Source organism: Muscardinus avellanarius (assembly GCF_963383645.1).
Source record: "Muscardinus avellanarius genome assembly, chromosome: 1".
In the NCBI taxonomy this organism is placed as follows: Eukaryota; Metazoa; Chordata; class Mammalia; order Rodentia; family Gliridae; genus Muscardinus; species Muscardinus avellanarius.
The window spans coordinates 181,631,699-181,693,502 of NC_137786.1; the positions used below are offsets into that span (position 1 = coordinate 181,631,699).

At 46.0% G+C, this 61,804-nt stretch overlaps 2 protein-coding genes across 4 annotated transcripts; both read left to right on the forward strand.

The window, feature by feature from the left end:
- Window positions 1-7,062: 7,062 nt before the first annotated feature.
- CNGA4 (cyclic nucleotide gated channel subunit alpha 4) lies at window positions 7,063-12,425 on the forward strand (the record flags this gene model as incomplete). Its single annotated transcript, XM_080701882.1, has 6 exons — window positions 7,063-7,124; window positions 7,307-7,408; window positions 7,628-7,734; window positions 7,974-8,619; window positions 9,192-9,541; window positions 11,965-12,425. 6 exons carry the CDS (start codon window positions 7,063-7,065, stop codon window positions 12,423-12,425), a joined length of 1,728 nt encoding a protein of 575 aa, XP_080558008.1.
- A 17,239-nt stretch (window positions 12,426-29,664) lies between these two features.
- CCKBR (cholecystokinin B receptor) lies at window positions 29,665-39,448 on the forward strand (the record flags this gene model as incomplete). 3 transcript variants are annotated; one of them, XM_080701928.1, is made up of 5 exons in its annotated part: window positions 29,665-29,815; window positions 37,620-37,871; window positions 38,225-38,474; window positions 38,607-38,779; window positions 38,910-39,448. In XM_080701928.1, 5 exons carry the CDS (start codon window positions 29,665-29,667, stop codon window positions 39,446-39,448), a joined length of 1,365 nt encoding a protein of 454 aa, XP_080558054.1. The 3 variants fall into 3 exon arrangements, with proteins under 3 accessions (XP_080558054.1, XP_080558055.1, XP_080558056.1); XM_080701929.1 differs by having other exon boundaries at window positions 38,607-38,764; XM_080701930.1 differs by lacking the exon at window positions 37,620-37,871 and having other exon boundaries at window positions 38,607-38,764.
- Between the last annotated feature and the right edge of the window lie 22,356 nt (window positions 39,449-61,804).

The following is a 61,804-nucleotide window of genomic DNA, read 5'->3' on the forward strand; positions in this document are numbered from 1 at the left end:
TTTTAAATACAGGAATTTTATTGTACATAAACTTAACTCAAGAAAGTAATTTTTTAAAATTTAACTCTAAGAAAAGGAGAGCAAGGCCATTCTGTTTGGGAGCCTAAATGTAGTGCTGCATGTGACAAATCATGTGACTTCCATGACAGTAGAATTAGCAATAGAAAGTGCTCAGTCCAACATAGATGATAACCACAGGTAAGGACCAACAGTGGAATCTGGTGGCCCAGAAGCAGGCAGAGAGAAAATAAAAACAGCAGTTACAACTAAAAGAAAAAAAAAAAAAAACTATCTTAATGAGAGGGCACACCTTCAAGTTTGCAGTCCAAAGGAACTTGAGGGAGGTGGAGTTCCAGTGATAACTCTGTTGATGAGTGACTCGAAAACTATTTTCATTATCATAGTTCCTATTGCCCATGACACCCCCCTTCTTTTGTCTTCCAAATCCATGGGAGCAGGAGACCCAAGTGCACAACACTTCCACCCAAACTGTCCTACTTAGTCTTAAAACTAAGGGCAGGACATTCTACCCAAGGAGAACCCAGAACCAACCTCACCCCCTCACCCAAGTCTCACACCCCTCATTCCCTCCTCCTCTGCCCTGCCTTCAAACCCCTCACCAATCCACCGATACCCAGCAGGCTCCTGCCTTCGCCCTTCCCCTCCCCCTCCGCGCAGGCCTTACCCCTACACTCTGGCCCCAGGACTGTCCCTCACCCTTGCCCTGAGCAGCCCCAGCCCCTCAGTAAACAGTGCCTATGAGTTCCTTCAACTTGGCCCCTCAGAAAACACCCCGACGTCTCCTATAACCAGCCTCTCACTTGTCCATACACCCCTGGGCTCTCACCTTGCTCCCCTGCCTCAGACACAGCCCCTCACCACCTGCCAACCCTTCACCCTGTCCCTACACAACCAGCCTTCCCAAAACCGCGGCCATCATTCCCCCGGCCCTCGCGCCTTCACGCGACTCTCCGGGCCCTGGGGCCCGCGCCTACGTTTCACTCACAGAGCGCCGACGCTGGCCAGGCCCTGGCGTCGCGGCGGTCCTAGGTGAGTTCAGGCCGCCGCCATCGTTCCTCAGGCGCACCAGCAGCGCCCCGCCCCGCGCCACACGCAGCCCGCGCCCCCGCGCACACACGTAACCGCCCAGCGACGCACGACAGGGCCAAGGCGTGCGCGCTCATTGGCTGGGCCCAGCCAAAACTGGAGCGTCGACGCTTGTTTCCTGGCAACGGCCGAGCGCAGGGGCGGGGACGCCGGCGGCGTTCCGAGGAAGGAGCCCCGCCTCTCCCCCGGGCCCCGCCCCCTCACGCCGTAGACCCCGCCCTCAGGCAGGACTCCGGCGTGCCATAGGAGCAGACCTCTGGGGAGGCGGAGCCCGCGGGGCAGAGGCGGGGCCCGGGGCGGGAAGGTCGAACCAGAGGGCAGAAGGTGGGACCTACTTTTACGGTTCGGGAAAGAAGAGAAGGGCGGAGACTTAGCTGAGGGACGGGGCTGGGAGACTAGAAAGGCATGGCCACGGGCCCTGGGCAGTGCTTAGGGTGCACGAGTGGGCGGGAGTGGGCGTGGCTATTCCTAAAGGGCGGGGTCTAGGGAGCCGGTGGGCAGGGCCTGTGGAAATGCGGAGCTTGGGAAAGCGTTGGCTGCAAAGAAACTAGTTCAGTTTTTCCCCCATCCTGTGCACAGCTTTATTTTACCTTAGTGCCCCAGCAAAGACCGTCTCTCTCTAGCTGCCTCAACATTTATGTTCTGTGTTGTTTCATGACCCCTTCGGTTTTAGTCTAGGAACTCGGAATAAGAACCTACATAACAGGCTGGTTCCAGGTCAATTAGGACAGATATCTGCCCTCCAGAACCTGGGACCTTTAACTAGGCGCGAGCAACTTCAGGAACTATCTAGGACCAGCACTTATGACTTCTGTGTATAGAGGAAGAGCAGAAGAAAGGGCGAAGGGGCTTGGTGAAGACGTCCAATAGGTCAGCTGTCTGAGCTGAGGCTTGGGAAACAAGTAAGATGTAAGATGAACTAAAAGAAATGGAAGTTTCAGATAAGCGCTGTATTTAAGTACTGTACCAATGTTAATTATCTGGTTTTGATCATTGTTCTACAGTTATATAAAGTGATAGCAGTAGAAGAATATAGATAAGGAGCTTACAACTTTATTATTTTTGCAACTTTTCTATAAACCTAAATTTAGTTCAAAATAAAAAAAAAAGTATTTAAAAAGAGCTGGGCGTAGTGGTGCATGCCTGAAATCCCAGTACATGGGAGAATGAGATTGCATGTTTGAAGCCAGCCTAAACAACTCAAGATCCTGTTTCAAAATTTAAAAAATAAAATAAAAAGGGTTGGGGTGTATCTTGGAGGTAGAATGCCCCTGGGTTCAATACTCGGTACTGAAAAATAAAAATTAAGTATTCTGAAAGTTTCAGCCCAAAGAACAGCATACCAAGGCAAGGCAGAAGAATTGACACGTGGAGGCTGCTCTGGGAATGACAATCAGTACTGTATGTCTGCAGCCAAGAGAACATACAGAGGAAAGGTTAGATGGGCTGAAGACAGAGACAGATGTCAGAGGCACTGGAGAGTTTGTAGGTCCTGTTAGGAACTTAGATTTTACTCTTGGGACAAGAGAGAGTTATGAGGAGTTTTATACATGTCAGATTGATAATGAGGTGCCTTTGTAAAAGGCCAGTCAAAAGCTGAAGAAACCAAAGAAGGGTAATAAGAATGCAGAGAAGCAGATGTTAGAAGGGTGTGGTGTTTGGGTGAATTTGAAAGGAAAGTAAGAGGGAAGATTAAATACAAATAACTTACATAAGTTCAAAAATGGGCAAAACTAAACTATGGTATTAGAGCTGCGGTAGTGAGTACCTTTGGAAAAGCATTGATTGGAAGGAGGCAGAGTGTGGCTCCTGAGGCTGGCAACGTCCTGTTTCTTCATCTGAGTGCTGGTTACAGGGGGTGACTGCTTTGTGAAAATTTATCGAACTATATACACTTAGGAAATAGGCATCTTTCTGTATGTTTATGTGTTGTGATTACCATGCTGGGCAGCAAACCACCCAAAATGTAGTGTCACAAAACAGCAATTTTATTTTGCTCACAGATTCTGAGAATACTAATAAGCACAGCAAGAATGGCTTGTATCTGGTCCATACTGCCTGAAGCTTCATCTAAAAGCCCAAATAGGTAGATAAGTAATCCCATAATTACACAGGAGCAGTTATACCCAGGGTACTGATGAGTACTCTTAGGTACACAAAGAGCTGTTTTATAGGAAGGTTCCCATTTGAGCTGGGTTCTGTAAGATGAGTAGGAATGATAGAAATGGGATTTGAAGCTGGTGGTTAAAATCATCTGGAGGTTTCTCTGGTCACATGTGAAATGTCTGGGCTGGGACAACAGGAAGGCTGAACTCAGTTGGCATTATCAAAGCTTCTCACAGTGTAGTGGCTAGGTTCCAAAAAAAAAAAGAATCCTGAGAGAGACAGAGATGAGAGACACAGACAGACCAACAGACAGACAGACAGACAGGCACAGACACCAGACAGCAAGCATTCCAGAGAATCAGAGGGAAGCAGCATGACTTTTAACAATTTAACCTTAGAAATTAAGCAGCATCTCTGTGCTGTATTCTCCTGGTTGAAATAGTCACCAAGAAGCATCATGAAAGAATTTGTGGCCATTTTTAAAACTGTCACAATGTGTTACAATATCAGTAATAAATACTGCTCCTAGATCTGGGACTGAAAGGACAAAGAGATAGGGATGGCAGGAGAAACAATAGGTGGGAGAAGATAAGGAGCTCAATTGTAGCCTGATGGGTTGGAGGCAGCTAAGGGATGTGCAGGTGGGGCCATCCAGAGAGCAGTTAACTGTCATGCAGAAAACTGAAGCTGAGGAGAGTTCTTGAGATCCATTCGATGACAAAGGAAATCCTATGGGTAACCACGATCAGCCAAAAGTCAGGATAGTAGAAAAAGAAGAAAGCCTACAACCGAGTCCTAAAAACCACTAACTTAAAAGAGATCGGCAGAGGAGCTTATGGAAGAGACTACGAAGAAATAAATGAAAAAAGCTGGGCATGGTGGAGCACGCTTGTAATTCCAGTACTTGGGAGGCTGAGACAGGAGGATCGCAGGTTCGCAGCCAACCTCAGCTTATTAGTGAGGCCTGCTGCAACTTAGTAAGACCCTGTTTCAAAATAAAGAACAAAAATAGGACTAGGGGTATAGCTTGGAGATAGAGTGCCCTTGGGTTCAATCTCCAGTACTACATAAAGAAATAAAAAAACCAATAAATTGTGACATCACAGGAGCTATGAGGAAAGGACAGTCAAAAATAAGTAAGTAAATAAAAAATAAATAAATAAATAAATAAAAGAGGAGCTAGGAGTGGTAGTACATACCTGTAACCCTAGTACTCAGGAGGCTGAAACAGGAGGATCACAGTTTTGAATCTAGCTTCAACAACTTAGTGAGAACCTCAGCAACTTAGCAAGACCCAGTTTCAAAATAAAAAATAAAAAGACAGCCAGGCGTGGTGGTGCACACTTAAAATCCCTGTACTTGGGAGGCTGAGACAGGAGGACCACAGGTTCACAGCCAGCCTCAGCTACTTAGTGAGTCCCTCTGAAACTCAGTAAGACCCTGTTTCAAAATAAAGAATAAAAAATAGGGCTGGGGGTGTAGCTCGGAGGTAGAATGCCCCTGGGTTCCATTCCCAGTACTGCAAAAATAAATAAACAAATAAATAAGTAAATAAATGATAAAGGCCAGGAATATATCTCTGAGATAGTATGCCCTTGGGCTCAATTCCTAGTACCAAGTAATAATAATAAAAGCAATAATAATAATAATAATAATAGTAATAATAATAATAATAATAATGGAGTATAGATGTTTCTTCCAAGAAATTCTTCAAAAACACAAATCTGATCCAATCACTTAACTATGCAAAACAGTCACAGGTTCCCCCATCATCTCTGAGTAAAATCCAAGCTTTATAGCATGGCTGACAAAACTTTTCCTGAGTTGACCGCTGTCCAACATTCAGCTTCATCTCTTGCCACTACCCTAGTAAGTCCTCTTTTAAAAAACCAATTAAGATTTTCTTAGTTACTCATGCTTTTTTTTGGGGGGGGGTGGTACTGGGGTTCCTGGAAACCCTTCTACCTCCAGGCTACACTCCCAGACCTATTTTTATATTTTTAATTGGAAACAGGGTCTCTTAAGCCAGTGTGGTTGGCTTCAAACCTGCGCCATCTTCCTGTCTCCGCTTCCCAAGCGCGGGGATTACAAACGTGCGCCACCATGCCCAGCATTACCCATGCATTTTATGTCTCTGTTCTTTTGCCCTCTTTGTGGACTCTACATGAGGTGCTCTTTACCCTCCTGTCTCTATTCCTCTACAGAACTATTCATCTACAAGACCTACCTAACTCCTATTCATCTACAGAACCCAGCTCAATTAGGAACCTTCCTTTGTACAATAACAGCTCTCTGTGTATCTACCTAATCAAGTATTCAGTATCCTGGCTATGATGACCCCTGTGTATTTATCTGACCTGTAATTACCTGAATACTTGGCTATTTCCTCTCCCAGACTGTGAGTTTCTAGAAAGACAAGAGTGTGTCCCAGTCATCGTTTAATCTTGAATACTTAGCACATTTTTGGCCTGGTGCAAAGTAGGAGTTCTTTTTGTGTGTGTGTGTGGGGGGGGGGTCTGGGGATGGAACCCAGGGGCATTCGACCTCCGAGCTACAGCCCCTGCCCTATTTTTTATTATTTGTTTTGAAACCAGGTCTCACTGAGTTGCAGAGGGCCTCACTAAGTAGCTGAGGCTGTCCGCGAACTGCAATCCTCAGGTCTCAGCCTCCGGAATGCTGGGATTACAAGCGTGTGCCACCACGCCTGGCCAAAGTAGGAGTTCTGATCAGGATTTGTCAATTAAAAAAGATAATAGTAGTGAATGAGACGTCTTGAGAGACCTAATAGGGTTGTTGTTTGTTTTGGTATGGGAAAGACTGAAGCATGTTCACAGAAAGGGAAAAGTCAAAAGAGACTGAGGGAGCCAGAGAGAGGTGGCACACGCTTGTAATCCCAGCATTTGGGAGACTGGAGGATCGCGGTTTGTGGACAGCCTCAGCTACTTAGTGAGGCCCTTCACAACTCAGTGAGACTGTTTCAAAATTAAAAAGACTAAAAAATAGGGCTGGGGGTGTAGCTTGGAGGTAGAACGTCCCTGGGTTCCATCCCCAGTACGAGAGAGAGAGAGAGAGAGAGAGAGAGAGAGAGAGAAGAGAAGAGAAGAGAAGAGAGAAGAGAGAAAGAAAGAGAAAAAGAGAGAGAGAGAGAGAGAGAGGGAGGAGAGGCTGAGGATCCAGACAGCACATGGTATAGCTGGCAGCATTAGACACTGAAGGTAATGGGAAAGGAAGAGGGGCAAATGCCGCTAAGATGGCCCCATCACACCATCCTGTGGGACAGAGGTCAGGTGGATGTGGATATAGACAGAGGATCGATAATGAAAACAGAGCTTATGTCTGCCGTGAGAGGCATCCCTTTGTCCCCGGAGACTAGTTTAGCACCTGACACAGATGAGCCACTGAGCAAATAGTTGTTTAATAAATAAATAATGAGGTCCAAGCAGAGAATTTACACAAGATAAATCAGTGTTTCACCTACATTAAAACCCAGGTCTCCTGACCTGGAAGGCCCCTCTGTACCTCAACCCAGTGTTAAGGGAAAGTAGAAAAGACCCAAACGAGGTCCAGGCTTGCTTTTGAGCATACACCCACCGCCCCCCCCCCTTCTCCAGGGACCTCATTAAAGGTGTTTAGCTAGGCAGGTGTAAGCCCAGGCCCTGGGAGACAGGGCGGGGTGCTGGAGCTACACCACCTCCACCCCTTCACTAACCTGGTTGTGTTGCTAAGAGCTTCAAGACTGAGAGGAGTCACAGCTGGAGCCCAAGGGCAGCCTCCCCCAGGCAGGCGGCCCCACCTCCCCAAGCCACCTACAGGCAGAAGGGAGCTGGATTGTTCACAGCCCACAGAACCATGAGCCAGGACAGCAAAGTGAATACGACAGAGTCCAGCCCTCCTGCCCCTGCCAAGGCCAGGTGAGGAGCCCTGGTCCTTTGTGTCTGATCTGTCCACCTCACTCCACAAAGCCTGATTCCTCATGGTGACACAGACACAGACACAGACACAGACACAGACACAGACACAGACACAGACACAGACAGACACAGACACCACGTTGGGTGGTGAGTAAATGCAGCAAATCTCTTTTTGCCCACAGGAAGAAGCTGCCTGTCTTGGATCCATCCGGGGATTACTACTACTGGTGGCTGAACACAATGGTCTTCCCAGTAATGTACAACCTCATCATCGTCGTGTGCAGGTCTGGCAGGGGGCCAAATGAGGGGCCTTAAGCCCGGATGAGGGCTGAAGAGCAAAGGGAGGAGAGGGGCGGGGCCCAAAGGTGGGAAGGCATGCAGGCTGTGGCCCAGAGGAGGGGCAGCACCAGAGACAGCTGTGGCTTAGGACTGAAGGGCCTGGAGAGAACCGTTTTACAGACAGAGGGCGCCGCTAAGCTAGTCCCATCTGTCGCCCCCTGCAGAGCCTGCTTTCCAGACTTGCAACAGGGTTATCTGCTGGCCTGGTTCGTGCTGGACTACACGAGTGACCTGCTGTACCTGCTGGACATCGTGGTGCGCTTCCACACAGGTCCGTGAGCCCCTAGAGCTAACCTTTGTTTCACCCTCCCTTTCTAAAGAAAGCCTCTTAGTCACAAGGGGGGGGGGGGGGCACTCCCTGATAGCATCTCACAGTCTGTCTGCACTGACAGCCTCGCGCGCTCGCTCCGGGAGCCCTGGAGTGGATTACGCCGGTCTCCACCCTGTCCCAGATTCCTCTCCCTGACCCGTCCACCCTCCCCACGGTCGGCCCTCTCCTTTCCTCCCCAGGATTCTTAGAACAGGGCATCCTGGTGGTGGACAAGGGGAGGGTCGCGAGTCGCTATGTCCGCACCTGGAGCTTCGTGTGGGACCTGGCGTCCCTGGTCCCCACCGACCTGGCCTACCTGCGGCTGGGCCCGCACACACCCACGCTGCGGCTCAACCGCTTCCTCCGCGTGCCCCGCCTCTTGGAGGCCTTCGACCGCACGGAGACCCGCACGGCTTACCCCAACGCCTTCCGCATCGCCAAGCTGATGCTCTACATTTTCGTGGTCATCCACTGGAACAGCTGCCTGTACTTTGCGCTGTCGCGGTACCTGGGCTTCGGGCGAGACGCCTGGGTGTACCCCGACCCGGCGCAGCCTGGCTTTGAGCGCCTGCGGCGCCAGTACCTCTACAGCTTCTACTTCTCCACGCTGATCCTGACCACCGTGGGCGACACGCCGCTGCCGGCCCGGGAGGAGGAGTACCTCTTCATGGTGGGCGACTTCCTGCTGGCCGTCATGGGTTTCGCCACCATCATGGGCAGCATGAGCTCGGTCATCTACAACATGAATACGGCGGACGCGGCTTTCTACCCCGACCACGCGCTCGTGAAGAAATACATGAAGCTGCAGCACGTCAACCGCCGGCTGGAGCGGAGGGTCATCGACTGGTGAGCACGCGGGCCCGCGCTCCTGCCCGGGAAGGGCCGCCCTCCACTGAGGGGATCTGGCCGGGGGAAGGGCCGCCCTCCACTGAGGGGATCTGGCCGGGGGAGGGGGAGGGTAAGAAACAGAGTGAGAGCAAGTGGAGCACAAGAAGGATAACACGGCCACAGGGAGCAGGAGCTGCCACTGCCTCGTAGGCATGGAAGGCTCTGGAAGGAGTGAGTAGGAGGACCTGCAGGATGGTTGACTATATCATAGTAAGTCATGTGGTCTGGGGATGGGGTGGGGGTGTTACAAAGTTGGAGAACCAGAGAGAAGGCTCCAGGAGAGTCGGGGAGCTTGGTGACAGCGGAGGTGGTACAAGACATTGATGATGGGTGGGGCTGAGCGGGCCGAGAGTAAAGTGCATGGTATTTTCGCTGTCAAGTGCTGGAGGCCTGCACGGCTTGGGTGAGGTAGAAGAGGCCAAAATATGTCTGTGTCCAAGCACGTAGATTAGCCACTGTCAGGTACTCCATGCATGGATGGGCTGTTAGCTGAGCCAGTGGTGAGGAAATGACACGGCACTTTCTTCCAGGTACCAGCACCTGCAGATCAACAAGAAGATGACCAACGAGGTAGCCATTTTACAGCACTTGCCTGAGCGGCTGCGGGCCGAAGTGGCTGTGTCCGTACACCTGCCCACTCTGAGCCGGGTACAGATCTTCCAGAACTGTGAGGCCAGCCTGCTGGAGGAGCTGGTGCTGAAGCTGCAACCCCAGACCTACTCGCCGGGCGAATATGTGTGTCGCAAGGGCGACATCGGCCGGGAGATGTACATCATCCGCGAGGGCCAGCTGGCGGTGGTGGCAGACGATGGTGTCACACAGTATGCTGTGCTTGGTGCGGGGCTCTACTTTGGGGAAATCAGTATCATCAACATCAAAGGTGGGCACCCCAACAGTTGCACCAGGGACAGGGGTGGGGAGGGAAAGGGACAACAGAACCCAGTGCTGGAACAAGGTGGTACTGCAGGGCAGGGCACAAAGATTAAAGGCCCTGTCTTGAGTCACAACAGAGTTCCAGAGAGAAGTGGGACATGGAGTACTGTTCCCTGGAGTACTGTTCCCTGAGAAGGAGCTAGCCAAGGTCAGTGAGCAGGGTGGGTCCTTGGAACAGGGTAGACATGCTCTGTGGGTACAAACACCAACAGAGGCACCAACAGACCAGTGAAAAGTGGGAGGCAGTGGTAATAATAGCTAACATTTATCTTGTGCTCACGACCTGCCCTGTTCTGTTTCACATACGTCAATTTGCTAAATTATCACATAACTTCATAAGATAGTTACTAGTCTTATACTCATTTTAAAAAATAGGAATCAAACCTTAGAGCGGTTTGGTAATTTATCCAAAGTTACATAGGAAATAAGTACACACACTCAGAATCAGTATAAGGAACACCTTTCTCATAGCCACCTAGAAAGAAAGGCAACTAACAGGGAAGAAATTCCCTACTGGCCACAACTCCAGGCTAGGCCAGGTAAAGTACCCTGGCTCATTTTTTTCCTCTGGTCAGTAAAGGAACTAGAGCCAAGCATGGTGGCACACACCTGTAATCCCAGTACTTTCAAGGCTGAGACAGAGGGTCACAGGTTCAAGGCCAGCCTCAGCAATTTAGTGAGACCCTCTGCAACTTAGGGAGAACCTGCTTCAAAATATAAAAATCAAATAGGGCTAGAAATTTAGCTAAGAGATAGAATGCCTCTGGGTTCCATCTCCAGCACACACACTAAAAAAAAAAAAAAAAAAAAAATGGAGAGAAAGAAAAGAGGAGAAACTGAGACTTGGGAAAAAAGAAAGCCTGTAAAAGGGTGAGCATATTGTCACTGAGTGAGGCCAGATATGTGCTAGACTGTCTGAGCCACAGCCCCTCTCTCCCCATGGCTCTGAAGGCCTCACATCTACCTCCTAGGACTCTGCAGTTTTTAAGTCCTACATGCTATTTGCTGCTTTCTGCCTGACTTTGGACAAGTCACTTCACCCTTCGCCCTTTTAGACCTCAATTTACTCATCTATTCTATGAGGATAAAATTAATTGATTAATCAATTATTTGCAGTACTGAGGATTGAAACCAGGGGTATTCTACTTCTGAGCCACATCCCCAGCCCTATTTTTTTATTCATTATTTTGAAACAAGGTCTCACTAAGTTGCAGAGGGCCTTACTAAGTAGCTGAGGCTGGCTTTCAAGCCTGTGATCCTCATGTCTCGGCCTCCCAAGTACTGGGGTTACAAACCTCAACCACCAGACCCAGCTGAGGATAACATTTAAAAGCCAGAGAGGTTATTTATGAGATGAAATGAGTTTCACCAATGAGCCGCACAGCACAGTGTGTGGCACATAGAAAATCTCCAATAGATGGACATTACTTTTTCTCAGGTCTCTCTAGCTCTAAGACACTGCAGCATTCAACCTAACCTATTTTCCTACCCATGTCCCACCAGCATCTTTCTTAAATAAAAATGATGCTACATGTTCTCCTGATTAAAACAGTTTCCTGCTCCCCTCAGTGTAAGATCTTACCAGATCTGGAGTGACCTGGCTCTGTCCTCTCTCTATTCCCTGTGCCCTGCATTCTGCCACTCTCATCTACATACTGTCTTGGCATCCACCTGACTTTCCCATCATCCCTCTGCTCATGCTCCTCCTCTGGCGAGATTGCTCTCCTCCCACCCCCTGCCCTTTTCCCCTAGTTACCTCCTACCCAGTTCAGACATCCCTTCCTCCAGGCTCCCCTAAATTCTGCCCTGCCTTTACACCTTGGTAGGGGTTCTTTGCCTGTCTTCCCATAGTACTCCATGTATATGTCTATACTGTTCCAAATATAATGATATAATGCTATATCACTATCCCATTAAAAGGCTATGTCCTCTATACTGTGAATTCTTTGAGGTAGGTCACGGATACCCACCAGCACAGGACCTGGTCCCCAGCACGTTACTGAATAAAAGAATTAGTGAGGCAAGCCAGGCATAGTGGCCCACACCTATGATCCCAGTACTTGGGAGGCTATGACAGGAGATTCACAGGTTTGAGGGTCAGCCTCTACAATGTAGCCAGGCCCTCAGCAACTTAGTGAGACCCTGTTTCAAAATAAAAAATAAATAGGCATGGTGGTATAGTTCGAAGGTAACATGCTCCTGGGTTCAGTCCCCAGTACCATACACATACACACAAAAAGAATTAGTGAGGCAGGAAAAGAGGCTCAGAAGCACAAATATGAAGAAGGCAGGAATCTAGCTGAGGAGTGAAATGCTACCTCCTTATTCCCCTGTTCACTGTCCTCCCATCTGTCTGCCCGTGGGCCACAGGGAACATGTCTGGAAATCGCCGCACAGCCAACATCAAGAGCTTAGGTTACTCAGACCTGTTCTGCCTGAGCAAGGAGGACCTGCGAGAAGTGCTGAGTGAGTACCCTCAAGCCCAGGCTGTCATGGAGGAGAAGGGCCGTGAGATCCTGCTCAAAATGAACAAGTTGGATGTGAATGCTGAGGCAGCTGAGATCGCCCTGCAGGAGGCCACTGAGTCACGCCTGAAAGGCCTGGACCAACAGCTCGATGACCTACAGACCAAGTTTGCTCGCCTCCTGGCAGAGCTGGAATCCAGCGCACTCAAGATTGCCTACCGCATCGAACGGCTGGAGTGGCAGACCAGGGAGTGGCCAATGCCCGAGGACCTGGCTGAGGCCGATGATGAGGATGAACCTGGAGAGGGAACGTCCAGTGATAGAGGGGGAAGGGCTGGCCAGGACGGACCCCCAGGCCCAGAATGACCCAATCTCTGTCCCCAGGACACCCACCTCCAAGTGAATCCAGAGTTGTAGGAAAGCCTGCCTGCAGAAGCTCTGCCATCCTATCTGCTAGGTCACAGATATGGGAATGAATTGGTCTGTAGATGCCCATCTAGAGATGGGGGGGTATAGCACACATTCATCCCTCACTCACCAGTACACACACACACACACACACACACACACACACACACATTTGCACATTCACATGCCAGTCCAAGACTGTATTCCATATAAAATGCTCTGGAGTTCCCATTCTTAGAACACACATGCTTTCTCATAAGTATGTATATGATTTACACCCTCACAGTACATGCACACAATCATGCAACCCCTATACACACATATGCTGATCGGCATACACCAAGAGACACATAGACCCCCCCCCCAGGTGTATACATGCTTATGGAAACAAGCACACCCAGAGGCTTCTTGGTCTGAGATGTCCTCTGAATGCTCCCCACAGGAGCAGTATGCAAGTGTACCCTACAAGTTGCACTTTAATAAAGTATTTGCCTCTTTACTAGCATTTCTGGGACTGAAAAGAAAAGGCAAAGCCAGTGGTGAGCCAGGATGCATTGTGTCTGAATTCTGAGTTAAGAGGTGAGGAGTATGACCTATGTAGTAGCTGGCAAGTTGGAATTTTAAAAGTTGAGGTACCTCAAGAACTGAGAATCAGTATGAAGGTGAAGCAGGCTTATTCATGACACTGCTAGAAGTGTGCACGTTTTTATGGATAATATTCATGTATGCATGCTGGCAACTGCATCCCACACCAGTGTATCTCTTCAACTTTGTGAACTCTGAGGGCTTTGATCTAGCTTGGTGGGGCTGAGCAGATGCCTCTGCTTCTTGTTCCTTCTCCTGATCCATCCCTGCAACCTGGGGTCAAGGCTTCCCTGCATTCGGGGCTATTTCTAAGGGGAGAACAGTCCCCAGTACCTTGTCCAACCCAGCCCTACCCCATCAGTTGCTGAGCCTGGCCTTGGTGCTGGCAGAAATCCAGCCCTCCTCCATTGCAGAGTATTCTAAAAGTTAAGGTAGGGAGTAAAGACTAAATGAAGTTGATCATCATTGTCAAAGACAACACGAGTGTGTCAAGATTTTGAAGCAAATTTGATGTAGTTGGAAGGCAGTCTGCTGGTTTGGGGTAGAGAAGACATTGGGCCTACGGGAAGTCTGATGATAGCTCTTAGTCACATTTGCCCTGGGTCACCACTTCAGCTCCTCCAGGACATGGCCAGTCTTCAGGTCGGAGCTCAGCCACATGGTGTTTTTAAATGAACCTGAGGTTAAACTTACAGGTATAACTGAGCAATATGTCTCTACTTTCAGGAGAGATTATAAAGATCATTGCATTTTAAAAATTGGCAGTACTAGAGACAGAACCCAGGGGCACTCTACCACTGAGGTACATCCTCAGCCCTTATTTAATCGTGTAGTTTTCTTTTTAATTGTGTGTGGGGCGTGGGATGGCAGAGGAGGTGAGTACTGGGGAGTGAACCCAGGGGCATTCTGCCTGGGAGTTATACCCCAGCCCTATTTCATCTTTAAATTTTGAAACAGGGCCTCAATAAGTTATATAGGGCCTCACTAAGTTTCTGAGGCTGACCTCGAACCTGCAGCCCTCCTATCTCTGCCTCCGAAGTACCAGCATTACAGGCATGCACCACCACACTCAGCATAGTATGTGATCCTTATTTTGAGACAGGGTCTCACCAAATTGCACAGGCTGAACACTAACTCGTGATCTTTCTGCTTCAACCTCCCAAGGAACTGGAATTATAGGCATGCATCACTGCATCTAGATAAATTATGTAAAATATGTAATGTGATTCATAAGACTGGCACTAGGTCTGTCTTACTCATCTCCATATCCCCAGAGCCAAACTGTGCCCAGCATATCATAGGTTCAAAAATTATATATATATATATATATATATATATATATATATATATATATATATTTACTAACTAAAGCAAAGACAGTTGAAATAAATAGAGGCCCAAAGTTGGAAGGAAGTGTGCGTCAATTTCTCAAGAGTTTTCTACTTTCACGTTATGTTGAACTGAGATGGATGGGTGTGCTGTGCTGTAAAGACATTTTGGTGGTATCTGGTAAATTTAAAGAACTGAGAATATTTTTTTTTGTTGACACACCCCAGTGTACATACTTGACCCATTGAAAGCTCAATCAGAACAAATGGCCCCTGTCGCCCATAGAATCCTGCAGAAGTAGGGTGATAACTGGGTACCTGGCATATTCTGTATATGCAAATATAATACAAATACAAATAATATAAAACTCCTTCAGGAACAATATGTATTTTTCTCTGCCTCTGCTATTTCAGACAAAGAGATCAGATTCTTTTTGGTAGAACCTCCATTCCATAAAACACCTTGACTATCAGCAATTCCATACTGGGGTCCCCTAGTTAAGGAGCAGTTTATATTACTGTGTCAAAAACAACTTGACTGACAGATTAAGGTCAGTGTTGACAGAAGTGAACACAATTTTATGCTCCTGAAGTTACAAAAAAATTAAAAATCTTTTAGTTTGAAGAATATTAGTGTGGTAGTAATTAATCTAATTAATATTAGAATATTAAGTGGTAGGCTAAGTACTTATACTTATTTTTTTAATAAAAGAAATTTTATTAAAGTAGTAATTTTGGCACTTGGGAGGCTGAGACAGGAGGATCATACAGGTTTGAAGCCAGCCTCAGCTACTTAGTGAGGCTCTCAGCAACTTAGTGAGACCCTATTTCCAAATTTCCAAATAAAATATAAAATAGGTATAGCCTGGAGGTAGAAAAGCCCCTGGGTTCCACCCCCAGTACCACAAAAAAGTAGTAATTTTGAGTTTTGTACATTTTATCTCTCCACTCATTATAAGAAGGTTTTTTTTAAGTTTATATCCCCTGAACTTAAAGTTTTGTATATTTCAGGGTCAAAAACAGAAATCATCAGATAATCATTTACCTAGATTTTTTATGACAAGGCTCCTAGGTATTCACAAACAATTCACTTAAAAGTAAACTGCTGCCGGGCGTGGTGGCGCACGCTTGTAATCCCCGCGCTTGGGAGGCAGAGACAGGAGGATCGCGCAGGTTCGAAGCCAGCCGCGCTGGTTTAGGAGACCCTGTTTCCAAGTAAAAATGTAAAAATAGGTCTGGGAGTGTAGCCCGTAGGTAGAAGGGCTTCCAGGAACCCCAGTACCACCAAAAAAAAAAAAAAAAAAGTAAACTGCTGGCTGTCTGTAAGGGCCTAGAAGTGAAGAACTCAACATTTCTGGATGTAAGGAAGAAAGATTCCCCGAGGCTAAGAAAAGAAACAAGGGGCATGCATGGTGGTACATGCCTGTAATCCCAGGAATTTGGGAAGCTAAGGCAGGAGAATTACAAGTTGGAAGTCAGCTTGGGCAACTTAGTGAGACTCTGACTCAAAATAAAAAATAAAGCTGGGCGTGGTGGCGCACGGTTGTAATCCCCACGCTTGGGAGGCGGAGACAGGAGGATCGCGCAGGTTTGAAGCCAACAGCGCTGGCTTAAGAGACCCTGTTTCCAAATAAAAAGTACAAAATTGGTCTGGGAGTGTAGCCTGGAGGTAGAAGGGTTTCCAGGAACCCCAGTACCACCAAAAATAAATAAATAAATAAATAAATAAATAAATAAATAAATAATAAAAATGACTAGAGATGTTGCTCAGTGGTAGAATCCCCCAGAGTTCAATCCCACTTCTGCTAAAGAAAATAATAAAAGAAAGAAAGACCTTAAAGGTTATATTAAGTGATTTTATTACCTCAGAGTTCTGTAGGTCAGAAAACCAGACTGTGCTTAGTGCCTCCCAAGACTGAAATCAGGTGTCAGCTGGGCTGGGCTTTACCTGGAGTCCTGGGATAACCCTATTTCCAAGCTCATTCAGGCTGTTGGCAGAGTTCAGGTCCATTTAATTGTAGGGATGAGATCACTGTTTCCTTGATACATGGCTTCTTCATCCTCAAGCCAACAAAGCCACATTAAATCTTTCTCATTTTTCAAATTTCTCACATCTCTTACTACCATGCTGAGAAAGGTTTGTTAGTTTTGTGTTTTTGTTTTTGTTTGGTACATGGAATTGAACCCAGGGCATTCTACCTCCCGGCTATACTCCCGGCCCTATTTCATGTTTTATTTTGAAATAGGGTCTCACTAAGTTGCTGAGGCTGGCCTCAAACTCAGCTTCCCCTGTACTGGGATTACAGTCACGTGCCACCGTACCCATATGAAAAAGATCTTATTTAGGGCTTAGGTCTACCTGAATGAGTCAGGATACTCTGTTTTAAGGTTGGCTGATCATCAGTCTTAATTACATCTATAAATCCCCTTTTTCTGTATTCACAAGAGTAATACCAGAAGACAAAGGTAATAGAAACCAGAATGGTCTATCACAGAGTCTATGGGGGGAAAAGCAGCCTGGACTGTACTTTCAGAGGACCCAGAATAGGAAGCATTAAGAGCTGAGTCTTCTGAAACTGGAGAATAATCACTATGCCCAAGCAGGCGCTAGATCCTCAGAGCAGCACCCGCTAGGGGTGTGCGGGCTTGAACAAGGCACAGACCAGCATAACAGTTATAGCCTGAAGACCAGAGGCCCTGCCCCTGAGGTCCTGTTCAACATAAATCATCTAGAGATTTTTGCAAAACACTAAATTGGGGAGGAGAGAACAGAAAAAACTGCCACAAAAACACAACTGAGATTATCCCCTGTAATGTAGGTGGTTGAAATTTTAAATATGAATTGCCTGATTTAGAGAATCAAGGAAGTGTACAGGAGACTATATATATATATATATATATATATATATATATATATATGCACACATACAGTGGCATATGGAATCATTCATAACTATAATACATATATTACCTTGTTTGGTTGTTATAACAATATTAGGAAGTTTAAATTATTATTATGCTCATGTTTCTAGATTGGGAAAATTGATGCTCATTGAGCAACTGAAAAAAAAATAGATTTGATTTGTTGAGAAGTGACTTCATGCCCGGTCCTGAGCCAAGTGCACTGTCTCAGTTAATCCTTACAACCATAGGAGAGAAATGCCATTGTTATCCCATTTTGAAATGAGGAAACTGAGGCTCTAGGGATAGATAGCTTGCCTAATAGCACAGGGCTCCTAAATCCCATGGAATGAAGCCCAGGTCTGTCGCACTTTTTCTTGCAGGGAGATAAGAAAAGGGACTGTCTTAACTTGGTACCAAAGGCAAGGCAGGCTCCCTCCTTTCTTGGGAATGATGGGTTTGGCCAATCACTGTGGTAACCAGGGAGAAGGAGCCAGTTGTGCAAGGCAGTGCTGTGAATCTAGCAAGGCGGTCCAGTGCTACCAAGCGTGATCTGTAACCTCAGGCTGCAGCCCAAAACAAGGGCCCACCTGCTACTTTAAAGAGGAGCTGCCAGCTCCAGCTGGGGCTGGGATCTGCACACCAGCAGCGAGAGGTGGGCAGGAGTTTTGGAGTCACTACTAGGTTTCTACAGGGTGCCAAGGACCTTCAAGGGCCCTCCTGCTGAGACCCCAGCTGCTTCTGGCTGAGCTCTTCTTTCTCTCCCTGGCACAGGACCTAGGGCCTCACCTACTCTTCTCCTTGGGTGGTTACCGTGGGGCACCTCGGCCTGGCTATGATTTGAAGTGCACACACCCTCCTCCCAGTGTTCACAGTTAACTGCTCCCCCACAGAAGCTTCCTCAACCCACCCTTTTCTTTCTTCCTTAGTGTTTGGCTGCTAGCCCCAGAAGACAGATGGAAAGCATCAAGCTTGGGAGGAAATCGGACTCATAGCTAGAGGGCCATCCAATCCCAGGAAAGATCGAATGCAAACACTAGGGGACAGGAGCAGTAGGCCAGGTGGGTGGATTTGGGTTTGGGGCTGAGGCTGGGTTCAGGCTTGAGGCTACAATCAGAGACACATGGTCAAGCTCCATTAGAGCTGGGATCAGAGGCACGGCAGCACAAAGTCAGGGCAAGTGTTAGGCTGGCGTTAAAGTACAACCGGTCAGAAAGAGCACATATTTGGGTTTCGGTTCTGAAACATCACTTAACTAGCTGGGAAGCTCTCAGCCTCTTCTACAAAATCTTTCAAGATTGTCAGAAAGAAATGCTGGAGAATTGAAATGTAAATGAGACAATGAATATAAACTGCCCGAACAGTTCCTGGCAGACAGTGAATTCTTAATCATGAATCGCAGCTACGACTGTTACTTGTGTAGCCGCCGTTCTACTTTGGAGGGTCCTGGGCACAAGTTGCCCAGCCCGGTTTGGCTCAAGCCTCTGGGCTGTGCTGCTGAGACCAGGCCTAGCCAGCAGAGGGCGCAAGGCACATCTGTTCTCCCCTCCTTTCAACTCTCTCCCAAGCAGCAGGATTGCATTGCTTTGAAATGCTGGGAGAATGAATGATGTCAGGGAATTGTGATCACAACTGGCTTGTGAAAGCCCTTGTTCAGACTTTTATACAAGGACTAAAACACATCAGGGGTGTTGCTAAGAGCCATTACTGAAGAAATTGTGCTAAAACAGAGCCTAAAGCATCTCTGTCGGGGGCAGCGCCATTGCACTTCTGGGAACATTTAAGACCACCCTCCTCCAAAGAGTGAACATGCCTTGTGTATGGAAAGGAAACAGACCAAATCATGTTGTATGTACATATGAAGATATCACTATGGCTCTCACTGCCATGTACAATTAAACGTGCCAATAAAAAATTAAAAAGAAAGAAAAAAAAAACCCCTTTTGCTTTTCACTCTTAGAACAATGGCACCCTTTCCTGTCACTACCTTCCCACTTGTAGTACCTTCACCTGTTGTCCTTAGCCTTTCCCTTCACTAACAGGAGGGCTCTAAAGGCTAATATTTCAGGGACATTCACAGAAGCCCTTTCTCCAAGTGATCTTCCGTTGTCTCGTGTGTGTGTGTGTGTGTGTGTGTGTGTGTGTGTGTGTGTGTGTGTGGTACTGGGGATGGAACCCAGGAGCCTTCTACCTCTGGGCTACAGTTCCAGACCTATTTTATATTTTATTTGGAAACAGGGTCTCTTAAGCCAGCTGAGGCTGGCTTCAAACCTGCACGATCCTCCTGTCTCAACCTCCCAAGCGCCACCACGCCCAGCTCCTTTATCTCTTTAGGCTCCTTTTACCCACCTCTGAAGGCCAGTGTCTAAAGCCAAGTGTGATGATCTAGCCAGAGCCAGGCCCTGGGTCTGTGCCTCTGCTCTCCCCAACACAAGCACCAGGGACCCGGAAGTCCTGTCCTGTCCCTGTTCTTTCCTCTGCCCGACATCTCTGCCTGCTCTGGCTCCAGCCACCTGTCCTCTCAGCCTGCTCCCTCCTTGTTTAGCTATCCCAAGAGAAGAGCCTCTGCGTGGGCAGGGATCGTGTAGGCCAGAGCTCAGTACGGAAGAATATTTGCATAGCATAGAAATTCAATGAAGAGACAGCCTTGAAAGAGGTGGGAGAAGGCAGTCTCAGCAGACACCAAGGGAGGAGCCCAGCAAAAGGGGAAAGGGGCAAGGACTAAACTGTGGCTACCTCCTTTCTTAGCACTGGATCCCAGCCGCACGTGTGTTATTAGAGCCGGGGTGCTGCAGAGCCCATTACATGGCCCATACACTGTGTGGACTGGTTTTTGAGGAAAAGTGCTAGTATTTCATGTACCTCCAAGCTACTTAGAATAATCTGTACCTACTAACGCAGGTTGCTTGGCTGTGCAGCAGGCACTATATTCGCCTTAGTTGTTTCTCCTGAACATTTGCTGAAGCACTGTGTTCCCTGTTATCGTGCTTGTGATATTAAATATTGAAAGAAGGATCATGTGTCCATATGTGAGCCAGTGGGTCAGTATCATGGATGGCTGAAACTTCTCCAAGGGAAAGGTAAATTGTTCTAGCTCTAAGGATGAAGGTGGGTGGTCTGTAATCCCCCCTAAAGCAACCCCCCGCAAAAGCGTAAGAGCATACAACCTTGACAGGTCAAGGACTAGGTTAGGACAGCTTCCCTCAAGACTGAACCTGGCCCCACTTCAGGATCGTCCGCTTGCTTCTTTGGCCCCTTGAGCTTCTGACTCATTCCAGGACAAGGGTCCCTGTCCTTTTCCTATGACTTTCCATACTGACTTTGAGCTCCCTGCTTGCTCCGATCTATAAGCTCCCTGTTTCCTATCCCTGAGCAATCCCACTCTCTCCAATACTGAATTCAATTCAATACTGAATTGAATCTCCAATACTGAATTGAATCTCCAATACTGAATCCAATTCAATACTGAATTGTCCTGGGCCTAGATGGAATTTCCAGATTTGGAGAAATGAGTGTCTATCCTCAGCACATTTTCATTCCTCCTCTCCCTCCCTTCCTTTCTCTTCCTCCTCTGCTACTATTTTTTTTTTTTTTTTTTTTTTGCTACTGGGAATTGAACCCAGGAACATTCTACCTCTAAGCTACATTCTCAGTCTTTTATGTTGAAATAGGGCCTTGCTAAGTTGATAAGGCTTGCCTCAAACCTGTGATCCTCCTAAATTGTTGAGGCTGGTCTCTAATCTTTGATCCTCCTGTCTCAGCCTCCTGAGTACTGGAATTACAGGCATGCTCCACCATGCCTGGCTCTCTTCTGCTCACGTTGTTTACCTCTTCTCCACCACCACTATTACTTAGTGCCCCCCCCTCGTTATAAACCATCTTTATGAAATCAATCTAATCCAACATCTCCTGGCCCTCACCTCCCATCATTTAATGAATTCAATTTTGTTTGTTTGTTTGTTGTTCTTTTTTGTTTGCTGTTCTTTGTTTGTTTGTTTGTTTGTTTTTCATGGTACAGGGAATTGAACCCAGGGCTCCCCACATGCTAGGCAGGTGCTCTACCACTGAGCTACATCCCCAGCCCATGCCTCTGCATTTAGTTACAGAATATGAGCAAGGTTCAAAGATGATGAATAGTATGGCATGATAAGGAAATCATAAGCCGTTCAAGGTTCCTGAAGCCAAGTATGATCATCCAGGTAGAGTCAGAATCTGAGAGTGAGAATAAAGAAAAGACAGAAAATAAGTAACGGGAGAAGGATGGGGAGAGCTTTGAGAAACTCTTGGAGAAAGGGGAAGGTATTAGTCTATCTGGGATGCTATAACAAAGTACCACAGACTAGGTAGCTTACACAACAGAAATGCAGCAGTGGTGAGCACAGGCAGTGCAGTTTCTCACAGTCCTGGAGCTGGTACTCCCAGACCCTGGTGCACAGAAGACTCTCTTTCTGGCATGGTACTCTATTTCTGGTACTGGCAAGACTCTATTTCTTCCTGGTTTGCAGGCAGCTGCCCTCTCACCGTGTCCTCACATGATCTGTCCTGTGTATATGGGGAAGAAGAGAGATTGATCTCCTCTTTTTATGAGGACATCAGTTCTACTGGATTAGGATCCCACTCTTATGGCCTCATTTAACATTAATTACCTTCTTTAAGGCCCTCTTTTTAAACAGCCATAAAGGCAGGAGCCAGAGCCCTGCAATAGAGACTAGCAGAAGGACAACTGCAAGGCATGCAATGGCAGGAATTGCCATACTGGGAGATGCAGGGTGTTTACAGACACACAGAGAAGAGGCGCCTACCCCAGGCTTGTGTTAAGAAAAGCTTCTCAGAGGAGCTTTGTTCCCTAGAACTCCTTCTCCAACATCGGCAAACTCATGTTCTCAACTGCTCTGAACACACTCCTGACTCCTGTGCTAACTAAACCTAGCAGTCCCCTGAGGACGGTGTGGACCCTGCAGAAAGGGGTGGCTCTCATCCTCTCCCCACCCTCTGTGGGGCACCGTCGGGATTGCTCGCGATGCCACTTCTTGCTCTCAACAGAGCCCAGCTCCTTGTAACTCACAGTCATCTCCTACCCTCTGCCCTTCTGCACTGCTGCCAACCACCGATCTCCTAGAGCCCACCTGTTCCTCCCTTAGTCTCCCCCATGTCCAGCTGAGATGTCACAGCCCATCACTTCAGCCTATTCTGTTATTCTATCCTGCCCTCCTTGTAAAATTCCAACTTTGGATGAATGAAACCATCACCATTTTCCACCTTCATATCCAACCAGCTGAGCTTCACTGGAGAAACTGATGAAAATCACAAAAATCATGGTCATTAACCTGCCAGTGGGCCCCCAGTACTTTCCTACTCCATTTCTTTGTCTCCAATTTCCTTCTCCCATTATATAGAATACATATTATTATATATAATACATATTATATATATACATATTATATATACATATATGTATACATATTATATATACATATATATGTATATACATATATACATATATACATATATATACATATTATATAATATATATTATATAATGTACATATTCGGGGGGTTACCAGGATTTAACCCAGGAGCATTCTACCTCTGAGCTACACACCCAGCCCTTTTTTAATTTTTTTATTTTGAAATAAGGTTTCACTAAATTAACTGAGGATCTCACTAAATTGCTGAGACTGACCTCGAACCTGTGATCCTCTCATCTCAGCCTCCAAGTTCTGGGATTACAGACATACACCACCATGTCTAATTCCCACTACACATATTTTAAAAAAATAATCTTGACTCCTAAAATTTTAGCTCTATATGCACACATGCACACATGTACATACACATCCCTCACTAATAACCAAATCTCCAACTTCAGAAATAAAATAGGAGCTATTAGACAGTAGGTTCTCACCAAATCTACAAACCTACGGTGCTAGTTAAGATGCCAGTTAGGTTGCTATGACAATAGAGGAAAAATTACAGAGACTTAAGAATGTAGGGGGTTTTTTGTTGTTGTTGTTGTTTGTTTGTTTGTTTGTTTTTGGCATGCAGAAGAACAAGGGCTGATAACATAATTTGAGAATAAAGAAGACCCAGGCTTCTTTCTTCCTGTCACTCCACATTACTCTCACTGTATAATCAAAGGAGGCTTACTCTCACATCCATAATCAGCCTACAGGAAGGGGACCTTTACCTGGAAGGTGTGTGTGTGTGTGTGTGTGTGTGTGTGTGTGTGTGTGTGTGTAAGAGAGAGAGAGAGAAAGAGAAAGAGAGAAGGGGGAGGGTGATTGAACCCAGGGACATTCTACCTATGAGCTACAACTCAGCCCTTTTTATTATTATTTTTATTTTGAAACAAGGTCTTGCTACGTTGCCGAGGCTGATCTCCAACCTGTGACTGGCCTCCCAAGTACTGAGATTACAGGCGTGTGTCACTGCACCCAGCTGAAGATGCACATTTTACTTCCATTCATAGACACTGTCCTAGTCCTAAGAGGACACTTAGCTAATAAAAACAGCCTAAGAAATATAGTTATCTAGTTGTCTGTGGTTTATTTGCATCTATAACCAACCTTGTCCACTAATTTCCTCTTACAATTAATATTGAGTCTTTACTCTCATCAAAATCTGGATTCCTCTGCTTCCACTCTGGATTCCATGCCTCTTTGCCTTCTCAGCAACCTGGCATTATTAACTAACTGTGCTCTCTCTTTTTTTCCCTCTCTATTTCTTCTCTCTGTCTTTGTTTCATCACACTTGTCTATATATTAATTTCATCTGAAAAGAAAAGCCATAGTTCTTCCATAAAGGAAAAAAAACCCTCCATTCCACATTCATTTCTAGTTCTACCCTCTTTCCATTCCTTAATAATTATAATTCTAAAAATCCTGCCTGGTGAGTCTCTACAATTTAGCGAGACTGTTTCAAAATAAAGAATGAAGAGGCCTGGGCATGTAGCTCAGAGGTAGAATGCCCCTGAGTTCAATTCCCAGTGCCAAAAAAAGAAAAAGAAAAAAAAAGTCTTGTCTAAAGTCTCTCACTCCATTTCCTCCCATCACACTTAGTTCTTAGTCCACCCACCTGTCTTCTGTCACACAGACCTCACCAACACAGCTCTGTCCAAGATTGCCAAAGAGCTCCAGGTCACTAAATTCAGAGCAGCATTTGAGTGAGTTCAGCACTTTCTCTTTGGACCTCTCTAGACCTACTCTTCTTTAGCTTTATAATGTTTGCCTCCTCCTCCTCCTCCTCCTCCTCCTCCTCCTCCTCCTCCTCCTCCTCCTTCCTCCTCCTCCTCCTCCTCCTCCTCCTCCTCCTCCTCCTCCTTCCTCCTCCTCCTCCTCCTCCTCCTCCTCCTCCTCCTCCTCCTTCTTCTTCTTCTTCTTCTTCTTCTTCTTCTTCTTCTTCTTCTTCTTCTTCTTTCTCTCTCTCTCTCTCTCTCTCTCTCTCTCTCTCTCTCTCTCTCTATCTTTTGTCTTGGTATCTTTTATAAGCAGTCTTTTTCTATCCAAGCTTTTAAAAATGGTCTTCCCCAGACTTCTGGTCTGTTCTCTCACTTATTTTTATTCTACACACTCTCATTAATTCTGTGGTTTGCATTGCCTCCTGTATACCCTGTATACTCAGCTTTCTACTAAAATTTCTACATAGATGTCTAAAAGGCATCGGAAATGCCCAAACAGAACAGATTTGCTGGTGAGAGTTGATCTCTGCTAGTTATTACTTTATAAAGTTGAAGTCTAGGTTATTTACTGAGATGAAAGGATGGTGTGTGTGTGTGTGTGTGTGTGTGTGTGTGTGTGTGTGTGTGTGTGCGCGCGCACGCGCGCGCGCGCCATGCATGCACATATGCACAGGCATACCAGAGTGTGTGCTCTTTTTGAAAAAAAAAAGCTTGTATAAAATGGGGAAAAGAAGGCAGTAAGAAAAATTTAGTAAGACTTCTACTCATTCTGGTAAGAAGCATAGTATGAGAAGCTGATTCTGATTTCCAAAATCCCTGGTTTTCTTTCTTTCTTTCTTTACTTTATCTTTCTCTCCTCTCCCTTTCTTTCCTTCCTTTTTTTTTCTTTTTTTTGGGGGGTGGGGATTGGGATTTGGGATTTGGGTTTGTTATTAAACCCAGATGCATTTTACCTCCAAGCTATACCCCCCAGCCCATTTTATTTCTTAGTATGAAACAGGGTCTCACTAGGTTACTGAGGCTGACTTCAAAGCCGCAATCCTCCTGACTCCGCTTCCCGAGTACTGGGATCACAAACATGCGCCACCACACCCAGTTCCTGGTTCAGTTCTGGATCTTTCACCTAGTAGATTTCAGGCTTGGGTCAAGTTACTTGAACTTTCTCTGAGCCCTAGTTTTTTTCTTAAAATAGTAATCAATAAAACTAGACCTAAACATATAGTTCTCTGTGAGGAATAAACATAACTAAAACATGTTATGCTTTAAAACATAGTAGGTTCTCATCAAATAGTTTCTATTCAGTTACTAGAAACCGAGTTAATTTTTATCTCCTATTTATCACTCACCCACTGCTTGCAAACAATCTCTAAATTCTACCTCCCTGCTTCCTAAACAATTCTTGGACCCCTCTTCTCCACCACCTCTGTGACTTCAGCTCAAGCCACTCACCTCTCTCCTAGTTGCTCTCATGGACTCCCATTGGCCCTGTCTCCTAGGTTGCTCTCCACACTTTCTGCCATCTTTCCCAATCTTTCTAAACCCTGACAAAGATGCATTGCTCCCACTTCTTCCTTGCATAGCTTGCAAGAGTCTGCACTTGTCACCTCCTGAGAGGAAAGGTGTATCATTTTCCTATTACTTCAATATCAAATTACCATAAATTTAGTGGCTTAAAACAATACCGATTTATTAGTTCACAGATCTTTGGGGCAGAAGTCTACATAACATAGCTGGGTTCTCTGCGCAGGATGTCATAAGGTGTCATCTAGATTAAATTATCTTCTAGTGACTCAGGGGAGGGCTGAAACCCCTGTTCTTTTGCTGGCTGTCAGCTGGGGACTGATCTCAGCTAGAGACCACTCTCAGGTACTGGCCCGGTGCTCTTCTCCATCCTCCAGCTGCCAAATATCCACCTGTATCCCTACATGTGGTCCAACAATATTATTTTAAGTCTTTTAGTTCTTTATCTCTCTCTTTCTCTGATTTTTGCTGCTGTGGCCAGAAAAATCTTGGCTTTGAAAAACTTGCATAATTTGGTTAGGATTAGTCAAATAAGTTCTCTATCTTGAGGTCAATTGATTAGTAACATTATTTCCATCTGCAATCCCCTTTGACGCAACATAATCATGGAAGTAGTGCCTCAGTATACTCACAGGTCCATCCACTCTCAAGAGAAAAAGAGTATGCAAGGGTGATAGTCATTGGGGGTCATCCCATCATTCTACCCGCCCTAGGAGAGAAAGCCATAGAAAATGTTTCCCTGAAGAATTGCTGCTTAAGCTGGGATCAGATATGTGAGGAAAGAAAAGAGAAACTTCCAGAGAGCATCTGCAAAAGCCATGCAACTGGAGGATGCATAGCAAAAAACAAAAAGGGGGATAGAGCCACAGAGGCTGAAGGAAAACCAGGCTAGAGAAGTCAGCAGAAGCCAAGCCGAAGGGTTTCACAGGTCCTGTTAAAAAGTTTTCATTGTCACAAAAGCAAACCTCAGAGAGTAACATGATCAACTTTATATTCTAAACATAAGCACTCTGGCTGCAAGGTGGAAGATGGCTATAAGGAGGCATCAGCAGTGGCCCACTCAGGAGTCTAGGAGAGTATTACAAGAGACCGCAGGGTGATATCTGTGGATTGACAAGTAGATGGAGTTGAAGAACACTCAGTAGCTACAGTCAGCAGGATTTTGTGATTGATTGAATACAGAAGTGATGTAGTTATGTTCCCCAGGAAGCAGACACTAAAACAGAGATTACTGTGAAGGATGCTTATGAAGGAGTTAACACCTGTGCAATGGAGAGAGAATGAAAATAGGATTGGGTAAAGAGGGAAACTGAAGAGTGATTCTGTTTCAACAAAGACCTGAGTCAACAGATTTCAGAGTTGTCCTTCATTGGAGTGAGAGGACTGAGCCTTTATATCTCTGTGCTGATCAGCCATTAGATACAGGAAACCCCAAGAAGGGTACAGGATTTGGGATGAGCTGACTTTCTTCCACTCAGAAAACTGAAAGAAGCCAGATGTGGTGGAGCACACTTGTAATCCCCGTGCTTGGGAGGCTGAGACAGGAGGATTGAGCAGGTTCGAAGACAACCTCAGCTGGCTTAAGTGACCCTGTTTCCAAATAAAATATAAAGTAGGTCTGGGAGTGTAGCCCAGAGGTAGAAGGCCCCTGGGTTCCATCCCCAGTACCACCAAAAAAAGAGAGAAAGAAAGAAAGAAAGAAAGAAAGAAAGAAAGAAAGAAAGAAAGGGAAAGAAAACTCCTGAAGGGAATTGACAGTTGAGGGCCATCTTTTACCAGCTGGAGATTAAATCCTTCCTTTGTGAAAAGGAGTCTCGGTTTACATCTCAAATTCAATTATAGGGATGAAGGAACATAAGAGAGGAAGACGTTAAGGATGCTTCCTAAATTTCTGACTTGTGCATCTTGGTGAATGCATTTATGGCCATATATTGCAATCACTGGCTTACTTGGGAAAATATTCCCTGGAGTAGGGGCTCCTCGGGGACAGACAGAGGACAGTTAGGGTGCAGGAGTCCTATAACTGGTACATGGTTTGCTGGATACGTGAATGCCCACCGACTTCTGTCTTTATTCCTCTCTCTCTGACATTTCTTTTGTCCCCATCAGATGTGGGAAAAGAGCAGCAGGTTATCTATGGCTCCACCTGTGCCGAAGCTGAACAAATAGCAAATAAGCTCCTCTGCCCCAGAGGAGCTCAACAGCGGCCTCTCAGATGAGCAAGCCAGGCGGTGCCAGGAGGAAGGGGTGGGGGTAGGTAATAACATCCCCACAGACCCTGACTTAACCTCTTCCAATTCCTCACCCCCTGTGCACTCTGGCTGGACCAGATCTCCAAAAGGCTCTGAACTGCCCATAAACTCAGAGCCTGGTCTCACTCTAATACGCCTTTCCACTGACACTGCACCCCATACAGCTACCTCTAGGGATCAGAAGATGGAATTTCAGATCATACTAGAGCTTCTTTGGCTTGGAGGAGAATGGCTAGGGAGCAGGACTCAAAACAGCAGAGGTGGAGATCTGCCTTAAGAAGCTGAACTCACTGGCCTCAGTACGGAGGCACACCCTTTTCCCTTGGCTTTGTTGCTGTGGAGCCCCTGCTGCAGCCCCCTTTGGCCAGCCCCTCTTCTGGGAACCTGACACCTACACAGAAGGCTGCACCTGCACTGGGTGCACACGGGGAGAGTCAGAGTGTCGGGTGGGTGGGGGCGAGCGCTGCCTGGAGATCGCGGAGACAGCCAAAGTCTCCCCTTTAGCCTGGGCCCCGGGCCTAGGCTGGGGCCCTACCTAAGCCAGGCAAATTGCGTGATCCTGGGCCAATTCTCACCTCCATCCCTGGCCGCTTTCAACACCCAAGTCTCACTCTTCCTTCCGGAAGCCCCCTCCCTAGAAAAGGCTCCTCTATGAACAAATGCTGCTGTCCCCGACCCCCGCCCGGGTTCTGAGAATTCCTTGAGACCCCCGGGTGTGGCCTCAGATTGGAGGTGGGTGCCTGGGAGCCGATGTAGAGGCTGCTCTCGCCGGCAGAAGGGGCTGCAAGGAACTACGGTAGGGCTAGGTCACAGTCACTGCGGCCACTGCGGCACAGTACGGAAACTCGGGCATCAGGCCAAGCGAGGCACCTGAGGGGCAGCGGGTCACCCCCGGACGCCACCTCCGCACCCCCTGATCCACCGGAGAGAGATGCTGGGCCCCGCAGCAGCTGCCCTCTGCCGCACTCCTCTCTCATGCAGTCTCCCTCTATCCTGCCAACACACGCGCGCCCGTGTACACACACACACACACACACACACACACACACACACACACCAGAGTCGGGGGCGTTGGCAAAGGGAGGTGGGCAGGAAAGACAGCTCTAAGACTGGAGAGATGCAGGGAGGGGGCGCGCCTGGAGGACAGTCACCCTGGAGGAGGACGCGGAGGACGGAGGACGCGCGTAACTCCCGAGCGGGGGAGGGGGGCGGAGAGTCACCTGGTGGGAGAGGCAGACCGCAGCCGGGGAGGGACTGGAGCCAGGCGGGGCGCGCGCAGGAGTGAAGGGGCCGGGGCCAGGGGTGGGGCGGGGGCCGGGCGGGGCGGGGCGGGGTGGGCGGGAGCCGGAGCCGGAGTCGCGGCGCGAGCAGGTGGAGCCTTGGCGGGAGCCCGCCGGGCCGCGCGGAGTGAGGCGGCGGGCTCATCAGGGGCCATGGAGCTGCTAAAGCTAAACCGCAGCGTGTCGGGACCCGGACCCGGGCCGGGGGCTTCCCTGTGCCGCCCGGGTGGCCCCCTCCTCAACAGCAGCAGTGCGGGCAACGTCAGCTGCGAGCCCCCTCGCATCCGCGGAGCCGGGACAAGAGGTGGGTGCCTCCCTAAGCCCCCGCCACAAGCTCCTTCCCGCTGCACCCCACAACACCAGTGGAGCCCCCAAACCTCCACGCTGCCTGGTCAAATGCCCGCAGCGTCCCTGCCTAGTACCCGCCCAGCCGCTTCTCACATCCCTCCCCATGGCTCTTACAATTCCATCACAACTCACAGCACCTGGTCAGAACCCCGGGCATCCTGGTCCCCTGGTCACACCCAGAGCGCCTGACCACCCACAGCACAGCACTGCACAGAATGCACAGTCCCCAGGAGAGGACCTCCCCTTGCCAGCCCTTCTAGATCATTTGTTTTTTCTTTTACATCCAATTCACAGAGCCCGGGGTGGGGAAAGGAAGGAAGAAGAAAAACAAAAAAGGGGCCCATGAGAGGGAAGGAGCACCCTGAAAGGCCTGGATGGGGAGTTAGAGTTGTTATTTCTGTGTCTCCCACCCACCAACCACCAGTCTTCCCCAAACAGATCCTCCCATCTGAGTGAGGCTGCATCCTGGGGGATGCTCCAATGACTGCCTGTCACTCATCCTCAAACCTCTGTGCCTCCCAAGCCAGCCTTCTCAAGGCTCTGTGTTTTCTCTTAGAATGTCTCCCAGTCCTTCCGAGATCCCTCTCCAGCCCTCCTCTCCTCAGCTCTCACCTGCCTAGAGCAGGCCGCCCACTTCAGTAGCCCATCTGTTTGTGTCAGCACCCTCACTCCATCCCCTCTTCAGACTGCTTCCTTGAGCCCTCACAGTGACCTTCCCCCTCCCAGCAGCTATCATCCTCATTGCCTTGATGAACATCTTAAGATACATTTTCCTCCCTTTCTGTACTCTTCCTGTCCTTTGGTGTGTACTGGACACCTGCTATTGTGGTCCCTGGGCTAGGTGCAAGAGACTCGAGATGGACTAGACCCAGTCTGCAGTCTCACGAGTCCAGAGTCAAGTGCAGGCAAGCCAAGGGAAAAACGACAGCCCAGGGATGCTACCAGAGGGTCTGAACTGTGGAGGTGCAAAGGAGGTGGGGTCTGACAACCTCACAGGGAATGGACCCTGGGAGCTGGGTCTTGAGGTTAGAGTTCAGTAAGCAGAAAATGAAAGAGTGGGGTTCTAAAAGAAGGAGCAATGCTAAGCAGAAGAAAGTTATTCTACAGTTGGAATACATGGTAATCCAAGTATTTCTTATTCCCACAAAATAATCGATGATGCTTTCTTGGCCCACTTGTTACACACCTTCACTTAGATACTTTCATTCAGCAAATATTTAGTGAGCCAGAGATTGTGCTAGGCAGCAGGGGTATGAGTGGAGCAAAATCAACACAGTTCCTACTTGGTGGGGCTCAGAATTTAGTGGGGAAGAGACGAAAGTAAGCCAGGAATGGCACACAAAGCAGAAGAGATGGAGTGATGGTAGGATACAAGAGGGGCGCCCAAATCCTAGCTTAGCCCTGAGAATTAAAGTTGGTTTCCAGAAAAGGAGGCAGAATATAAATTGAAATTTAAAATGATGGCAAATGAAGGGGCAGAAGAGGTGAACAGAATTCCAAGCAGAGGGATAGGATATGTACACACACACACACACACACACACACACACACACACACAGAGGGGGGGGCTAAATTGCCTAAGTTTCATAAAATTTTAAATTCATGGCATGTTCAGCATGACATAGTTTCTGAGTGAGTGCCTAGAATATATACCATTAAAGGTAAATAATAAACACTAGGGATAGGGACCAGCCGAGATAATTTACAGAGCGCTTGTAGCTTATAGGCCCGGCTAAGGAGTATGGATTTTATCCTAAGGTCAATGAGAACTACTGAAAGATGCAGTTATCCTTTCAGGATTAGTCCTGCAGTGTAGAGGATGTGTGGGATGGGAGGATGAGCTGGAATGCATGAGATACTTAGAAAGCTATTATATTACCCAGAGCGGTGTGAAAGACGATGCTAGCTTGGGCTGATTGGTACTGGCAATGGGAATGAGGAGCAGTGGAGGGACTTGAGGGCTGCTTCTGGAAATGGCAGCAATAGAATTTGGCAACTGAGGAGTGGAAAGGATAGAAGTGATCAAGGAATGACGTCCAGGTTTGAGTTTGGACAACTGAATGGATGTTGATGCTATGCAGTGAGAAAGATAGCAAAGGAGCAGACATGGGTTTGGAAGAAAGAATTGTAAACTAAGTTTAAATGCAAGTGGTATGTCCAGATGGAGTAAGCTGTTGAATCCAGGGGTCTGGAGTGTATCTTAGAGGTTCAAGCTGGATGTACAGACTTGAAAAGCCATTGCCTAGAGGAGGTAATGGAGATGATGAGAATCAATAGACTCATACAAAGAATGTGTAAAATGAGAAGAAAAGAGGTCCTGGAACGGGAATCTGTAAAAAGACCAAGTTTTAAAAGCCAGGCAGAGGAATGAAAATCCATGATGGAGACTCAGACAAAACTGTCAGAGACAGGAGCTATGTACTTCTAAAAGCCAAGGAAAACAGATTTTTAGTAGGATGAGATAAGTGATGTCCAATGTTGCTGATTCGAGTCAGATAAAAACAAAACAGCTGGAAGAGAAATGAGGTTACCTACAAAATGTTTCATCTACACAGATTCGGTAACAAAGCAGTGCTTAGGAGGACCTGTGAGTCTTGAGGCCTGACCACAGTAGGCTGAAGATTGGGTCCCTGAAAAGGGGGCTAGGAAAAGTGCACAAGGATGTGTAGACAAAACTTGGAAGAAGTTAGTAGAGAGAGAAAAACAAAAACAGCATCATACTAAAAACAGTGTGGGGTTGAGGAAAGGGGTGGGGTGGAGGATAGTAACGATGAGAGGACTTAAAACAATTTTTTTTTTGAGACAGGATCTTCCCATGTTTCTCGAGCTGATTTTAAATTGTCATCTCAGGCAATTTTCCCGTCTCAGAATCTCAAGTAGCTGGAATATAGGTGTCTAACACCATGCCAAACTAAAGATTTTTTTGATGGGGAAGGGCTAAGAGAGAAGATTGAAGGTTCTTATGAAAAAGGACAGGCAATAGAGCAAGGGTCCCTGAGAAAGGAAGATGTGACCATTCAGAGCACAGGTACAATCATTTCACTTAGTTGGACACTGCCGCTCAAACTCATGGGGATGCTACCCAGGTGTCTGTTAGCCACGTTCATTAAGCTGTCACCCCACTGCTTCATATGTTACCAATGTTACCAATAGAAATTTGGATGTTAACCACTTTATTCTTATATAAACCTACAGAGTTGGTTATAACCCATGTCCACTCAGGTGTCACCCACAGACAGGTGTTAACCATGCTCACTGTACCCATGGTACATTACCCATGGTAATTTAGACGTTATCTGCCTATCAAATGCCACTCACCTTCATTTATTATTATCCATGCACAATCATATATTGTCCATCCTTGTTTAAGACTTGCTTTCACCCACCCACACATTATCTCAAAAACTAAAGTATTACCCAATGCTCATTCTGATACTACCTACACATCCTTGCTAGTTACTTCTGCTCCATTAGTTAGCACCCACTGACACTGGGATGTCTCCCATTCACCAGCTATATTACCCACACTCATTTGAATGCTATGCATGCTCACGACAGAGACACTGCTAGTACACTGATGTAAACGGGCAGAGGTGACCAGCTCCCACACCCAGTGAAAGGTGAAACTGGAAGCATCAGCAGCTTCTTGGTTCTGTGAAGTCTTTTCTTTATAAAGTCTGCTTTTTGTTTTATGTCACATTGTCTGGATTTTTGTGCTCATAATTCTCTGCCATCATCTGGATTTAGAAAAAAAAAAAGAAGCAGATCTTTCAAGCAACAGAACAAAACCTGAATTGCCCCAGCCCTCTAGTCTGATTGCTCGCGCTCTCTCTCTCTCTCTCTCTCTCTCTCTCTCTCTCTCTCTCTCTCTCTCTTGCTCTCTCGCTCTCTCGCTCTCTCTCTCACATACTGGAGATGCAACCCAGGGATGTTCTACATCTGAGCTGCACCCTCAGCCCTCTTTTTTATTCTTTCAGGAAGCGTGTGCCTAAGGGTAGACTATGAAGGCATTGTGGCTGCTCCCCAGCAACTGCCAGTTCCCATCCTTCTACCCCGACAACCCCACAGGTTTCTGATCACTGAAGCCCCTGTGGCCACTCATATTCTGCCACACAAATATACATGGATGTATGTGCCCCATGCGCGCGCGCGTGTGCGCGCGCGCACACACACACACATCTTAATTCTGATTTATTTTATATGCATATGATTTTTAATAGACTATTTATAGAGAAGTTTGGGTTCACAGAAAATGAGCAGAAAGCACAGGATTCCCATTCATGCTCTCTTCTCTTATGGGGGTTTGGGGAGAGAAAGGAAGAGAGAAAGTGAGTTTATTATTGTCTTCAATTATTGTGGCAATTTTGTTACAATTGATAAGACAACATTGATACCTATAGTTTACATTAGGGATCACTTTTATATTATACAGATCTATGAGTTTTGATAAATATACTGACATATATATACACACATATACACACACATATATATACATATATATTTACCATAACAGTATAATACAAAATAGTTTCACTGCCCTAAAAAAAATCCCTTGATCTCCACCCATTCATTCTTCCCTCTCTCTCACCAAACACTAAGATTGCTTTTAATTAGAATTTCTCATGTCTTCCCGACAACAGCAAAGACTTACAGAGATAGCAGTGGCTGGGGGTAAGATAACAGCTAGGAAAGCCCAGTGAAACAGCAAAGTGCTGCACACTCGCACTTGCTGGTTATTCCTATGGAGACTTTGGCCTCTGGATTTCAGGAGACCCCAAGCAGATTGGAAACTTCACATAGATGAAGCCTAGCCTCACTTTTGTAGTATACTGCAATTAGCCACACTCAAGGCACGTAAATGGAACTCATCAGCTGGATTAATGAATGACAAATGCATTTCTTACACTTGAGAATGCTACGCCAACTTGAAGTGTGGTAACTGAACCACCGAGAATTAGTTGAAGAGAGATCCAGAGGAGAATGTGAGAAAGATAATGTAACTAAGCCAGGCGTGGTGGCGCACGCTTGTATTCCCAGCATTTGGGAGGCTGAGACAGGAAGATCGTGGTTCGCAGACAGCCTCAGCTACTTAGTGAGGCCCTTTGCAACTCAGTGAGACCCTATTTCAAAATAAAGAATAAAAACTAGGGTTGGGGGTGTAGCTCAGAGGTAGAATGCCCCTGGTTCCATCCCCAGTACTGCAAAAAAGAAAAAAAAGAAAGAAAGAAAGGAAAGAAAGAAAGAAAGAAAGAAAGAGAATGTAACTAGTGAGATTAAGGAAGTAGGTAAGAGGAAGAGATGGAGGACCAGTGACCTGGAGAAGACAGAGTAAGAAAGACCACCAGCTCTTCTCCATCCAAGGACCTCTCTGGTAGAGATCCCCCTTTCAAAGGTTTTTTATTTCTCCTATACAAACATACTTACATAGATAGAAGTATAAATGTGTCATAAGGAAGCCTTCTATAATCCTTCCTTACAGAGAAGGACCCAGGTTCTATTTGTATATTTTTTTTGGGGGGGTGTCTGGGGATGGAACCCAGGGGCATTTGACCTCTGAGCTAAACACCCTGCCCTATTTTGTATTTTTTATTTTGAAACAGGGTCTCACAAAGTAGCGGAGGGCCTCACTAAGTAGCTGAGGCTGTCCGCGAACCATGATTCTCCGGTCTCAGCCTCCTGAATGCTGGCATTACAAGCGTGCGCCACCACGACCGGCTGAGACCCAGGTTCTAAAAAGACACAGGTGGTTTGTATATAATAAGAAATGATGTCCAAAATCACAACCTGTCATGAAACCCACAAAGACTATCCAACATGTGTCCCCAAAGAGATAAAGACAGAGAGGAAAATGCACTCACCAAAGTGAGAGATGAAGGAGAAGCAGGCATATTTCTGTCTTGAAAGATTCTTTAACAATCACATATAGACTGGTTCCTACATGCCAGACATCAGGTCGAGTGGTAGGGATATACCAGAGAATGAGATGGGCCTTGTCCCCGTCCCCAAGAAGTGAGGAAAGACAGAAAAGTAAATATAATAATTATGAGAAATTCTGTGATTGAATAAAGAGAGAGGGTGATAGAGACAATTAGATTGGATTGGGGGAAGGAGGCAGCACAGTGAACGTCAGAGCACTGAGGGAGCCGCGGGAGATGAAGACTCAGGGACCCAGAGACTCCGCCTCTCTTCTGATTCCGCTCCTTATTAGCTGTGTGGTCCTGACCAAGGAAGGTTGCTGCTGAGTTCGCTTTAGGAATTCCCTACGAATACCATTTGCTCAATACCTACAACAACTGCTAAATAAGTTGGTTATTATTGTGAGAAAAACCAATCAATTTGGGACTAAGCCAAGAACCAGCCAGACTATGGGGCTAGAGAAGTGAGGATTGCACCTCTGGGCTTTTCCCATGGTATAACCTGAGAGGTGCCGCCCCCTGTCCTTTTTCCCTTTACAGTATTCTCTCCCTCATGCTGAGGTCATGGATACAAGGGACTCAGTCCAGTGGTATTCAATTTTGTGTAGGTCTGCAGGGCTGTGATATGGAGGTCCAAAGATGAATCATCTCCCAACAGGCAATAGCACAAATAAATGATGTCAGAATCCCACCCCCTCTGACCCACCCAGCAGCACAAGGTGTACCTCCTGTGAGCTCCCACAGCACCTGTCACATTGTGTGCCAACCTCACACCTTACCACACTGTGTAGCAATTATCTGCTCGTGGAGCCAAGTTCCCCTGTCCACTGTGAGTTCTCACATGCAAAGAGTTTGCCGTTTTCATCCCGTGTCCCCAGTGCCTGGCACAAGGGGAATCCTCTGTAAATGTTTACTGAATGAGAATAAAGGTTCCTAAATCATCAAAATACACAACAGTAAGTAAAAGGGACACTAATAGATGCATAAGGAATATGCATAGGTCAGAGGAAGGAAAGACTACTACCAAAAGGAGGTGCCAGGAAAGGCAGTTGATCTGAGACTTGACAGAGGATGGATAGGAATTTTCCAAATACAGAAAATGAGTTTGTGATGGAGGTAAAAGTATGGGGTTGGTGAAAGAGTATTCCAGGCTGAGAAAACAATTTGAGCAGGGAGAGAATAATGAGTATACATGATGCATTCAAGAAACTGAGTCATCCCGTGGCCTGAGTGGGTGCAGTTCGGGGAGCAGGCGGGAGGAGGGGAGGCAGGAGGAGGATATTGATGACATGTTAGGGGGTTGCAGATGGTATCTAGCAGTGAAGACTTGAGAAGAGAGTGCTGTTTGTTTTAGAGAATACAGATATGATTGGATGTGGTTCAAAAAGTAGTGAGTGGGTAGTCAGTATGCCAAACATACAAGGAGGCCCGACAGAATAGGCTAAGAGAGAACCTTCAGATTTGGCAGTTAGAGATTACTGATCTTGGGAAGATGTGTCCAAATAGTGACCAAGGACAGAGCCTTGGATTGTTCAGGATGGAACACCTGGGAAGACACAAATAGAATCCTTTCCAGAAGTTTGACTGCAAAGAGAAGGAAGCATTGGGAACAAATCTTGAGAAGATACAGGCTTTCTCAAGGCAGGGTAGAGTTGGGACAATTAAGGGTTTAAGATGGTAAGGGATTCAAGCGCACCATTTACTGAGTAGGCCCTGGTGGGGGAGTGGGAGGTTCCTGGGATGAAGGAATCTGTCTGGGTAGTGAGGTGGAAGGTAAGTGGAATGGGGGTCTGGCTGAGCACCAGCCGGACCTTTTCTGCCATTTCTCCCTTCTCTGCCCAGAACTGGAGCTGGCCATCAGAATCACCCTTTATGCACTGATCTTTCTGATGAGCGTTGGAGGAAATGTGCTCATCATCGTGGTCCTGGGACTGAGCCGCCGCCTGAGAACTGTTACCAATGCCTTCCTGCTCTCCCTGGCAGTCAGCGACCTCCTGCTAGCTGTGGCTTGCATGCCCTTCACACTCCTGCCCAACCTCATGGGCACCTTCGTCTTTGGCACAGTCATCTGCAAGGCAGTTTCCTACCTCATGGGTGAGACAGACAACCACTGGGCCCTTAGACACCCCCCCCCTTCTAAAGTCCTTGGCAAAAGTAGAAGCCTTAGCCGGGCATGGTGGCACACGCTTGTAATCCCCACTTTTCGGAAGCGGAGACAGGAGGATCAGGCAGGTTCGAAGCCAGCCTTGCTGGCTTAAGAGACCCTGTTTCCAAATAAAAATATAAAAAATAGGTCTGGGAGTGTAGCCCGGAGGTCGAACCCCAGTATCATAAAAAAAAAAAAAAAAAGTAGACGTCTTTCCTGATTTGGAGCAGCGGGTGGTGAAAAATCACACTGAATGGTGATGGTGAACATTTCCTTTCTGAGGTCCCCTTCCCTTTTGCAGGGGTGTCGGTGAGCGTGTCCACGCTGAGCCTCGTGGCCATCGCCCTGGAGCGGTACAGCGCCATCTGCCGACCGCTGCAGGCCCGGGTGTGGCAGACGCGCTCGCACGCGGCTCGCGTGATCTTGGCCACATGGCTACTATCTGGGCTGCTCATGGTACCCTACCCTGTGTACACCGCTGTGCAGCCAGTTGGGCCTCGTGTGCTGCAGTGCGTGCATCGCTGGCCCAGTGCTCGGGTCCGCCAGACCTGGTAAGGTGCCCTCGCCCGAATCTGACTCCTACCTTAGCTACCTAGCCACAGCCCTAGAAACGCCAATCCTTGCCGCGTCTGTGCGGATCTCTGGCCAAAGACCCGCATGACTGCTCTGTGTTCTGTCTCCAGGTCGGTACTGCTGCTCCTGCTCCTGTTCTTCGTCCCAGGTGTGGTTATGGCAGTAGCGTATGGGCTTATCTCCCGGGAGCTCTACTTAGGGCTTCGCTTTGACGAAGACAATGAAGGTGAAAACCAGAGTAGGGTCCGAAACCAAGGCGGATTGCCTGGCGGGGCGGCAGCAGGTGAGCAAGCAGAACCCCTGAGGGGCGAGGCTTAGTCAGGGGCGTGGCCTGGAGTGAATGGGGGTTTGGAGGCTGGGTTGGTGGTTAGGAGGACTCTGCCTTTCCCTCTGACTTCCTCCCCTCTTCCCAGGTCCTGTCCACCAGAACGGGCGTTGCAGGCCCGAGTCCGGCCTGGCGGGTGAGGACAGCGATGGCTGTTACGTGCAACTTCCACGCTCGCGTCCTGGGTTGGAGCTGACCTCTCTGACCGCGCCCACTCCTGGGCCAGCACCTGGCCCCCGGCCCGCCCAAGCCAAGCTACTGGCTAAGAAGCGCGTGGTGCGCATGCTGCTGGTGATAGTTGTGCTTTTTTTCCTGTGTTGGTTGCCAGTGTATAGCGCCAACACGTGGCGTGCCTTCGATGGCCCAGGTGCACACCGAGCACTCTCGGGGGCCCCCATCTCTTTCATCCACTTGCTGAGCTACGCCTCAGCCTGCGTCAACCCCCTTGTCTACTGCTTCATGCACCGGCGCTTCCGCCAGGCCTGCCTGGACACGTGCGCCCGCTGCTGCCCACGACCTCCACGAGCTCGCCCCAGGCCTCTTCCAGACGAGGACCCTCCGACCCCCTCCATTGCTTCCCTATCCAGGCTGAGCTACACCACCATCAGCACCCTGGGGCCTGGCTGAAGGTGGGGAGGTGTAGGGACTGGAGCAGGACAGACGATCCCTACAAGCACAGACCTATCCAGACGCTCACAAAACCCACACCACAGCTGACACAGACTGACACCAAGAGCATGGACTGACTAGCCCCAACACACAGAAACAGGGAGCTTTCCTGACTCAAAGGAAACAGGAACAGAGCTTACAGGGAAAGGAAGGACATCTCTGTTATGGGACAGAGCCCCGTCCTGAAGAAAAATGGCATTGGCCTTGGACAGGCAGACACAGCATCGTTAGCAGTGACATGTCCCTGTGCAATAGGAAGTCTTCCCGGTGCTGGCCTGACCCTCACACACATGTGCATCATTGGCTCTGAGTTTCTAGGGACTGTGCACCCTGGCACAGAACTGTCTCCAGATGTTCCATGCTGTTCCCTTTGACTTCGCAATACCTTTCCCTGACCAACGCTGAAATACCAACAGGCCAGATCTCAATCTCCCCAACTGATAGGCTGTTTAGCACTGAGAAGCCCCTTCATCCCTTTCCAGTTAGACAGTGGCCCTGCCCCCTCCTCCCTTGCCAGACCTCTTCAAAACGTAATAAATGACTTGGCTTCCTCCTGAATTTCCTTTCTGGTCTTTTTTGGAGGCAGGGGAGGAGGGGTGGAATTTTGTGAAGTCCTCCCTGTCAGGTGCCTCCCCTGGCTGTCCACTCCTGTGTATGGTCTCATTGCAAAGAGCCCATGGTCTGAGACTAGATGGGGCTAGCTATATTCTTTCTGGGGTATCACCCTGCACCTACTTATACTCCAGGGTCATAGTAGCTGGAAGTGGGATGTGGGAGGTGGAGTATTTATGTCAGACCTATCATATTTCCTGAGCACATTCTCCCTCATGGCACCACTGTTAAAGCACTTTATTCATGGACAATTTTTAAGATTTTGTTGAAAAGATAAAAGAGGAAGCACTGCATAAGAACCAGCTTATACAAGGGGGTTTGAGACACCAATGATCAGACCATGACAGGTAAATACAGGTTAATTAAAGAGTAGGGACTCTTTTATTATGTACTTGCTCTCCTCCAGTATTAGAACCTGGCCAAGATCTGCCAAATGGAAGCATCCTTTATTGGCTACAACAAAGAGGGCTGGGAATAGGGGGTTGAGGGAGCAGGAGGATGAACCTGAATAGGAGTCTGAGAGCCCAGCCTCCCGTTCAACTATAAAACTGACCTAGGCCCAGAGAGAGGCCGAGACCAGCAACATCACCTCTCCACATACACAATGACAACAAATGGAGAATAAGCCCAGATGATCTCGTCATGGACACATGCAGGCCAGTCAGGAGCATAGGCTAGGAGAGAAATTCCAGGAGGCAGACCCTCAGGGGAAAAAGGTGCCCAAGATCACACAACAAATTACATCAAGCTAGGAGTAACTATATTGATATACACACTGAGCTGGGGATGGAGAAGAAGCCACTCCTGAGGGGCAGATCTGAGTTTTGTGGTACCTAAAACATACGTAATTTTGGTGCCCTTTTTAAAGAAATCAAAATGAATAGAAACCAAACTGCTAGGACCCTGACCAGGGAGGGCCTCAGAGGGTGCCTGTGCAAATGAGGAACCCTGAAATTTAAGCCTCGTTAGCTCCACAGCCAATATACCTTCCAAATCCCCCGCTAATTACCCAAGAAAAAGGTTGGGTGGAGAGAAGGACAGTGAGAAAGGAGAGTGGGTCTTCTGTTTATCAGTGCTGGGGCCACTCCCATCCATTATTTCTACAGGAATCTGGGCTGCAAGAGGCAGTAGGAAGGAAGGAAAGGAGGGAGAAGGCGTTCTAAGCTGTCAAGCTCAGACAGTGCTGGTTAAAAATAGAATCCCAGCTGGTCTGAGGAACCAAAGAGAGCTATTTGGCCTTAGTCTCTCGTGCCATCTTTTTCGTGAGGCAGAAATAGCCTGCCTTTAGGCTCCCCAGCACATCTGACCATCCCTTGTAAAAGGACACTGAAGGCTACCCCAATGTTAACCCCTCCCTCCATCTGGGGCTGGGCTCCTGATGACCACCAGACGCAGTAGGAGCTAGGTGGGTATGGACTGGGCCCAGCCTCTTTGAGCCTGGAGTCTAAACCTACACGCAGTGGTCCAGGCATGGCCCAAAAACTAGGCCGTGGGCACAGTGGGAAAAACACTTCACAAGCTGTGGCCCTTTAGTCTAACACCCCATCAACCCACTCAAGGCCATATACATTTACCAGATACGGAACCCTAGGCTTCTCACGGCTAGTTTCCATTTCTTGAGCATGGCAGGTCCAGATTTAATACCACTGTCCCCATGAACTCCCACTTGTTCATTCCAGAAAACCGCGTGTGCTTGTAAGGTACTTGTGGCTTTCTCTCTTCCGTCCTGCTTGTTTGTGTTCCTGCCTGCTTTTCCCCATTGCGCTGGGAACAGGATGATACAGTAGGACAATGGCTGAGGCAGTGTGATGGATGCAGTGGGGGAATCGAATGCTTCCTGTTGCTATGTGACAGGCACTTTATATACACACTAATTCATTTCATTCTCAGAACACTTCTGCAGAGCATTCCTCTTCTCTGTCTGGGTGAGGAAAGTGAAGCTGAGGAAGCTGAGGGGAGTTGTCTGAGGTCCTGCAGCCAGAATCGAGCCCAGAACTGAGCTCAGGCATCTGACTCCAAAATATTTCTCTTTCCATCACACGGAGCTACTTTCTTTTCCATCCTGGAAGGCCTTTCCAAAGATGTGTGCCTTAGTGTAAGTTATCTTCGTGAGTTTCAGTCAGAGCTATAAAATGGAAATAATGACATTAACCTAACACTGCTCTTTTGAAAACCAAGTAAAACAGTGCTCATAAAGTGCTTATCAGTGTACCAGGAATAAGAAAGTTTAGACTTGACATTGCTTCAAGATCAGAAGGAAGCAACAGCACAAGGAAACAAGGCCCTCTGCATATAGACAGTGCAATAGTTTGAATTTTAAATGTCCCTCAAAGGCCCTTGTGTGCCCGACTTCAGCCTGAGAAGCTGAGATAGGAGGATCGCAGGTTCAAGGCCAGCTTCAGCAACTTAGTAAGATCTTCAGCAACTTATTGAAGACCCTGTTTCAAAATAAAATATGAAAAATGCTGGAGGTGTGGGTGTCTACCCAAAAGAATGGAAACTATCAAACTAATGCATACATATCTATGTTCAGAGCTGCACACCATTGCCAAACTACAGAACCAGCCAAGATGCCCATCAACAGATGAATGGATTGCAAAACTATGGGATATGTACACAATGGAATTTTACTCAGTCATAAAGAAGAACAAAATTATGTCATTTGCAGGAAAATGGATGGAACTGGAGAACATTATGCTAAGTGAGATTAGTCAGACACAAAAAGTGAAAAATTGGATGTTCTCCCTAATATGCGGAAGCTAGGAAGGAAAAAAAGGTCATAGGAGGAACTCTAGACAAAAAAGGAGAAAACGTAGATGGGCAAATAAGGCGACCTAACTGAAGGAGATGGGAGGGGAGAAGAAGGAAATTTCCTAATGTACATGATATACATTCACAAATATATCAAAGTCAATCACTAAGCCAAACATGAGATGAGAAGGAAGAAGGAGGAGGGAATGGGGTGGGAATTGGGGAAGGGCTAAACAATTGATGTGTGCACGTGTGCCTCTACCATCTCTTACTCAATTAAGAGACTACAAGACACCAATAAAAATTTTGAAAAAGAAGTAAAATATCCTTGCATTTAATCCCTAGTACTCTTCCCCCTTGAAGATAAAAAGGCCCATGTGTTAAAAGTCTTAGTTTCCAATGATGACATTGGGAGGTGGTTGAAACTTTAATTGGTAGTGCCTAGTAGGAGGTCTTTGGGTCATCGGAGTCATGCCTTAAAGGAGACATTTGGTTATGCCAGCCCTTCCTCTTCTCTTTTTCTCTTCCCAGCCATCATGAGGAAAGTAGTTTTGCTATACCACACATTCCCCACACTTAAGTGCTGTCTCTCCACGGCACAAATGGAGTCATTTGTTAATGGACTGAAACCTCTGAAACTATAAGGCAAAATAAACATTTCTTCTTTATAAGTTGGTCACCTCAAGTATTGTATTATAGTAACAGAAAGTTGTTCAACATAAATATCCACCCATAAATGGGAGGGATGGAAATCTGGGCCCAAGAAGAGGTTCAGGGCCTGTTTTAAGATGATATTACAAAGTAAAGTCAGGATTTGAACCCAGGGCCTGCCTGACCCCAAAGCCCAGTCTCTTCTTCTTTGTCAGTATTCACCAGAGGGATTTCCCAGAAGAATCATTTAAGGATCACCCAAAGATCTGGATTTCCCAGAGGGAACATTCAAAGATAAAAAGGAATAAACTGGTTGGGAGCAATTTAGAATTACTCAGGATTCCTCCGGGGGCTCAAAACAGAGTACAAATGTTAAGCCTAGAGGTCTGTAGGTTTGGACCCAGTTCTAGTGTCCTCATCCCTGCAGAAAACCTCTGGGAGAACATCCTCCCCAACACAAAAGGGATTGGGTAGCCATTCAGAAAATCAGACCCCTCGAATGTTGCAGGGAAGTAGTGTTCAGGGCTAAGTCTCAGAAACTCCAGGTGTCATAAGGACAAACCCAAGAAAGGCTGGTGCCACAGTGAACATACCCAGGATGGATCTTAGGTCAGAAGCTGGTTCCTCCCGTAGCCATAGTCCTGGATGACCTCATGCCCTGGTTACTCAGGTCTGAATAGTGAGGCACAAGGGACAGTTGGTAGATGGTCCCTTCATGTCATCTCTAAAGAGGGCAGGTAGAAGGGGAGGAAAGAGTAGGAGTCAGGAAGAAAATAGGTCTTGTCTGGAGTCAGAGCTTTGTTGCTGATATGCAATACCTGAAAGTAGGGCCCTCCTGGAAACAAAGACCTCTGCTGCACATTCTGAATGTGGTCCTTGGGCTGCTTCCTGCTTCCTGAGCCTCATTAGCTGCCTCCCAAGCCTAGGAGGCACCTGGTCAACCAGATTTTGGTTCATCACTGACAATATGCACAAAGATTAGCATCTCCCTCTGGAGAGGGTCCAGACTTTGGGAAACAGAATTCGAGCCCAGCCATGTTACTATATGTTGAGGGTAGGAAAGAGTTAACCAATTAGGCCCCATTGAAGTAGCTCTTTGTCTTAATCAAACAGTTGTGGACGTCAGAACCCCCAAGAAGGCATATAAGTCACAATAGATAAGACATGAAGGGCTCTTAAGGAATGTACATTTAAATGATAAGGCTGGCTGGAGTGATAAGGCTGTCCAGTTTCCCAGAGTGAAACAAATCAGCTTTGAGCAACGTGGGAGGGGCAGAAACTTGAGACATTCCTCACTGGAATATAGGATCTCAACTACATTTCAAGAAACAGAGTTAGCCAGGTGCTATGGTGCACACCTGTAATCCCAATACTTGGGAATCTGACACAGGAAGATCACAGATTCAAGGACAGCCTCAGCAAGTAGTAAGACTCTCATCAACCTCACTAGAGCCTGTTTCCAAATAAAAATAAAATAGGGCTGAATGTATAGCTCAAAGGCAGAATGCCCCTGGGTTTATTTCCAGCACCACAAAAAAATAAAAAAGAAATAGGCTTACAACGCTGAGTATAGACAAGGGATGGGTGTCAAGGCCCCACCCGGAGAGAGGCAGAGCCTTCTAGGTGGAATTCAGCTATGGGAAGGGGAAAAAATTTCTTTCTTACCTCAAACCAGAGGTAACTCCTGATTCTTCCAAATTTAGAAATGCTGGCCCTCCCTGGAGTGATGGGGTACCACTTCAGGGTATTTGAAAGCCAGCCTCAGGCTGCCTTCAGTGTGGACTGCAATTCAGCCCAGAAATGGCAAGATGAAGAGCAAGAGGGTGGCTGAGGCAGGGTAAGTCTAACCTCAAGCATAGAATTTTTAGTTACTGCAGTCAGAGAAGCAGGGGGCCCTCACATATGTCAGAAAGCAGCTATGGGTGTGTAGCTGACGTGGAGTAATGCTACAGGTCAAAGCAGAACTAGAAGGCAAATGTGTGGATCTGGCCAGAGAAAACCAATATGCAACTAGAATGTAGGATGCAGAAGCCAGTGCCCTGGTATGAACATGGATCTCACTGGCAGATGGACCTGGTGCTCAGTCTACTCCAATGCCACTTACCAACTCTGGAAAACTAGCTCTGACTGGCTGCCTTCTTTCTGAGCTCCAGTTTCCCTCGTCTGTCAATCTCTCTTACCTGTGGATGTTTTAGGACTCACTACGTGGTTGTGAGGTTTGCATGAAATGGAGGAGCTCAGTAAGGTTGCTAGAGGCCCTGGTAGTGAGATAATTCTAGTCCCCAACCCCTTTACGTAATTCAAAGTAAAAATGACACTAAATCACTACATTCAGGTCATGAGTTCAATAAACTTCTGCCTTCCCCATCAGTATTTCAGCTTCTTTTTAAAAATGTCAAGCACCAATTTACTTTTTTTAGTTTATTAGTCATACATGCACATAGAGTCAACACGTTCTACAACATAAAGACAAACAGCAGTCCCTGCCCCAGCCTTGCTCTGTCCTATTTCCACACCTCCAGATATAATCACTTTCAAATCTTTCATCCATTTTTAGTACATATATCCATATATTTGAAAACATCCCAATGTCACCACTTGGCTTTTCTGTCGGGCAGCAGCATCTACCCAGCATGAAAGATGAAGGTTTAACCCTCACCAGACACACACATTCCTAATGTATCCCACATTTCTCCTAATTTAATTATATTGTACAACTTACTGTTGTGATATCCAGGCTCCAAGATGATCTCCCCATAATACGCACTAATCTTTTTGCATTTATATCTCTGTGTAATTCCTTCCCAATTTAAGTAAGGATGACCTACTTAACCAGCAAAATATCCAAATGCTTAATAAGGATAGGATTCAACCCCATACTTGCACAACTTGGCCTCACTCCTCTAGCTTTAATCCCAGGCCTGTTAAAAACAGTCTTTAACACTTTGATATTTTATTCATTATAAAATTTTAATTAATTCGGTTTTTTAAAACAACTAATTACAGATAGATGTGATGGCATGTGCGCAAAACTAATGAGAATTAGGGGAACAGATCAGGGGTAGAGTGCATCCTCAGCATGTTCAAGCCTCTGAGTTCAATCCCTAGCACCACTAAATAAATTTTTATTAAATTCGTGTGTGTGTGTGTGTGTGTGTGTGTGTGTGTGTGTGTGTGTGTGTTACTGGGGATTGAATGCAAAGGCATTCTACCTCTAACCTACAATCCCCACCCCAGCCCTTTCCAATTTTTATTTTGAAACGACGTCTTGCTAGGTTGCTAAAGCTAGTCTCAAACCTATGATCCTCCTGTCTCAGCCTCCCAAATACTGGGATAACAGGTATGTGCTTCCATATCTGGCTATATATATTATATTCTTTTTTTTTTCTTGACTTTTTTTTTATTGGTGCACTGTATTCATACATCATAGTGGGATAAAAAAAAAACTTTTGTAGACATACATGCACACATCACCCAGTTAGCTCCTACCCAATCCCCACCCCATTCCCTCCCATCCCTCCTTCCCATGCTTGGCTTAGTGGTTGACACCTAGTATTATAGCAATTTATCCAAAATTAACAATGATAATCTCACATAACAGTTTCATTTGTCTAATACCAAGCTTTTAATGACTTAAAGATAACATTTCAATATTTCTTTTTGCTTTCTTACTTACCAGAGAATATTTTTTTCTTTTTTTTTAGGTGAAACTATCATACATTTATTTATTTATTTTTCAGAAAAAAAATCTATCCTAATATGGAATATGGACTCTAGATACCCAAAACGATCTCAAAAAAGAACAAAGCTAGAAGATATATATTTTCTGATTTCAAACCATATAAAGCTGCAATAATTGAAACAGTGTAGTACTGTTCTAAAGGCAGATATATAAACCATTAGAGTTAGACAAAAACCTAGAGATAAATTCTTCCATATATTGTCAAGTTATTTTTCACAAGGTTTCCATGAACATTTGGAGGAGGAAATAATAATCTTTTAACTAAATGTTGTTGAAAATAATAATTACATGAAAAAGAATAAAATTTGACCCTTACCTAACACCATATACAAATATTAACTCAAAATAGATAAAAGACCTAAATATAAATCTTAAGACTATAAACTTTTAGCAGAAAATCTGGGTCATAAAACCTCACAACATTAAAGTTGGCAGTGATTTCTTGGATATGATTTCAATGGCACAGGCAACAGAAAGGTATACAGACTCCCTAAAAAATAAACAATATTGTATATCCAAAGACAATGTAAACAGAGTTAAAAGTTACTGATAGAATGAGATAAAATGTTTCCAAATGCTACATTTGAAGGTATATTAATATTCCAACTAGAAATCCTAAAAATTAGCAACAATAAAGGCAAACAATACAATTTAGAGATAGGTAAAAGACTAACATGAATAATGAATCTCCACAGATAACCAATCTTAATTGTCTGTTGGATGGAAAATCTTGTTTCTCTGGTTCTGGTGTGTGTTACCTATTTCTTCTTTGTAGTTAATCTCTTTGAGTATTTTCTCTAGTGCTGGTTTTGAAGACATAAATTCCTTCAGTTTCTGTTTGTCATGGAAGCTTCTTATTTCCCCATCTAATTTGATAGAAAGTTTTGCTGGGTAGGAAATTTTTGGCTGGAAGTTGTTTTCTTTCAGAGTTTGGAATATGTTACTCCAAGCCTTTCTGGCTCTCATGACTTGGTTTTTCAGAAGTCTGGAGTGATTCTAATTGGTTTGCCTCTGAATGTCACTTGGCCCTTTGTTTTTGTTGCCTTTAAGATTCTCTGCTTGGCTTCCACATTGGTCATTTTGACAATTATGTGGCGTGGGGATCCTCTTCTCTGATCCTGTCTAAAGGGAGTTCTATAAGTTTCCTGGACCTGTGTATCAACCTCTTGCTCTATGTTTGGAAAATTTTCTGCTATTACTTCCTTGAAGAGATTGTTGATCCCTTTGGTTTCACCTTCTTTTCCCTCCTCTATTCCAATTATTCTTAGGTTAGCTCTCTTAAAATGGGCCCATATTTCTTCAATGTCAGATTCCTGCTGTCAGATTTTTTTTTTCTAAATTAGAAACTATGTGTTCATTTTTGGAGTGATCATCTTCTAACAGTGAGATTCTATTCTCCATGTGGTCTAATCGGTTATTTGTACTTTGAATTGAGGCCTTTACTTCATTGATTGCATCCTTTATCTCTTTTTGGCTCTCTCTGAATTCTTTTCGAAACACCTCTATTATTTCTACAGTTATTTTCCTGATTTGATCTTGTTGAAATCTCTGAATTTCTGTTTTATCAGGTTCTGATGTTGTGGGATTGTGGGCATTCATTGCTCCATTGTTATTCCTCTTTCCCATGATTTTGGAAGTTTGTGCCTTCTCTGGGTTCTTCCCTTGGGTCACTACGACTTCACTTAAGGTGCTCTGGATCTCAAGTCTGTGGTATCTCAGTTCCCATTACTCCTTTACTGGGTTGTATCGCAGAGTCTCAAACCCAGGGAGTCAATTGAGGCTGCTTTAGACCATGGGGGGGTGCCAGGTTGGACGTTCTCCTATGGTGTGATATCTCTGCCACTGCCACTCCCCCACTGGGTCAAGTCCCTGGGAGTGAAGTACTGGGATTTCTCCTCTAGGGGCCGCAATTTGACTCACTGTTGTTGAGTGCACCAATGGACCTATAGTGGACTCGGTGAATTTGCTGCTGCTGCCACCGGTGGCAATATGGTGCTACTGCCACACCCTCAGCCGTGAGGCTGGCATATTTCTTTTCTGGTTTTGAGCTCCGCTCTGAGTCCCTGCAGGGTGTGCTGAGCCCGGCCCCTGGGAGCTTTAGATGCTCCCTGTGCCAAAAAATCTGCCGAATTCCGCCCAGCTGTTCCACAGCAGCTCACCTCGGCTTGCTGTCCGCTGCTCCTCTCTGAAGCCAGGTGGGCTGTTGAGTGTGTTGGTCTGTAGCCGTCTGGTGAACTTGCCGCTGCCGCCGGCAGTAAGGCGCTGCTGCCTGGTCCTTGGGGGTGAGGCCGGCATATTTCCTCTGTGGCTCTGAGCTCTGTTCTGAGTCCCCCTCCTCTCTGGGCCCTGGTGCTACAAGGGAAGATGGCCCCTGTGCCGTTCCGCGCCACGGTTCCGGCCGCAGCACTGCGGTCTGGTTTCTTTCTGGTGTCTCGTTTTTTCCAGCCCTCTTTTTCTCTGTCCCTTGTAATTACATTTTTTGTTTCTCTGCTGATGGTGTTTTCTGGCTATGAAAGGCACTGATTTTGTGGTAATAGAGATTGGTTATTAGCGGGGCTCGTAAGCCCCGCTTTTCTCCGTCGCCATCTTCCCGGAACTATTATATTCTTTATCTTGATTACTGAGTCTCTGGGTGCCCATTCAATTGTGTACCCAAGACAAGCCCCTCACTTACTTTACATAGTCCTGACCCTAACAGATTTTGTAAACTTCTTGAGAAAGTATACACAAAAGGTACATTTTTAAAGCTTTGCATGTCTGAATATGTCTAATTCTACCATTATACTGGATTCGCAGTTTGGCTAAATATAGAATTATAGATTGAAATTTTCCCCAATATTTTGAAGGTATTGTTTTAACGAGGTCCAAAGTTATCTGACTTCTGGTCTTTTGCTATACTTAATGACCAGAATGCCCTCATTGTCAAATTTGGTTTTTTTTTGGGTTTTTTTGTTTGTTTTCTTGGTGGTACTGGGGGTGGAACCCAGGGGCTTTCTACCTCCAGGCTATACTCCCAGACCTTTTTATGTATTTTATTTGGAAACAGAGTCTCACTAAGTTGCTGAAAGCCTCACTAAGTAGCTGAGACTGGCTTCGAACCTGTGCGATCCTCCTGTCTCAGCCTCCCAAGCGCGGGGATTACAAACATACGCCACCACGCCTGGCTCATTGTCAAATTTGAAACATTATTGGCTATAAAGATCAGCCCTACTTAAAGCGAGATAGTTTAACAGTGGAAGAGCAGAGTGGAAGTTCTGAGCAGTAGATGAATCTGTGTCAGCTTGGAATTTCATTATTGGATAATCAGATTAGACTGCTTTTAAGGCACTCCAGTTGTTAGGATCCTCAGGTCCTTCCTCTTGGGTTGGATAGGACTCCTAGAGAAAACCCTTTCAGTTCACCCATAGAGAATAAAGGCTTCAGTTCTGGCATTTGGGAAGTCAGTGGGAAAAGAAGACTGAAAAGCAGGGTTGGCAGACTAGGCATTTAATATGTACATGCACAATTATTATTCCACTTGGTTTGTGGTATCCCTGGCTTTCAACTGTACCTGAAAGACCCCCAGTTTTACCTTCTTCAGACAGGAAATACCAGTCCTCTGTCTGTTGAGAGGAGCAGCAGAGAGTTGGGAAGGGAATCTAGACATCTGCCTTCAGCTCAACAGCAATCATTACTCATCTTCTTTCATTCTCTCACCATGCCAAAGTTATGCTTCCAGAGATATCTTGAATTCCTAAGTCTTCTGAGGGTGGAATTGTGGCAGGTTTTTTTACTTACCCTTTGGTGTTAGGATTCTTTTATAGTGTCTTATGTTAGTAAATACATGTCCATCTACTTTTCAGTTACTAACATGTTGTCATCTTTTTATCTCACCATCACTGAGGATTTATTCCATTAAAAAAAGGAATTGTAGGGATGAAGATGTAGTTAAGTGGTAGAGTACTTGTCTGGCATGCACAAGGAAGACTTGAATTCCAGCCATAGCACCACAAAAGAAAACAAAAAAGAATCCTTTTAAACCCAGTGAAGAAGCCAGGCAAAGTGGCCTATGCTTGTAATCCCAGTACTTGAGAAGCTAAAACAGAAGGATCAAAGGTTCTGGCCAGCCTCAGCTACTTGTGAAGCCCTCTGCAACTTAGTGAGATTTTGTTTCAAAATAAGGAATAAAAAATAGGGCTAAGGGTGTAGCTAGAGGTAGAATGCCCCTGGGTCAATCTCCAGTACCTCAAATAAATAAACCCAGTGAAGGGGGTCAGGGTAATCCTTAGCCTGGTGCCAGAGGTGGAACAGAACTGGTAGAAGGGAGCACAGAGCACATTTTGGTCTAAAATATAGGAAGTTTCTTTTTCTTTTACTCATATATAAATAAACATTTTAGAAGGCTAAGAAAAAATCATTTTATTATAGATTTAGTGAAGAAGAGAGCAAATTTTATGACATGATCAAAGTGCAATCTGTGTGTGTGTGTGTGTGTGTGTGTGTGTGTGTGTGTGTGTAGCAGTAGTGGAGATTGAACTCGGGTGTTATACCACTGAGTTACACCACGAGTCCTTTACATTTTTTATTTTGAAACATGGTCTCATTAAATTCCTAATTTAATTCCTAATTTGGCCTCAAATCTGTGATTCCCCTGTCTCAGCCTCCCAAGTACTGGGATTATAGGAGTGAGTGCTGTAGGCCTTTGCTTAGTTTTTCTCTTGAACTATATAGAACACTGGGTGGGCTCTTTGGGGAGTTAAATTTAGGCTCCTAAGGGAGAAAATGTTGTGGGTGCTTGTGGAAGTACAATTTTACTAACTGCAAATTCAGTGCATTCCTCAGATAACCTTTTTAATCATAACAATTAAAATTTAACAATTATAACAACAATAAGAATAGTTTTTTTATAGAGAGAGGTTTGGCTAGGAGAAACCTGTCATAGATGGGCACTGGGACTTGCCTGCCAAGTCCTTGCCTGGTTGGACTTCCTTTTTAAAGGTCATCTCAAGGTCAGGGCATGAAGGCAGACTGGCTCTAACCAGCTCAGGAGGAAGTACAATGATGCTAAGTGTGCCCAAGAGAGGCAGTTCAGCGTGACAGGTGAAATTTCAGGTTCCAGTGGGTATTGACCTATAGGTCACCAATTCTTGGCAAGCCCCAGGGAAAATCAGCTCTGCCCTTTCTGAGGGAAAGTGGCCCTGCCCTCACCTCACTACACCCCCAGGACCTCCTCAGAGCTTCTCATTTCCAACATCTGACAGTGCGTACTGGAACCAAGCACTGGGCTGGGGCCAGAAAGCCTGAAGAGAGAGAAGAGGCTGAAGCACAAAAGCCAGTGATGTTGCGGCTGAACTGAGTACTGGAGACGGGCAGGTAGGAGAGAGGGGAGGAGAAGGGAGAGTGGCTGGGCTAGGAGGAGGGTAGACAACAGAGGAGACAGAGGGGAATGGGAAGGGCAGGGCCATGACATGGGGATCCACAGCCAGGGAAGACATAGATGGGTAAGAAGGAGACAGAGGAAAATGAGATAGAAAGATGGACATTGTGTCGGGGAGAAAAAAGCACTCCAGAGGAGTCACCATGTTCACCTACTCCAGCAAGCAGGAACCCTCAACAGAGCCAGGAGGCGACTCCTGTTGACATGGAACCCAGAAGTAGTTGCCTGGGTAAGTGTGGATTCTGAAATGTTTTGATGACCCAGCAGCAGGGCTCTCGCTCAGCAGGACCTGCCAGACACTGCTGCACCTGTGGGTTTGCCTGTGATCTCGCATATGCAAAGAGCCGCCTAAGTACTACCTCTTAGTCACACAGTGCTCAGTCTTTCCAGATCTGGTCCAATCTGTCCCTGCAATACCTGTCAAAAGATCAGAATTTTAATTATCTGCATTTTATAGGAGTGTGTGTGTGTGTGTGTGTGTGTGTGTGTGTTACTCAATGTTGAACCCAGGGGCGTTCTACCTCTGAACTACTCCCCCAGTCCTATTTTGGTTTTTTGTTTTGTTTTGTTTTGTTGGTGTGGGGGATTGAACCTGGGGGTCTTCTACTACCAAGCTACAGCTCCAGCCCTATTTTTCATTCTTTATTTTGAAAAAAGTTCTCAATAAGTTGCAGAGGGCCTCACTAAGTAGATGAAACTGAACACAAAGCTGCAGCCCTCTGTCTCAGCCACCCAAGTACTGGGATTACAAGGGTATAACACCATGCCTGACTTTGTTTTTATTTTAAAACAGGATCTCTCTTGCTAGGTTGCTGAGAGTCTTGCTAAATTGATGAGGTTGGCTCTTGAACCTGCGATCCTCCTGTCTCAGCCTCCCAAGTACTGAAATTACAGGTATGTGCCACCATGCATGGCTTAGAGAAGAAATTAAAACTCAGGTGAAATGGCTTGCCCAGAATCATAAATCAAGTAATTAACTGAGTCAAAACAGCAGGTTGGCCGGGCGTGGTGGCGCACGCTTGTAATCTCCGCACTTGGGAGGCGGAGACAGGAGGATCGCGCAGGTTCGAAACCAGTCGCGCTGGCGTAAGAGACCCTGTTTCAAAAATATAAAATAGGTCTGGGAGCGTAGCCTGGAGGTAGAAGGGCTTCCAGGAACCCAGTACCACCAAAAACAAAAACAACAACAACAACAAAAAAAAAATAAAACAGCAGGTTGGCCAGTATCAGTCTGATTTATAAATTAAATTTACAAACTTATAAATTAAAAAGAATTAAAATAGAATGGCTAAGTGGCAATAGATAGCACAGAGGTGATGACTCACACTAGATTTCATAATCCCAAGGAGTTTCTTTATAACCTTAGACTTTACCGTGTCATGTAAAAGAAAATGATGCCATAAAACTCTTAAATGTTTTTATTCAATTGCTTAGTGATAGGTCAGGTCACTCCCTTCCTCCACGGGACCCTGCAGCGGGGACAGGAGGCAGAACCATGGAAGCCAGAGTGGAGATGTCACGAGACTCCCGACATCGTGAGGCAGACTCCAGAGGTCGTGAGACTATAGCTGTCACGAGAGGACCGGCTCGCCCACCCCAGGATCCGGCTACATAAATACCCTCAGTTCCTCTCTGACAGCGTAACTCTGCCGACAGACCATGACTCTGTTGACTGCATGGCTCTGCTACTTGGTCCTTTCCCCCAAGATCAGCAGACCTCACTCAAAGGTGCCAGTTTGATTAAAGAGGCCTTTGATAACTTGGCTGGTGTATGCCTCCTTTGTGACCCCCGGCTCAATTTCAACATTACACTTAGGTGCTGGGGATTGAACCCAGTGCCCCTCAGCTACACTCCCAGGTCTTTTTATTTATTTTTTTAAATAGGGTTTTGCTAAATTTCTGACATTCTCACCAAACTGCTGAGGCTGGTCTCAAACCTACAATCCCCCTGTCTCAGCTTCCCAAGTACTAGAATTATAGGTAGGCACCACAACACCCAACTAAGTTTTCGGAGGGGCTTGGGAGGGGCACTGGGGACTGACCCCAGGGGCAGTCTACCTCTGAGCTACACCCCCCAGCCTTATTTTTTAAATTTTTATTTGGAAACAGGATCTTGCTATATTGATGAGAGTCTCACTACTTGCTGAGGCTGTCCTTGAACCTGAGATCTTCCAGTCTCAGCCTCCCAAGTACTAGGATTACAAGCATGCACCACCACACCTGGCTTATATATTTGTTTTTTAAAAACTTATTGCAAAATCATTCACCTTTCTTTCTGAACTTCTGCTCTGTTGCCACCTTAGACAGAGACACCATCATCTCCACCTGGATTATGAAATAACTAATTTTTTTTCCGCTTCCATTCTGACAGGCTGTTCCCCAAACAGCAGCCCAAGTCAGTCTTCAAACACATTTTTTAAAACTTTATTTTATTTTTGTGGGACTAGGGGTGGAACTCAGGGACTTTTCTACCTCTGGGCTATACTCCCAGACCTATTTTATACTTTATTTGGAAACAGGGTCTCACTAAATTGCTGAGAGCCTCACTAAGTAGCTGAGGCTGGCTACGAACCTGTGGGATCCTCCTGTCTCAGCCTCCCAAGTGCTGGGATTACAAGTGTGCGCCACCACACCCGGCTTTTTTTTTAGAAATTTTAAAGTCCTAAGATCTAAAAGTTCTAAAACCAGGACTTCTTTTTATCAGTAATGGTGTGCCAGTTTACTTGGATCGGCCCTCCTGATGCAAATAATTTAGAAAATGAAAACCCAGCCAGGCATTGTGGCTCATTCCTAAAATCCCAGTACTTGGAAGGCTAAGCCAAGAAGGATATCAGATTCGAGGAGAGCCTCAGTGAGTCGTGAGACTCTCATCATGAGAGTCTGTTTTGAAATAAAAATAAAATAAAGCTGAGGGTGTAGCTCAGAAGTAGAATGACCCTGGTTACAACTCCCAGCACTACAAAGAAAATTAAAAAAGAAAGAAAGAAAAGAAAAGCTGGGCAAAATATTTTAGAAATAGTCAATGAAAGGAAGACTTACAGAAAGGCTGGGAACCACTTTGGCCCCGTAGGCACTTGTATAGTCCCCATATCCCAGGCTTTGTGTTGACATCGTCTGGTCTCAGTGTACAGAAATCAAAGGGAGAGCTGGTAGAGCAGGGGTCTAATAGGAGGCGGGATTGGACAGGCCCTCGTAGTGCCACTCTGAGCATGGGGGAAATACCCTGTCACTTTCATCTAACAAAGAGAATACGGCAAAGTGATGGGATGTCACTCCCAGTGTGCTTACATAATAAAAGACTAAGTCTTGTTGGCAGACTCAGTCTCTCTGTTGCTGGCTTTGCAGAAGGAAGTGACCATGACTAAGTGGCCATGCTGGCAAGTCCACACATCATGGAACTCAGGGTCGCTTTTAGCAAGAAACTATAGAGTCAAGAGACCTTACAAACCTCAGCAAACTAGAAAAGAAACAGACAACCAGAGCATCAGAGTGAAACTGTAGAAAACCAAAATGAAAAGAGAGAGAGAGAGGCTTTAAAATGCTAAAAAATGAATCTGGTGGTGCATGCCTGTAATCCCAGTACTTGGAGGCTAAGAAAGGATTGCTAGTCTGAGGCCAGCCTCAACAATTTAGTGAGACTTTGTTTCAAAAAAGTAAAAAAAAAAAAAAAAAAAAAAAAAAATGGCTAAAGGTATGGCTCAGAGGTAGAAAGCCCCTGGGTTTGAACCACAGTACTTCTCCTGCAGAACACAGAGGGGGGGGGGGGGGAGAAGGGAGGGAGGGAGGGAGGGAGGGAGAGAGAGAGAGAGAGAGAGAGAGAGAGAGAGAGAGAGAGAGAGAGAGAGATTGAGATTGTTTTTAAAGAAAAGAACACAGAAGCTAGGTGTGGTGGTGCATATCTATAATCCCAGTACTTAGGAGACTGGGATAGGAGGATCAGAGGTTTGAGGCTAGCATGTGGTAATTTAGCGAGACTCTATTTTGAAATAAAAAGCAAAAAGAATGTGTGCATGTATGCTTCCACCATCTTGTACTCCATTGAGATATGTGACTATAATGCACCAATAATAAGTTTAAAAAAAAGATCCAGGGGTGTGGCTCAGAGGTAGGATACCCCATTCAATCCCCAGGACCACCAAAAAGTAACAAAAAAACCCACAGTATTTAGGAGGTGCTCAATGAATATTTGTTAAGTGGATGAACATTTATGGATGAAATGCAAACATTTGGAGCTTACCTATCCATCTAACTTGTGTCATTTGCTGTCTTTGAAAGTCAGTCTCCTACTCTGTAAAATACAGATTTAAAATTTAAAGACAGCCGGGCGTGGTAGCCCACGCTTGTAATCCCAGCATTTGGGAGGCTGAGACCAGAGGTTCGCGGTTCGCGGACAGCCTCAGCTACTACTTAGTGAGGCCCTCTGCAACTTAGTGAGACCCTGTTTCAAATTAAAGAATAAAAAATAAGGTAGGGGGTGTAGCTTGGAGGTGGAATACCCCTGAGTTCTATCCTCAGACCCGCACCCCCCAAAATTTTTTTTAAGGACAGCCATTTGGATTGAATTTGTACTGAGTTATATATAAAGCACCTAACAGCTTCTAGTATATAGTAAGTGTTTCTGTTCTAGGCATAGTCTCTCTCAAATTTTGTTTTCTGGTCTGTTCAACAAAAATTTACTCTGTAATCTGGGTCCGCAGCCCAGGACTTCTTCATAGCTCCACACATGCATTTTGAAATATTTCTGTACCTAAAACACATTTTCTTCTTTCCATTCCAAAGATAAGAGCTTCAGAAAATGGAAGTTCTGTTTTAATAACACCTGCCTGGCCACAGGGCCAGGGGAAGGCGGGGGGACAAACACCTAGCTTAGCATGTGCCTAATAATCCCCTGACCTAAAAATACAGTAAGCAGTATTTTCAAAATTTCTACCATGATAAGAATTACCGGGGGCATTTGTTAGTGATACACTTTTCAGTTCTTTATTCCTGAACAATCTGATTCTATAGTTTTAGAGCAAAACTCAGGACTCTAAATTTTAATAAATGCCCAGGTTGCCACCAGATGGTGCCTGAGGAGGTCCTCAGAAAGGAGAAGGGAAATTCAACTCAGCCCTGCTTCTTCTTCTTTTTTTTTTTTTTTTTTCATGCGGATCTGGGGATGGAACCCAGGGGCATTCTACCTCCGAGCTGTTTTTATTCTTATTTTGAAATCGGTCTCACTGAGTTGCAAGGGCCTCACTAAGTAGCTGAGGCTGTCCCGAACCGCTATCCTCTGGTCTCAGCCTCCGGAATGCTGGGATTATAACCATGTGCCACCACGCTCTGGCCCCTGGCAGGTTCTTGACTTAACATAACAAAAAGAAATTCCAGGATATGCCAAAGATATGCACCCAAAGGGAGAGGGTGGGCATTTGACAACGAAACTAGCTTTGGGGGTCCTGGCTCTTCTCTTAAAGGAAAGCCTGCAGGGCAGTGTCATCCCAGTGAGCTAAGTTCTTTTGATCCTGGAGCACAGAGCCTGTGAGGGTGTTCTAGTTCTTCTCCTGATCTTTAGGTTGGCAGTGTCTAGTTAACAGATAGCACACAGATGATACCCAAATCATAGGTTAGTTTTTTTCAACAATATCTTTCTCTAGGCTTCTTTTAATCAGTTTAAAAATACATTCCATAAACTAATGAGGTATATAGACACTAATTAACTGGACTTACATTTCTCTAAGATTTAGTAGACCTTTTAAGAACTCAAGCTTGAAGGAAAATAAGCCTAGAGGTATTTGTAGAGTCTTTAAAAGTAAAGCCACAATCCCTATTTCCTTTTTTTTTTTGTTTGTTTGTTTGTTTCTCTCTTTTCTACCAACCCTTATTTCTTCTGTCCTACCTGTAGATAATTCTTACATGTGAAATATTTGGAATATGGCCAGGAGATGAGGGTTACAAAACTGGCTAGGCCCCCTCATTAATCAGAGTGAGCAAGCATTTCCTAGTAATGAAAAGGAGGAGAAACTATCATCAAGAGGCTAGATCTGTGAAGATGAAGATCCCGCCTTGGACAGGTCCACTTGCTTTTGGGAGATACAGGTGTACATGAATACTTTAAGGCAAGCAGACTCTGCTTGGGTTGAATGGGCAAAATAGGGGGTTTGAATGTGGGGAGTTGGATAGCTTTGCAAACAAAGTTCCCTCTGAGCTAAACTACTCCCTGGAGCTCTGAAGAGTGCGTCTTTCAGGTGAGTTCTGAAAGAAAATGAAAGCCAGGCACAGTGACGCACACATGTAATCTCGGTCCTTAGGAGGCTGAGACAGGAGGATTGCAGGTGCAAGGTCAGCCTCAGCAACTTGGTAAGACCTCAGTAGCTTATAGAAACCCTGTGTGAGAACAAAAAAATAAAATAGGGCTGGAGAATAAGTTTGAAAGTAGAAAACCCCTTGGTTTGATTTCCAGCACTACTACTAATACAAATACTACTGCTGATAAAATAGTGCTATAATAAAAATGGCTGCAGGTGTAGCACAGAAGTAGACTTCCTCTGGGTTCAGTCCCCAGAATGAAGAAAGTAAAAAGCCAGGCAGAGTGGTGCATGCTTGAAATCCCAGAACCTGGGAAGCTGAGACAGGAGGATCACAGATTCAAGGACAGCCTTATCAACCTAGGAGACCCTGTTTCAAAATAAAAATAAAATGGGGTGCACCCAATATGAGAGAGAGAGAGAGAGAGAGAGAGAGAGAGAGAGAGATTCCAAGAAAGGAAGGAAAACAAACCAAAAAAAGGCATAAAAGGGCCAGGTTTGATTGAGTTAAAGCAAAACACAAAACAAAAAAAAAAAAAAAGAAAACTGAGCTATTTCTGCCATACCTGCAGGAAGAGTGTTGAGCTAAGAGAGTGAAGAGCTATAAAAGGGCCGGTGGACTGAGTGGGTGGACTGAGACCCCAGGACAGAGGTTTGATGAAGTTAGAGGAGAGAATGGTTGAGAAGAGGGAGCGGAAACCTGAAAGCCCTACTCTCTGTGAGATTAGGAGCCCTGTGACAGAGAAACCCGAGGGTAGTTCCTATCTCAGGACAGCCTACCCACACACTTTCAAGGTCACTTTCTGACTCTATAACTTTCCAGAAAATCCTGAGACTGAATGCCAAAACCCCCACTAATCCACCCCAGTCACGGGTAGAAACCCTGAGATTCCCCTCCTAAGAACTGACACATTTCCCCACCTCCTCTGTCTCTGCCTACAGATCCAGCATCTTTCATTTCTTCAAAAGTCCTGTTACTACATCAAGAATGATTTATTTTTTATTAGCAATTTCCTCTATCCACAAGATTTCCCCCTCCTCTTCCTTCATTTGACTACTATATTCATGTCAGGTTTCTGTCTAAATATTTTTTATTCCAAGATCCTTTCTACTCCCTTAAATTGTCCTCCGTCCATTATCTCTTATATACCTTTTTAGTTTTTTCTCCCCAGCATATACAAATATTTAAGAGTACATACCTATTTGTGTTTGTTCTCTCTCCTTTCACACAATAAGCTCATGACCCTGTGTCCCTCACCACACTGTAATCAGCACCTGGCCCAGAGCACTCTCTCACCATTCATGTTTGTTTAAAAAGAAAGGGAGCCAGGCATGGTGGCACCTACACCTGTAACCCCAGCACTTGGGAGGCTGAGACAGGACCGTCAGAGAATTGAGGATAGCCTTGGCAACTTACCAAGACTCTATTAAAAAAAAAAAAAGTTAAAAGGGGGCAGGGGTGTGACTCAGAGTTAGAATGCCCCTGGGTTCAATCCCCAGTACAGGAAAGGAAAGGGGATCATGACCTTAATAACTATCAGCTGGAAGTCTTGGTAACTCTTTTCCTTCTTGAGAATCCTCTGGTTCTCAGGATCCTACTGTCTTTCCTGTCCTCTACCAGAGCTTGTGCCTGGGTTCAAATCTCAATGTCAGTCTATATTCACTAGCTGTGTTACAATCAATAAGTTATCTATACTGTTCAAATCTCAATTCCCTTTTCCTATAAAACTGAAATGTGAACAATTACCTACCTCAAAAGGGTGTTAGGAAGACTACAAAAAAATCTATGTAAATGTCTAGCAAAATACTTGAGCCAGGCATGGTGCCACACACTTTTAATCCCAGTACTTGGGAGGCTGAGACAGGAGGATCGAGGTTTGCAGCCAGCCTCACCTACTTAGTAAGGTCCTCCGCAACTTAGTGAGACCCTGTTTCAAAATAAAGAATAAAAAATCGGGCTGGGGATGTAGCTCAGAGGTACAATTTCCCTGGGTTCCATTCCCATCACACACACACACACACACACACACACACACACACACCCCTCTGGAAAATACTGATTGATTTAAAATTAGCTACCACCATTATTGTTGTTAATAACTGATAACCTCCAAGATTCAAGCACTGGGCTTTTTTTTTCCATGAAAAAGTCCTCATATTATTAAAATATATTAAAAAATTCTTTTAAATCAGTAAGAAAATACAAGCACAATTGGAACATGGTCAAGAATTTTAAATGTGCAAATTCAAAGGAATAAATATGCTTTAACATTTGTAATATATGTTACTACAGTAAAGACGAGAGAGGAGGCATAATTGAACACTCCCACAGCTTCTCTCTTCCAGAGCCTCCTCCTCATGCTGGGGAAAGAGGAAAAAGCAAAGGGCAAGTGCCCTTCCCTGACCAGGTGACGCGGAGCCCGCTCCTCTGGGAGAGGCTCCGGCTCTGCTCACTAGCACACACGGGCATGGTGGTCGCTGTGAGGCAGCAGTGACACTGGCTCCTTGGGGGCACACCTTTAGTTCTTTAGAAGTCACATATTTCCCTAACTCGTATGCCCCTTACAATCCCGCCATGATAAAATTTCGGGAATCCCAGTGACATCCATGCACACTGTCTCTGAGCTCCCTGTGGCTCCTGCCACTGCTCCCCTTGGAGTCTTTCACCCTAGGATGCTGTTGCCAGGGTTTCACTACTCTGGAGCTGTAATGTTTGCCCACAAATGTGTAGAGAACACTGCCATCCCCCTCACTACCACCATCACACACCCCACTCCATGCCTCAGAGTCAAGATAAGTCATGAGGATTATGACTTATCTTGTAAGCGGATTATGACTCATCCCCTTCTTGTAAA